General features: G+C 38.8%; 3 protein-coding genes across 11 annotated transcripts in view; 2 read left to right on the top strand and 1 right to left on the bottom strand.

Annotated features, from left to right (window-relative positions):
* Positions 1-11,651, top strand: part of LOC123765718 (transmembrane protein 169) — a 22,199-nt gene extending 10,548 nt beyond the window's left edge. For 2 of the 4 annotated variants that reach the window (XM_069337190.1, XM_069337191.1), the window contains exons 5-9: positions 1-27; positions 1,700-1,923; positions 4,073-4,266; positions 6,459-6,588; positions 8,692-9,804. The exon at positions 1-27 is cut by the window's left edge and continues 93 nt beyond it. In XM_069337190.1, the coding sequence (XP_069193291.1) occupies positions 1-27; positions 1,700-1,923; positions 4,073-4,266; positions 6,459-6,588; positions 8,692-8,856 (740 nt within the window). In that variant the 3' untranslated portion in view covers positions 8,857-9,804. Of the gene's footprint in view, positions 28-1,699; positions 1,924-4,072; positions 4,267-6,458; positions 6,589-8,691 lie in introns of all 4 variants that reach the window. The other 2 variants (XM_045754418.2, XM_045754419.2) reach the window with 2 other exon arrangements.
* Positions 11,652-25,098: 13,447 nt separating this feature from the next.
* Kap-alpha3 (karyopherin alpha3) lies at positions 25,099-55,638 on the bottom strand. Of its 5 annotated transcripts, XM_045754414.2 has the most exons (13): positions 55,423-55,637; positions 52,254-52,356; positions 47,311-47,355; positions 41,687-41,891; positions 40,146-40,324; positions 38,445-38,671; positions 37,375-37,500; positions 36,943-37,077; positions 35,152-35,328; positions 29,665-29,827; positions 29,462-29,553; positions 28,453-28,562; positions 26,044-26,181 (listed from the first exon to the last, which is right to left on the bottom strand). In XM_045754414.2, the coding sequence occupies exons 1-12, from the start codon at positions 55,492-55,494 to the stop codon at positions 28,470-28,472; spliced, it is 1,617 nt and encodes a 538-aa protein (XP_045610370.1). In that variant the 5' UTR covers positions 55,495-55,637; the 3' UTR covers positions 26,044-26,181; positions 28,453-28,469. The 5 variants fall into 5 exon arrangements, with proteins under 5 accessions (XP_045610371.1, XP_045610369.1, XP_045610373.1 ...); XM_045754415.2 differs by having other exon boundaries at positions 25,099-28,562; positions 40,146-40,306; positions 55,423-55,638; XM_045754413.2 differs by having other exon boundaries at positions 25,099-28,562.
* A 3,590-nt stretch (positions 55,639-59,228) lies between these two features.
* Positions 59,229-60,848, top strand: part of LOC123765716 (G kinase-anchoring protein 1) — an 11,417-nt gene continuing 9,797 nt past the window's right edge. Inside the window, exon 1 of one of the 2 annotated variants that reach the window (XM_045754412.2) lies at positions 59,229-59,331. Coding sequence is in view for 1 of the 2 variants with exons in the window: in XM_045754410.2 (XP_045610366.1) it covers positions 59,980-60,144 (165 nt within the window). In the remaining variant the exon portion in view is untranslated. Of the gene's footprint in view, positions 59,332-59,892; positions 60,145-60,848 lie in introns of those variants that run through there. The other variant, XM_045754410.2, reaches the window with a different exon arrangement.

The following is a 60,848-nucleotide window of genomic DNA, read 5'->3' as shown; positions in this document are numbered from 1 at the left end:
GTGACAAGATATCCATTCTTGGAGAAGGTATATTCTGTGTGTTTTTAGGCACCTTTCTGGGAGTGCCCCTTCAGTAGCTTCCTGATCTTTAACTCCTTTATAACCAAGCCTTTGGAAATCACACCCAGTTTCTGACACCCATCCTTACCTACCAGGAGCCAGGACCAGAACTGGGCCGTCTCTCTATAAGGTGAGGGGAGACCTGGATTATAAATCAACCCAAACTCTTTTCCCTCCCAGAAAGGTTAGATGCAACAAAACAAGTGACTATTTGAAGGATATTGTTGTGACCTAATTGTAGAATTTAATAAATTAGAAAGCCTCTCTCAGAGTACAGACAACGAAAGTATTTATGAGCGTGAATGAACATACATGGGTCTCTGTGTGGAAGCAAGCTGGACAAAGACACCTGGGATGCCAGATGTCAGAGGGATCCAAGGTGGTGTCAGTGTTGTGAGGTAGCCAGGTGGCACTGCAAAGGACTTCAGTAGTGGCTGCTGGATACTAAAGCAGTCTTGGGAAATGCAAAAGGGCCTGTTCTGTGGAGGGCCAGAGGCATGTGACCAGATGTAGATTTTCAGAGTTGAGATATTGGCTTAAACAAGGGAGGAGAGCAGTTCTCGTCTGCACGTCAAACTTGACAAAGATTTGGGAGCCATGGTTACCTCGGCAGAGTAGCCAAGAACATCAGTTGGTCCTAACCCTAAGGTAAAAAAGGCAAACTATCATTTCCCAACTGGCTTCACATCCCAGGCCCAGGCCACCTGGGAACCCCACCTTTAGTGTGGATGTGTGCATTTTCCTGGCTTAAGCCTCACACAGGGGAAGGCTTAGTTTCATTTGAATACCTGTTAGGCATCACTGAGATCTTTTCTTATAGTGCTGTGTTCATAGTACAGTACACTTAGCTAATTACACATTCACACACGTATATACACAGTGGATCATTCCTTTGGTTAGAGTGATTTTGAATCCACTGCCCCTTGTGCAGTGGATTCAAAATTAATGGATTGCAGTGGATTTCCTTTGTGAGGGAGCCAGGTTTTGACCTCTGATCTCAGATAGGCTATATTAAAAGTCACAAAGGCCTGCTGTGAATTGATTTGGGTGAAGTTATCTGGGATGTAGCAACAGAGAGTCACTGAAGGACCTATTAGAAAGAGGCATTTCATTATGTTGAATGCTGGTTTTATTGCAGCTCAGAATAAATGAATATACACACAGAAATCACAGTAACGTGATATATCACATGAACATATCCACAAAGGCCGTGATGAAAGTTTGAACCTACGCACAGGATGTTTCCAGATGCGCCTTATTCAACTGTACCATAACATTGTCAAAAGAATTGCAACCTGGAGTGCTACTGCCCCTCACTAGGATCCCGAACCTTCTCCGAAGCCCAATCGGGGTGTCTCGGCAGTAGCACTACAGGTTGCAATTCTTTTGACCATGTCGTGGTACAGTTGACTAAGGCGCATCTGGGAACATTCCATACATAGGTTCGAACCCTCATCACGGCCCTCGTGGATTTGTTCATTTAATAAATGAATATAATTGAGGATGTAATACTGTAATAGTATTACAGTATTCAGTTAACATACTTGTCAGTTACTTCCTTCTCAGGCATTTATTTTAGGCAATAAATTATTTACTTAAGCAGTGTTAATAATACTGTGGTATACATGTCTGGTTGCAGGAAGTATTAAGGTGGCCAGTGATGGTAATGAATCGGATGAACAGTGTGTCCTGAAACTTGTTGGGAATGAAGGTGTAGGGTGTGATGGTGGCAACAGCGATGAAGGTGGCAGTGGAGGACAGGTGGTTTTCAGCGAGGAACTACCAGATGGTCTGGAATCATATGTCACACTCACTGGCACCATCAAGCGGGGCAAGAAGAAAGGACATAGTATTGATGTCAAGGTGTGTTGTTTTCTAATTGATTACTTTTTGTTCCTAAATACTGTACTCAAAGTTAAGAACTATTTAACCTAACCTAACCCAAACCTCAAGCATGACAAGTAGTGAAACAAGGCATGTTTTAAGTGCAATCTAAAATTTCTTCATCTACAATCCATTATATAACTACCAGAATAATCTAACTACCTACTTGCCTGTTTACCTATTGTTGGTTCTGGGGATCAATGTCCCCAAAGCCTGGGCATTTTTCTGCTGCTCCACCTCTTCCAGCAAATCAGCCTGGTAGTGTACTTTGCTGGTTTGAACTTCTCCTCTGCTCTTCGGACTGAAGTTTCTGATGCATGTCTGTTGCCATTTGGCGAGCGGGTGGCTGATTTTTTGGTGTCCTGCCTGTATGTGTTTCCTCGTGGCAGCAATATGAGATTGCTTGGCACTCATTTTGCCACTCTTTTTTTTTTTTTCTCTTTGTCATCTTTCTTCAGTTTTGGTGAGGTCTATCCTCTCCTTTTTGTCTGGGTTGTTTTATTTATCAGCATCTCGTGCTTAATACTACTGTTATCTTTTATCACTTGATATTACCATATCTGCAGTTGCTTGCATTCAGTGTCAACACTTCCATGGCACTGATTTCCAAGTTGTCCTGTCCATTTTTTTTCATCTCCAGCCTGCACGTGCTCCTTCTGAACCGTTCTAGTCTCTTGACTGACTTTGTTTTCTCTCCTTGCCTCAGTTTACAGTTTCCCCATCAGCTCATGATATATTTCTTAAGGTTGTCTCTCTTGGTGGCTGTTGCCTCTGGCTGTATGATTGAGGAGCTTCAGACTCTTCTCTGGAGGTAGGGATTCTGTTTCTTTCACACTGGTGGGTAATTTGTCCATTGGCATTCTTCTCCTTCCTTTCTGGTGAATGAGTCAGAGGGCATCTGTAGGGGTCCTTTGGTGATTAATGCTTGGTTGGTTCAGCTGCGGGTACATTATTTGTAGTGTCTGTTGGTGACTTTTCACCGCTACCTGCAGGCTACCGGTACTGTCCCACTGGACACCTTGTTGGTTAACAAAAAGTTAACAACAGGGGATGCTGTTTCCTCTGTCCCCTGTTTCAAGGCTCGTATTTCTTAGGTTGTCGGCAGTGTCAAGAAGTCTGGTCAACCTGCGGTCTACTCTTAGACTCATGATATTAGCAGATGTGCTGCTTTGGCCAAGATCCTCTCCAACACGTCCTGGGCTGATGTTGAGGCTTGGAGGTTTTGCCATTCTAACATGGTTCTCATGGCCCGGTGTTTGTTCAGTGTTTCTTGTCCCAGTTGGTTGTGTGTTGCTTTGGGCCATGCCTCGCAGCCTGGTTTCTTTTTTTATGTCCTTGTGCCTCTTCTTCTGCCTAGTAAGTTAAGTTTTATTCTCTGCGGGTTAGTTACTTTCAGGGAGCCATTAGGGGGTGGGTTCCCATCAAAACCCAGCATTAAATGTAATGAAATTCCACTTTCTTTAGGAGCCCCAGTGGCTGCCTTATTTCTCCCCCCACGCCATTCAAGTTTGTTAGTTCATCGTTGGGCTTTTCATCCATTTCAGAACTGACTAGGGAAGCCTGCTGAGGGTTGGGGCTGAGCCACCTTGTGGTTATAATCAGTACTAATGAGTTTCGAGCTAGTTTGAGTGGTTTTGAGCTAGTTTTGAGTAGTCAACGCTGGCTTTATCACAGTCATCTTGGCAAGTTTGATTATAATCACTTTATCTGTTTGACATTCTCATGCATCACTCCATCAGTCTTCCTGCTAAACTCCCATACTTTTTCCCCTAAAACAATTATAATGGAAAATCAGCATGAAATATGGCAGTACTTGTTCACAATAGAAAAGAATAAAAAAAGGTCATGAACTCCCTGCTCTCAAGCATAGTTCATAGATGCTTTCAATATTTTAAATGGTTTTCATTTTCATTGAGATGTTGGAATTTTTATTAAATATCTTAGAATGCCAGATTCTCTAGGTTATTTTCTTTTGTGTATATTTGGTACTGTACTGTATGGTACTTGAATTAATGAAAAAAATTGTATGTATGTTGTCTCCATTAAAATAAGCTTGTACTGTATGTTTACACAAGAGTATATATGTTTTGGGGTGAATATTGACTTAATTCAATCCTCTTCTAAATAGGTAAACCTCTCCAGAGAAGAACTGGATGATCTGGAAGCATCAATCACACAGACATTGGGGCCTGATAAGCCTAAGCCCAGATGCTCGATGCGTTATGGACCACATATCACTTTATTCTCCCTCATCTGCTTCCCATTTGTCTTCCTGGTGTCTGGAGCGTATTCTTTCTACCTCGGCACCCTCACATGGTATAGGTATGGTATCCTTGCAATGTTTTGTTACATGCTATTTATGTTATGCCATGTATTTTTGGGCTGGCTTTTTAGTACATTACATTACAAGAGTTATTACATTCTTATACAACCACTAGCATGCATAGCGTTTTGGGCAACTCCTTAATCCTATCTAATATTCTCCGGAATACGACCCGCCAAATCGTTTAACAACCAGGTACCTATTTTACTGTTGAGTAAACAGAGCCTACAGTTAAGGAGTGATGCTCAGTAAATTCTCCCTAGCCAGGATATGAACCCAGGACAAAGTGCTCGTGAAACTCCAGGCGAGCATCTTGCCACTACGTCACAGGGACTGCGTGACTTTCTGGTGCATTAGGCTCTGGTTCCACAAAGACTCCTATAACATTACCAGGCCTACTGGTCACCAGGATCAGAATCTAGTGTTCTCATAGAAGTGAGGGGATGTATATGGGGATCAGAGATTAGTCCAAAACTGAGAAACCCCTCCTTTCTTTTCCTTGGATTGGTTTGGTTTTTGTGAAATGTTAAATTGCTTTTATGAAATTAAAAAAACCAAACCAATGGTTTTTGTGAAGTGAAAACCAAGATTCCAAGATTTGTTCCTGGCCCTCAGCTTTTTGTGAGGTACCACATTTGGCCTTTGCCCTACAGTGCTGGTATTTGGCTTCTGCAAATTTTGCTATATCTGTTCGCCTTGGTGTTTATAATCAAGGAGTTTTTTGGGCTGTGGGGATCTCGGAGGCTGTGGCACCCTTGTGCACATAGGCCTCACTTTTCCAGGTGTGGTTGTCCCGGCTGCCACGGGGGTCCTTGCTCTTATGTACTGTACTCTCTGGATTTCATTTTATTTTTTTTTTCAAATTCCGATTCCAAGCTTTTTTTTTGCTGCGTGGGGCCTTGGTTTATGTGTGTCTGCAGCAATCAGTCTGTTCTCTTCAGGGTTTTGATATCAGTCTCAGTGTTTTCCATTGTTCTAAAGGCCCTCCTGGGTTCCATATTGTTACTAGTTACATATTAGTGTTCCCTATTGATATTAGTCTTTTTGGGAGGGAGCTGGTGTCTATTGTGTTTGGTGCCCCATTTTCTTTTCCTTTGTTCTCTTGGTTTTGGTTCATGTAGTGGGATGAACACTTCTAACTCTCCCTTTCTTTTGGCAGGGATGGGTTTTTAGTCTTTTGAGGTAATGAGTTGGGAGACCCCTGAATTTGACCCATCGAATTTTGGCCTTGTTTTAGTTAAGCTTGAGAACTTATTATCCTGGGAGGCTAGTTTGTTCTTACCTCCCTGTCTATTTCTGAAACCTCCTGTGCCCCCCTACCCTTGGAAGTCATTTTGGGTCCTTGGAGTTTACAGGGGCCCTGAGGGTCTAGTGTTCACCTGTCTCTGGAGTTTCATTTTCCTTCCCATATTTTGTTCACAGGCTGCAGTCTCAGTTTCTGGTTTCTGTTGGGTTGTTATTTCTGCTGTGAAGTTTTGTTTTCAGTTTGGAGTTCATGCCTTTGCAGGCAGTTGGTCTCCAGAGTTTCCTGCGGTAACTGTAGATTTATGTAGATTGACAGGAGTTAATTTTGTGAGTGTGGGGGCGTGTGCGAAACATGATTTGCTGTATTTTTCTTTATCGCAAATGTTCGTGTAATTTCTTGACACCAAGAAATAGCTACACCTATTAGGACCATACTCCTGTAGTTCACGAGTTGAAAAATGATTCCCATAGACCAAGTCATGCTTTTTTATTACAGTTCAAAATTGCACTGAACAGGTTAACAATCCACAAACCCCCTGCACTGCACGCCTGTTTCATGTAATAATTTCATGGTGCAGTGGTTAAGGACTTATTAATATTAACTGAAAATTAAAAAAAAAAATGTCAAAATACTGTACTGCCAAACTCAACAATTTTCATTTAAAATAAAAAAGTTAAAAACATTAAAACATTAAAATACTAGTATTGCTAAATTCAAACATTTTTTACACCACCCATTGAGTGCCTTATGTTATAATACACACTGCAGTAGTCAATAGATTATGAGTAAACTACATTGAACTGCACTGTACAATTGAAATAGTTTGAATCTTTATTAAAACCTATGTACTTTACACATGACCTTGTTCATGTGTGAGGATCAAATTCAGTTTGTTATACTAATTACTGTTCCAAGATTTAAGTAAAATAGATATTTTTCTTCTAGCATGTTGACGAGGGTCACAGAAGCTCGTTGTCTCCCAAAGATAACACTACCACCGCTGCTCATTCTTCTCTACCCATTCCTCATTACTGTCTTCACATTTGGATTAGGAATATATGGGGCTCTCGTTCAGGTAAGTCCTGCTTTGTATGTCTTTATGTTCTACTTCTAGACATACAGGTTGATCATTAGATACAAAAGTTCAGTGTCTTGAATTATTTCCCATTTGCTTTAACTTATTGATATAATGTTCTTTTATCTTGTTAGAAATAACACACACGGTTCTAAAAACTAATAAAAAATAACACTACAATGCTTTTCTGGGCAGACCTTTTCCCTCAGTTGCTTCCCTCAGCTTATGGCACTGATACTGTAGGGCCAGATTCAATATATCAGGTTCCTGTGACTGTCTCTGCTGACCAGTGGCAGGCAACATTTCAAATCTGTCTTGCCACTTCTGTCTAGTCAAGTGCTTGTGTATGAGTCTCAAGTGGCAGACTTTGTCAAGTCTGGCACTTGACAAAGGAAAACAAAGGGTTATCTGCCAGCCAGGGATCTCTTAATGCAGCCACAGAGCAGAAGACAGCCCACACACGAAAAGATTTTGGGTCCATCTGAGAAGGATTTGATTCGTTGGTATTCAACCTGCATCTTTTGTCACGGTGACCGTATGAAGTGTCCTGGCACACTCTTTGTCTCTTTCTCACTCTTTATTATGTTTCTTCTTTGTTTCTTTGTTATGTTAACTATTCCTTAGTTTTCCTTTTTGTCCTGGTTGTTTGTGGAACAGCATCTCATGCCTAATACAGTCACTTCTTATTACTCTGCTTTGGTAGAGCAACTTTTATTGCCATTTGGCATTGATAGTTCCTCAGTGCCATCTCAAAAGTTGTCTTGAGCTTTCTTTTGCCTCTGATTGGCTCATGCCTTCCCAATTTCTTTGTTCCCCCTCGGTTCACAGTTGCCCCCTTTGGTCCGAGGTATATTTCTTAGAGTTGTTTTTGTTAGCTCTGGTCTCTGGTTGTTGGGTTGGGGAGCTTCATGCTGTTTTTTGGACACGTGGGTTCTGTTCTTTCAGCCATGATGTGTGGTTTCTTCATCTGCAGCCATCTCCTCCTTTAGTGGGAAAGAATGAGATGGTAGACCTCTGAAGGGGGGCATCTTGGTGATTGATGTTTAGTTTGTCCAGGGGTAATTATCTTAGTGTAATAGTAACAGGATGATAGCTACGCTCATGGTGTCCCATCCTCTCAGTACTCTTCTCTGGTTCTTATCCAGTTTGTCCCAGCCTGTTGGTTGGACAACAACATTTGCTGGCTGTGGGTGTGTCAGCCCTGTTTGTTGTGGCTTTTGCCTGTGTGGTGCTTCTTTATTTGCTCTCCCTCAGTCACTGCAGTGTTTTCTTCTGTTCTTCTCTTGGCTTTAGGTTCCTGGTTGTCAACAGGGGTGTTGGCTGTTTGTTTCCTATTGAGTTTCCTGCATTCTCTTTGTGCTTGTGGGGCTTTTGGACAGGATATCCACTGATGTTCCTTAAATTTTCCCAGGCCATAGTCTTCTGCTTTCTTCTTCCATGAATAATTTCTTTACCATTTTTGTCTGTTTTCATTATATTCAGTTCCTTTCAGCAAAGTATTTTTCCCTGTGGCACTGTTGTGTGTTAGCTCTGAGTAACTAGTAAGGAACCGGCACAGAAATAGAACATCGAGTGTAATGAAACAGCATTGTGTGTGTGTGTCCTCCCTCAGTAACTCCCTGTTCCTGTCCTGTTGCCCTTTCTTTCTCATTGGGTTTGGGGGATGATATTGATGGCTTACAAGTGAGGAGAGGGGTTCCCAGGACCTCGGATGACTTGGGTTGCCACATTGTGGTGGCCAGGGTAGTTAGGGCAAGCAAAGGTTGTTTACCCAGTGTTATGGTTTTCCTTGTTCTCTTAATTTTATTTCTTCATAGCAGTGGTTTATTTTGTTTTGCTTATACATTTCTGATTGGTTCTTCTCGGTTGTAGGTTTGATTGACTTGCAGTACATTCGCCTTTTTTTTTTTTTTGTTATCTCTCTCTCTGAAAGAAATAGATTTTGGTCCTAAGTTCCTGGTGTACTGCACGGTCTCAAGATCATGTCACGAATGGGAGGCCCTGTGATGCCAGTGCCATAAACTCCGGGAAGCTACTAAATGGCAGCACAGAAAGTAGTCTTTCATTACACTCAAAAATCCATTTTGTTTCTCATTTTTACAGATATCATTGTCTTATGATTCCTGGTGGGCAGAGGTGAGTGACCCTGAGAAAGGTTTCTATGGGTGGCTGTGTTCTTTGCTGCATGTCGAGGAATGTGCACCATATGAGACTGTTGTGTTAATGACTGAACCTCTTGGCACAAAAATGCAGGACTGCACTGTGTAAGTTGTGTGCAATTACCACATAAAAAGAAACATTGCAGACTACATTGGGAATATACATAGTGTTTATAAGACATCAAACAAATTACCTTCTATTGACACTTGTATTAGTATGTTTATCCATCATCGATATTCCGGAGAATGAGTTTTAAATACAAAAACTACCTGAATTTGAATCTCGCTTATTGACAGAAAATGCTAGAACCTGGGCAGCATTGTACTATTTTGCTTGCATACTTGCAAATATTTCTGTCATTTGAGATTACTGTTCTAGTACCGGTACTGCACACAGTATTTTGAATTAGACCAAAAAAATATTATCATTCAGTTACAGGCATCAGTTTTTTAATGTTCTTTTATGTCTATATAGTACATTGTGCCTGAGAGCTGTCCCAATTGCTCAATCGTTATATGTTACGTGTCGTATCTTTATGTTGTTCCAACTTGCATTCCTTTTTTTGTTGACAGTTTTTTGTTATTTGAACCAAATGTACAGCTCATAGAAGTATACTTTGTCATTCCAAGGTTATTGTGATATTTCCAGTGAGTGAAAATAATATCTATACTCTACTGGTATACAGGAAATATATTGTGTTTTAGTTTTTTAAGGCATTTTAATGTTATTTTATTGTTATATAATTTGTGATAGTTTTCAGTTCATCTTAATTATGTTTAACAAAATCACCTTGATGCTTGCACATTAAATTATATCGTAAATTTTCTACCGCATTATACTAAATGTGTTAACAGAGAATGGAAATTTATGAATATTGTGCAAGTGTTAACTAGTATATATGTGTACAGCAGTGTGTTAATACCATGCAAGCATTCAGTCTGTTCACCAGATTAATGTTTGTCCTTTTCGTATATGACGTGTGTTTACTTGCACTAAGAGTGTGATGGTCAGTGCTGTCACTTCACAACCACAAGGTCCCAGATTCGATTCCCACCCGAGACGGTGATGTTTGGACACGTTCTTTTCACTTGATTCCTGTGTTCACCTAGCAGTAAATAGGTACCCAGGAGTTAGTCAACTGTTATGGTGTTGCATCCCGGGAGAGTTCAGTCATTGGCTTAGGGATCTCGGTAAGCCTGGCAGGCATCCTGGCCCTGACAGTGGGAAAGTATATCTTAAGTTTACAAACTAAAGCAGGGTGCATTATGCATGCTGAACAAATCTGTTGATTTGTTTATCTATTTAATTATGTAATTTCTATATATAAAGACATTTAGATGGTATGGAAAGCATGAAATTACCTCAGTAGCCAATGACAGTTACAACATTTACAGAAAATAATATAATAGAAGAAAATCAGTACTGAATCTTTAAACATATTAAACACTAATACCAGCAAGAAGTTATATGTTTTGTATATGAGTACAATACAATTCATTGAAAAGAACATGCATCGAAGAGACGGGTATAATCATTGCTTCACTTGTATACTATCGTGGGAGAATGAGCTCGCCTAATGTATTGTGTTTAAATGTAATTTATCTGAAGAATATTGTATGAATAACATTCATATCAGATATTATTGAAATAGAAGTGGAGAAAAGTGAGTATTTAAACCAAGTTAATAAACAGTATTGTATATGAAGAAGGCTAAAGATTATTCCAAATTTGCTGGTATTTCAGCAAAGGGTTACAAGGTAATGATTGATCATGATATTTCATGTAATAACAAAATATGCATTTTTTTTTGTCTCGGAGCACAAATTATGTTGTCAAGGTCACACCAAATTGTGTCTTTAACTAATGAAGCAAGGTATTTAAGTTTCCATGCAACACGGAAATAATCTAAAGAATTTTGTATTTGTATAAGCATTAGAGAATAATACAAATTGTATTGTATTGTATGCGGACAATGAGTCACAATAATGTGGCTGAAGATATAATGACCAAAGCACACACTAGAATACGATGAGACGCCGACGTTTCGGTCCGTCCTGGACCATTATCAAGTCGATTTTGTATGTACAAACATACAATATGTTTATCTCAAATATATTGTATGTTTGAGACAATTTTAAGTTTGGAAGGCTGCCCAGCTTTGTGATGGTGATGCTTGGTGCAGGTATCAAGATGTACATGCAGGTATGTGTGTAATGTTTGAATAGTAACATGTAGAATGTTTGTTCTACCCCCCCCCCCTCTCCCCCCCTTTCCACACTCATTCCCTCTTTTTCTTCTATAACTTGTTTTGTACCAAAGATTGGAATATGTCTTGGTAATGTTAAGAATATGGATTTGCCTCTTCATTTATGCTATGTTGTAGTCAAATTATCATCATTTGATATGTGCCAATAGTATGTTATTGACCTTTAGTGTCACTCCATCATCCTTTGTTGAGGTTGAATACCTCCTGTTTCAGAGTCCGCCAAAGAATCTTTTTACAGTGCACGTAGCCAAATGCAAGTGCTTTGTGTGCAACTGTATATTTGGCAGCATTTTGCACATGGAGACCTTGAGTGGCAGTGTGACATATTGTTCATACAGGCAGCATGACCTATCCTAGCAACAATATAGATATTCTCATTATGAAAGGTTAATGTGAGATTTGTAATGGCCCTTTTGTTTGTATTAAAGATATCACAGCTTTGCTCTCTAAGAGAAAATGCCTTGAATGTTTTCTGTACATCCAAGCATTCATCTATTTATTTATCTATGTTACCTGAACCATCTTAAAAATATCTTAGTGATGTAATATGAAATAAAAGTTTGGTGTATATGCTCAGCATAAAATACTTTTAGCAAATTTTTATCTTTCATAAATAAAAATAAATAGTCACTTGTGAGACTTGTGTGACATTTCCTTGAAGAAAATGTAATTTCAATCTAGGAATATACAGGGTATGTTAATGAGCTATAGTTGCTACATAATTTACACATGCATGTAAATACTGTACCCATATATTCAAGGGGAAAGTGTGCACTTTAACCTCGCTGACATTGTTTCATTTCCAATTCAGTTGGCTGGAGTAGAGAGCAAAAACAAGAAAATTGTATCACCATCCAAATAATTATTGGCTGTACTGTATAAGGGTTGTCAGTGCCTGATTATTGATAATATACAGCCTGTTCACATGTGGGAATCATCCAGTAAATGTACTTTGACTGTACATTAGCACATGAACCTACACCAACCCATGTGACCTATTGAGGTCAGTGCCTGTTAGTTATGAAAGCATATAATTCTAATGTTTCTATTTCCAGAATATCACTTTCAATTTGCAAATATAGTTGACCTTGGTGTGAGAACAGGTTGAAATACTGGGAACAGGTTGAAATACTGGTTGGTTGTAGTGTTCTGAATATTTTTTGTGGGAGATTTATACTTGAGAAACGAAGGTGGAAATGTTAGTGTCCAGGTAGTAAAAATACTGAGGTACAGAGCCTGTTTAGTAAAGATGAGCTCATGGTACAGCGCTACATTCTGAGGCACTGTAGTTGGGTAGTGGATCATGTAGCCCATGAAGTAGATGCACGATCATCATGTTCACAAAATTAACAGCGGTGTATTGTTCTCAGAAATAAAGGTGTCATTGTCGACGGGCAACAGATAAGGCAAGTGTTTAGTTGTTTCTTAATGTATCATTGAGCATTTACAAATGTGTGTAAATGAGACATAATACAAAACTATTTTTATTTCACGAGTTATCTGTACCTCTTTCCTACGCAAAATGGGGGTTAATTAAGTCTTTGTAGTCCCTTTATCCTATTCCTATGCTCACATATCTCCACTGAAATGTATTGGATTTAAAAACAACAAAAAGTCTGATCATTGGAGCATTATACTATAGGCACACCTATACTTGTAACTGAGACCAAAGCCTTCATTTACTCGCCTATTTATTTCGGCAAAATAGTTCCACATAGTAAGGATGCTTTTCTTTATTGCACATTTAAGCTTACCTGAGGGTAGTAAAAACCTAGGTCCTGTATACATTTTACTGATACAGCAGAGGTAATGATGCATTATCTTGGTGTCATGTATAGTTGTGGGATGCAGAGTTGTGTTTTGCCAGTAATGGCTCTCGCAGTGTTGATAATGGTGCTACGTCTTCATTCTTGTAATAACTGCAATTGCTGGTCATATTCAGCATTATTTTCATTAAAAATGCTTGTGTTTTTAGATCTTTGTGTGCATGTGTGTGTGTGTGTGTTGATCTTTTTGTGTAAAAAAAATTAAACATAATCTGAAGATAATGTTTTAAACTTTGTAATTTTCTGATAAGAAAATGTGTGTTTCTTGTAACATTGTCACTGTGTGATGTAGGTGAAGTGTAACATACTTGGGTGCTTCCTGTGGCTTCCAGAACCACTCCTGCAGTGGCTACTCAGGGCTGCTTGGGCACGAGTTGTCTTAACCTGCACTATGGTAGCTGTGCTCCTATCTTCTGGCTGCCTTGGCCACGCAAGCTAGGTCATTTGGGGGAGATCATTTTAGTATTAAATTAGATTGTACTCGTCTCTGAATCTTTTGATACTATCCAGACTGCCACATTGTGTAGGAGCTTATATAGGTATGATAGTCACTCATAGCCTCGGATATTGTACATTTTATATGATCAAAATCTAGTTACGTGTTCTTCCTCGGTTTACTAAACTTTAGCTTTTGTATGGATACTCAAGTTGATCTGGAGGAGGGGCACCACCTCGTCCTTGTTGACCTGGAGGAGGGGCACCACCTTGTCCTTGTTGACCTGGAGGAGGGGCACCACCTCGTCCTTGTTGACCTGGAGGAGGGGCACCACCTTGTCCTTGTTGACCTGGAGGAGGGGCACCACCTTGTCCTTGTTGACCTGGAGGAGGGGCACCACCTCGTCCTTGTTGACCTGGAGGAGGGGCACCACCTTGTCCTTGTTGACCTGGAGGAGGGGCACCACCTTGTCCTTGTTGACCTGGAGGAGGGGCACCACCTCGTCCTTGTTGACCTGGAGGAGGGGCACCACCTTGTCCTTGTTGACCTGGAGGAGGGGCACCACCTTGTCCTTGTTGACCTGGAGGAGGGGCACCACCTCGTCCTTGTTGACCTGGAGGAGGGGCACCACCTTGTCCTTGTTGACCTGGAGGAGGGGCACCACCTTGTCCTTGTTGACCTGGAGGAGGGGCACCACCTCGTCCTTGTTGACCTGGAGGAGGGGCACCACCTCGTCCTTGTTGACCTGGAGGAGGGGCACCACCTCGTCCTTGTTGACCTGGAGGAGGGGCACCACCTCGTCCTTGTTGACCTGGAGGAGGGGCACCACCTTGTCCTTGTTGACCTGGAGGAGGGGCACCACCTTGTCCTTGTTGACCTGGAGGAGGGGCACCACCTTGTCCTTGTTGACCTGGAGGAGGGGCACCACCTCGTCCTTGTTGACCTGGAGGAGGGGCACCACCTTGTCCTTGTTGACCTGGAGGAGGGGCACCACCTTGTCCTATTGTTAGAATTTCTAGGCAGTTTTTAAGAGTTGGCTCAACTTTAACATTCATGCACTTAAATATGGCACTTGCAGTGAATATGGTTAAGATATAAAGTCTTTTAAGTTTGAGTGAGATTTGACAACACTTTACGGAAATATTTCTGAGAAACATTAATGCAAAATAAGACATTGTGGTGTTAGGCATTCATGTGGTATGTGACTTTCCAGTTATTTGGCCTTTGGTTTAACACTTACAATACCAAACCATTTTTATTAGTTTTTATTCCTTTTTACTCTAGTGTGCTTCAAAAATATATTTGTTATAGTGAACCTCTTAAATTTTGTATATATACATTGTATATGTTTTAATTATTTTATCTTGTAAATAAATCTTATGAAGCAAAGTGATGCTGAGACTATTGCTAGTGATCAACTGAAAAACCTTGATCCCTCAAAATGTATAGGTGTATGTATGGATGTGGGGATATGTGTGAATGTGGGGATATATATTGGCGAGTGTGTGTAAAATTACCGGTACCTTAGTGTAGTTACAGGATGAGAGCTACGCTCATGGTGTCAGTCTTCCTAGTACTGTACTGTTTGTCGTATACCGCTTTGAAACTACTGATGGTTTTGGCCTCCACCACCACCTCACTTGTTCCAACTGTCTTCCATTCTGTTTGCAAAAGAAAACTTCCTAATAATTGTTTGGCACCCTTGTTTCCTTAGCTTAAATCTGTGACCTCTTGTTCTTGAAGTTGCTGGTTTCAGGAATTCCTCTGTCAGTTTGGTTGATTCCTCATATTATTTTGTAAGTGATGAATATATCACCTCTTTTTTTTCTTCTTCTATCATCTAGCTTTGGCACATTTAATGCCTTTACACTCTCTTTGTAACTTTTTTTCAGTTCCAGAATACATTTTGTAGCATGCGTTTGCACCTTTTTCCAGTTTATTGATGCATATATAGATATGGGCACATATCTCAATGAGCACATAAAAAAATTGACCAGATACAGTACTTTGAAATCTCAAGGAATATTGAATGCCGCTAAGAATTGCACAATTTTTCTTTGCTGTAGCATTCCACAATGCAAATGTAGAGCAAGTTTTCTTTTTGCTGATGCAAAGTCAATGGACTAAGAAAAGGAACAAGCTGAGTGCAAGTCCAATAAGCATTACTGAAAAAATCAGATCTATAGAAAAATATGCATGGGAACTTCAAGTCATAGATAGAGTGGGAGAAGAAGATTGTAAATATAAGGAGTTCAAGATGATCAACCTTATGTAAAGGTAATTTTGTTTCCTATTTTCTTTCCTGTTTTGAAATAATTCTGTACTATGCTTCTTTTCCATTTTAATGGTAATTATATTAAAAAAAAGTAAAGCTTGTGGTACAGTGAAGCAATATACATATGTATAGTAAAGAAGGCAAAAGTGCCATAGTGTATGTTGGGTGGGGGCACGGAAGGTTGTGGTGACTGTTAGTGGAGGTGTTCGAGATTCTAAATGTGCACATATGGCAACCCTAACCAAGGGAACTCGCCAAAACAAAGCATTTTATTACATTCAATACTGGAATTTTTTTTTAATATAGATTTTGGACTGATATCTGATCCCCCTAGGTTCCGTGCCTCAGAGAGAGAGCCAGATTCTGGTCCTGGCTCCCAGTAAGCTTGCATGGGTCTCAGACCTGGTGCAGTTTTCTAGGGCTTTGATAGTCTCGGTTCTATACGTTCCATTCACCTGGGCTCTAGAAGACTCGAACTGTGGACACCTTGCATATGAAGCCGAAGCTCTATAGACCGAGCTATTGAGGAGCCTTAATAAGGAAAGTTCTATAACTTGGGGAGTTACTGAATGATGCACCAGAAAAGGGCATTTCATTAGCTGAATTCTTGATATTTTTTGTTCTGGTTTTTGCACAACTCTGAACTCTAGCTCATGTGTGAATGAATGTGTTTGAGAAACTACCTAAATAAAATAACAAAATTTATCAGTAATATACAAGCACAGCTCACTAAATGTAGATTTCTGTTACCAAATGATCTTCATACAATTGAATTAAATTTCCTTGACAGGTGTCAGAGATGTTTATGGATAAAACCATCATCATCATTATACAACAACCTAGTGAATATCTGTTGGTTTCTTCCTAGACACTGATGATGGAAACATTTACCGTAATGTGTTATTGTTTTGATGTTGGTCATTGTGTTATGCTGTTGTCACATCAAGCAAGTCACAATTCTGGAGTTGTTTGACTTAATTTGCTTTAAGACAATTTTTTCAGGGCAGTTGAAAGCACAAAGTCCAGGAATCCATGTCTTCAACACTACTGTATTGGGTAATTTGTCTTGTTCATTTTAATGGTCATATATGCAGTTTTACAAAAAAAAAAAAAATTATTTGCAGGTGCCATTTGCGAATTAAATGCTTATAATGTACATACCTCCTATTTCAAAATAATACGTAAATTATACATTGATGAAGATGGTAGTGTGTTTAACTTGATGAACATGTTAGTTCAAACTGTATAAAATTTTACCGTTATAAAATAACAATTTCAAGATTTTTGTTCTTTAAAGTATGTATAGAACAAATTTATATTTGAAGTTCACAAGTTTTGAAGTACGATAAGGCTTTAGGTCAGATTTTGACATGCGATTTCATTTGGTATGTTGGCGTCAGACTTCACCAGTTAAATGCATTTCAAGTGGCTAGAAATTCCATGTTTGTATTATCCGTAAGTCTTCAATACTATACACGTAATGATAGTATATACAGTAGATATTTGTTACTGTTCACCAACAAATGGGAGCAAAGTAGATCTTCCAGGAAAAAATATCAACTTCACATAAGCTAGTCAATTTAACTTAGAAGTTTTGTATAAAGTTTCCAAGAGCATTTTGCTTGAATACATAACTGATATATTCAGTGTATCCCAGTCACCTGATATTTTAAAATGGTAGATATCTTTGTGGCTAAATTCTATTTTTATCATGGTTGCATTTTTGCAACACAGTTTTTCACACAAAAAATTTCAGACTAAATAATGTATTAAGATTCATTATTTTAGAGAAAACTTAAAGCAAGTTTTCTCATGGCTGGTGCAATAGAATTAAAAGGAATATAAGCTATAACTATGTGAGAAAACCAATAAACGAGCTAAGCCTTGAAGTTTGGTATTTTGTGATGTCATTAATATGTGTTTAGATTGTGTTGATATGTACATTGTACAGTATATATGTATACATGCACCAGTTAAGCTTCATGTGTCACCATTCTGTAGGTACTGTATATACAAGTGCATCTTATTTATCCAAATTTAAATATTAATAACACATTTACAAGGGTGGGCTGTTCCTTGAAGAATCAACTGTCCTGGTTCCAATCCTTGCCTCAAAATGGGGTCAAAATTTGAGTAAATTCAAGTTAAATTCCAAATAATGCAAAATTTGTATAACAAGGAAAAAGTATAAGTTGAATGCTTCAGTTTCCCTTCAAGAAGACTAGCATTAAGAAATGGCTGTCATTGAGCCTTGATGTCTTCACCTTGAAGACATCTTTTCTCAAAGAGAAGAACCTTTCCATGGTGGCTCTGGAGATAGGTGTATTGAACATGAAGAAATCTTTCAGCATCGGTTTGGGGTACAAGTCCTTGTTGATAATGAAGGGTTCCCTTTTACAAGCCTCTCTGAGGAATACTTCCAACTTCAAAACAAAAGTACTGAGGATCGTCAGACTGTCTGGTTTGAAATCCGATCGTCTATGGATAACATTAAAAAATGTAAAAGAAATGGAAAAAGTATGTAAAAAATTCAAGTTTATAAAATTCTTGACAGACTTGAAATATTTTATCTCTGCTAGTTACATTCAATATAAGATTTGGTCTTCTAATATATGTAAAATGTTGTATGTCTAGTATCCGAGAATTTTGTTTTTATTACTGTATTTCTTTCCGTAAATTTGAAAATCTGAAACTTTAAATATTTGAAAATAAAAAGTTTAGCAAAGCCAGCTGTACTGTAGAGCTACATACATAAACCTTGGAATTTTCAGATGTAAAATCTTGCTTTTGAGTAAAATAAAATCAAAGAATCCACCATCAGTAGATAAGGTAGGTGTTGCTCGATTTCCTTCATACTATATATACAAGACTCTTGGTGGGGCTGCATCCTCGAATGTAGGGAAGCTTTCTGACAAATTACCTGTCAAATAGTGAAGAACAAAAGGAGAAAAAAAATACATTGCATTGTTGGTCTCTTTGTGGAGATTTTTTCTGAGAAGCTCCATTTGCGAGAGAGTGGTTATTTCTCGGTCAAATGTGCACACCCATAGTGGCAGAATGGCTGTGTACCAAGTACAATTATTGTTGTCCGAGTTTGAGTACTACCCGCCAAACACACTGAAACTGCGATGTTGGTACAACATTCGAACAAGTTTTAACACCTAACCAGTTATAACAACCAATATAGCAAGTTGTAACAACATTCTAATACGTCATAAACACTTTAAGCCAAGATGTAACAACTTTATTAAAAGTTGTAACAAGCGGAAAATAGAGACAGTTTCAGTTTGTGTTTCCAGGGTATCATGTTGAGTGTCCCTGAATAGACCATTGCATTTGCAGTGCAAATAAAGTAAGTAATAAATCATATGATGGGGAAGCTTTATTAATTTTATGTATAGCATTGGGTGATCGATGTCATTTTGGATGAGGTAACGTGGCACAGGTGACCAGGCAGGTCACTGACCTCACTTACCTGGGCAGTGATGTCACATAAACCTAGGGAAGGATCAATCAGATGATAGGCCAATGGAAGAAGTATATCTCAAAGTGAACAAGCGTGCTTGGGCCATGTGTTGGATAGCCAATTCATTCACTTTTCAGGTGTCTTTGTTAAACATGTGTGTCCTCACCAACCTAAGACTTGGTGGCAAGCAGTACTAAGTACATTGAGTTGGGGCAATAGCAAGGGTAGCTGTGGTATTGTTGATGCACATGTGAATGCCTTTTGCAGAGCTGAGAACATTCAAAGTTACATTAAATTTGTGGTAGTGGCAGCATTAACTTCTTCAGTAATTTTCCTGGTGCTGTGGTACCAAGAGTGCAAGCAATTGAGACTGAGATTATTGCAGTGTTGAAGCTATCTGCAGTCACAGCGATGAAGGGTATAATTGGGAGTGTGTGCGCGCGCACGTTGGTGTGAACATAAGAACGTACAATTTCATTGTGTAACATTTATCTCGCATTCATGGTGACCCATATGATGGCCCAGTTCAATACAATTGCAAGTACCTGCAATAAGTATGCAGTGTATCTGTAGAGACTGGAGGTTGCTCCGAATTCAAGGTTGATGAGCCCAGCTTGAGTGATGACCAGGATGCAACCATCTTAAATTGTGTGCTGAAACTATTTTCTTAGTTATGAGAAGATTGATTATTTTTACAATAAGACAATGTGATACAGTGTAGGGTGCCATGAAACAAAGCTCTGCCACTTATTAAAATCTTCATGCTTTCAAATGTAAGAGTAACAAAATTGTTTGTGATAACAGGTGAATGTTAATTAAGTCATGTTTCAGTCATAAAAAATACTGTATATAGACAAAAACAAAATCATGTATACATATACCACTTATAAAATACTGTATTGACATTTGATAGTGAAAAAGTATCGTCATTTTAGTGAGAAAATCCACTGAGGCTTTCTTATCGATGTATATCACATTAGTGTAATTTTCTGTGTATCATAATTTTAATAAAACAATACTCTTGCTTTATGAATATTGTATACAATAATGTTTTTTTATTTGTTGCCACTGTATTTTACTGACCATGCAGTATTATTTGGGAAATACAGTAATGTATGTATAAAGCTAATGAAGGCCAGTGAAGTGTAACAACAAACAACTTGGTCTTCACCAAATTGAATGAAATCATATTTGGTATTTTATTATTAAATGAAAATGGTCTGTGTACTATATGACTTATTCCTCCTTTATTGGAGTACTTGACATGTATGCATCTATTAACTATAAATTGATCATGAGACTCTCAAGGTAAGCTAACTTTAGCCAGATAGCTAGTGATAAGTTATGTATCCGGGTATTGTGCATGCATTGGCTGTTGAACATAGGAGAATACTGTAGTCTTAATTAAACAGGAACAGTAGGTGATATCTTTTGATACTAGTCATAGTGACCAGTCACACTATTGGCTCAACTCTTCAACTCTCGTGTAATTATTGAGGTACTAGACACTATAGTAAATACTGGTTTTAGAAATTACAAGTTCATTTTAATGTAAAAATTGGCAAAATATGGTGCACTTAAATGCATTATTTACACGGTGCTCTATCCTATTTTATAGCTGTATTTACTGTATAATATGTCGAGCCCAGACTTATCAGAGAGTCAAGCCATGTGTAACTGCATATATATTCATAATAATTAATTAATAATTACTATATACATAATGTGTTCCTCATTGTATGCTTGAACCACATTTGCTGATACACTGCAGGTAGACAACAAGAAACTTGCACTTTGAGTGTACAGGCGGCCACAGTTTGCACGGTATTGCATTATGACGATTTAGTTATGTGGGTAAGAAATTTTATGCAAAATTTTGATTAGTAAAGTTTACTTGATGGGTTTAGCAGGGTATTGGCATAGCTATAGCAGCTGCACTAACATGATGGGCAGAGTGCAATATGTGCCATGATTCTCTTTATGGCAGTGCACATGAGCTCTTCCAAATGTCATTTGAACCTTGTCACACCACATTTATTGTTTTATAGGCTTTCTGGCTTACATTCTTCCATCACAGTGCCTACCAAACATGTAGCAACTCTTGCAGCACTGGAATGTAAGGTAATGCTGATGCTGCAAAAGAAACTTGAAATATTGCACAGGTTGGAAAAATGGAGAATCTATTACATCCCTTGGCTACCATTGCAAGGTCAATGAGTCTAGCATTTGTACCATTAAGAAGAATGCATAACATCTGCCTGTTCAGGGCTTGGTTGAGCCAACAGATGAAGTAGGATAACAGCAACAAGATGATGATGCCTTTAGAAACCCAGGTCAAGACTGCATCACATTACTAAATTATTTTTTAGAAATGAAAAGTACAAATGATACTGTAACAAAAAATGTTCTCGAACTATCAGTGCAGTTTAAAAAATGGCAGGACTTTTGAGAATAATATCGCTTCTTAGTATGGAGAAGCAAATGTTAACAAGGTAAAACAACAACAGAATTATTCGAAGCCCTTCATATCACCTGTAGCTACATCACCACCTCAAATCATATCAACAGCAGTTGCCTCACCAACACCTGTGGTTGGCACATGAAGTTGATTAGAAAATCTTGCAAGCTTGATGTGAGTGAAACTCCCTTAGTAGGTGGCTGCATCGGATGACCCTCCCGATTATCTGTTGTTGATTTCGAGGATCAACGTCCCAGCAGCCCGGTCTCTGACCAGGTCTCCTGGCTGGTGGTCTAATCGACCAGGTTGTTTGATGCAACTGCTAGCCAGCCTGACAAATTCTCAGCAAGTAAGTTGGGTTCTGGCTAATCTTCATTCCCAATTTATTAACTTTTTCAGTTATATTTTATATCATTGCACATCCAAGCATACTGAACCCTATTATGTGCTGATATGACTGGAAAGTACAGGGAACATTAAATATTAATGTTAAAATTGGCATTTTGAAGGTTTGGCACCTAACCAAATTTTCCTCGTTCCGGTATACCTTTGTTTGATTTAAAAATAATTTGTAGGAGCATAACTGCCGTGCAGATGAAGGGCCGCCTGTACTTAAACCAGAGTTGTTGATACACTGCCGGTATACAGTACATCCAGCTGCCACTTTGTTGTACAGTACAGTATTTAACTTTATCATGTTCTCCTTAATAGCAACAAATACTTCATTATTTAATGCATTCTCTCATTTTTGTTTTGCCTGTCAAAAGCAGTTGTATAACCATGTCTTCTGGCTTGTAGAATATCTTTTATTGCAAAAGTATTTAGTATGTCAAGTTTTAAGATTTGTGTAATGATTAAGAATACATGTACTCTTTTTATATTCTGTCCTTTTGTACTACTTTTTATGATAAAGAAATTATAATTAAATGTTTGAACTTTTTTGTTTTACCATAAAATATTTAAATTACAGTACTGTATATACAAAACTTTATCCGTCAATGCTAACAAATTTCAAGTATTTCTCAAGAGGTGAAGTATTAATTGGCAAATTGTGAATCATGTTGTAACTTTTTAAAAGTACATAAGGTCTTAAATATGTACTAGAAATTCAAAACAAAACTGTCAGCATTAAAATCTATTCAAGTGACCCAGAGGTGCAGGTAAAGCAGCTTACAAAATGCTCCTGTTGTACTTTGTATGTGACTGTACAAAATACAGTTTAAGTAAATGTCCCAACCCACACACAGGAAGACAGATGAATGTAACAAGGTTTCATTCTATCCTGGACCCCTCATTAAAGCACAACTGACAATGGTTTTGAAGACTCCTGCTAGCAATCTCGTGTGGGGGATAATTGGCACATGAACAGACAAGCAGGTGTTAAGATTTAAGTCAAAATATAAATAAAAAACAGAGTTTCAGGTATGAACAGAAATGTACTAAATGGTACAAACTGAAAGAATAATTTATATAAAAACAAGAGTTCCCACCTCTAGTTGTCACTGGCATTGCCCACACCTTTTTTCCCCCACAAGAGTTTAGGGCTCACTCCTTGGGGTTTTCACTTTTCAAGGAGCCTCGCACCGAGTAGTGTATGGGGCTTCGGCTCCTCTATGGGGTCCAAAGTGGACCCCACAGAGGGTATTGCTTAGAGATAGCTTACACCTACCTTTGCTGCATTATCCAGGTTGGTGTAAGTTGGGTGGGGGGACACCTGTCGGTCTTCTCAGGCATCTGGTAGAGAACTTAGTTCTCTTACCAGGGGTCTTTGGTATAAGTTGGTGGGGCCTCGATGGTTGTGGGTGGGTCTGTGGATTCCCACAGACCCACATATAATATATAATGAGAATATATATTTCCATATAATAAGATGAGAAGCATGGACCCCGGGGCTTTTAGATACTGTACCACCTTACTAGGCAGCAAGTGGGGCTGAATTTGAGTTAACACAGAAAGACGTACCTTGCCCCAAGCAGTCCACCCATTTTTAACACTAGACTAACAGTTAACCCAAGTTGCAAAGATCCTCCCCACCAGACACCCAATCCATCCACACTAGAAAATCCTTCCAATGGATGTGCCAATGACCCAAATGGTTATATTAAAATTGTAGGCATGCTTGGAGAGATGCAGAAGTCACCCTCAATGGCCAGAAATTACCCCCTCGTCATGTAAAGATGGTATCTATGAGGAGGTCTATGATAATCCTTTCACCTGTATGACTATTCTACCTCTAATATACAAATACATGAGCATTCTAGTGCATTACAAAATCAATGTAATAACCTGCAGTGTAAAAGAAGAAAAACAAGAAAATGACAAACGGTTTTTAAATTGATCTCCTTCGTTTATTTGGGTGATAATTTTGCCATCGTCATATTCACATAATACATTCACCCTAAGGACAGAAGAGAGCAGATAATGACACTCTGCATTAGCAATCAAGCCCTCTGAGAGACTCCATGACAATACATTGCTTGCTTGCAATTCATTCTCAAAGAGCTCTGAGTAGAATCACAGGTAACATGTCGACAGAGAATCAGCTGATTTCCTTTGTATACCAAATAGCATTGCTTTTTAATAATTGAAAATTCACCTTTAACAAGAAGTTTGGGGATTAAAAAGAAAAGACATAAATCCCTCGCTTACTAAGAAATTAGTATACTGTGACCACAGTTTTTAGCATCTGACGATTTCTAAAAAAAAAAAATATATATATATATAAATTACATTACAATTGATTATTTAAAAAATGCTGTCAAGTATCAGTATTGAGGTAAACCTGATGGTCATCAACTGAATACACTAGCCATGTCTGACCTGATTCTAAGATACCATGACCCTGGTGGGGTCATATGTGGGGAGTCTTGAGGTTACATGGTCTCTCGCATCAACACAGGCGGGGAAATTTAAACTCGCATAGATGGTGAATCTACCCCAATATCTACATTAGAAAAACAAATAAAATAAAATAAAATTATTTGAAAATTCTTGATATAATGGACAGCAATATTACAATATGGCATAAGCTCTATATGTTTATGAAACTGATCTGCCCATTGTAGGGGGAGAGACCACATATTCAGTTAACATTACATACCCCAGGGTTGACTGTTTCCCAAGATATGATTCATCCCAGTCTACTCTTGGATGTGTAACACATTGGCCTACAAGAACACACATCTTTGCTATACATACTTCATTTGAGGCACATGAACAGGCTAAACAAGGCAAGTAAAGCTCATATATGCTTAAGTGAATCACAGTTTGAAGTTCAGTTATTATAGTCTTCGAGGTGACTATAATACTGTATATTGGATGGTGAATGAGGCCATTCCAAAAATGTCTTGGAATAACACCAAAATGTTTTGTTGTACTTCCTCAGTGAGGTTAAATACCAAGCTTAGCCTGAAATCCTGTAGCACCGAGAGAGAGAACAAAATTGGCAACTTGGCCCTTGGACATACAATTGGAAAATATTAAGGAATATGTTCTTGCAAAACCCATGGAAAGACATCCCCACTGTGTGTATATGTATATGTGTGTTTTTTTTAAGTGCTTGGGAAGATGAACAGTGGTTTTATGCAAATGCTCGCAATGTCAGGACTATTGAATCTTTGCCAAATTATTTTGAGTTTTAAATTTAAATTTTTTTTTAACAAAAGCATTGTTTAAAGTTACTGTGTAAAGAAATACATAAGACAGAAATGCTTTTGAGAGCTAAATGCAATAAGTTGTTCCACATATCATTAACCAGTAAAAATTATCAATAAGAACTGCTATACAAATATTGTTACCAAACATCTAAGTAATATTCAATGATTTAATATATCAAGTTTGGCAGCTGAACATGCTTAACTTTGTCACATGTAAACACACCCTAAGCTGTGTTAAGGGATCTGACACTCGAGCAATGCCTAGTCACTGAACGTAGCCAGCACGAAGGCTTTCCATATGTCCCATAATAATTCATATACAGCTAATCCTTGTTAAAGCTATGAAATCAGTTCCCAAATATTCCATTATATAGATATCTGAATGAAACCAATCTTTACCAGAGACAGCCAGCATGGCAAATCTTTGTAAGGTCAACTGAGCTTCCCCAAAAGTCCCAACAGTGACTAGGGTATTTAAGCAGTTTCACTAATCTTGAATAAGGTCCACATAACAAATGTTTGACCGATGTTGAGAATCACTGAAACTAATGAATTACCCTACTACTTAGTATTTGATGAGCTTGTGACATGAAGCCTTTCACAAATTAATCCAGGACATATGGTATAAGAGGTACTGCCATTGACAGACAATGTACCACTGGAATACTGAGCTGTCACTCATCACCAGCATTTCTTTTGTGGTCTTTGGAATTGTGAAATTATACAAAAATTACCCTAAATTTAGTAATCTGGTAATACCTCTTTTTTTCTGGTAAAAAATACTTCTGATACAAAGAAAAGGTTGAGACGCTGGAAAGCCCTGCAAAAAACTTTAGCAATACCATTACAACCTAACGTAGGGTAATAAGTTTTCATTATCTATGACATTTTCAGCAATACAAGCTTTATATATATAAATGTAAGACACAGCCATGGGGGTGCAATATGAGCATTTCAAACCTTTTCTTGTCTCAAGGCAGGAGAGGAGGGGAAAGTGGCTCCTGGCACACACTAGGGCACTTTTACCATCATCCGCACTTCATTGCTTTCCTGTGAAATATAATTTTATGACGAATGAAATTTCACACAATTATTGTGATATTCCAACAATTCAGTCTTAATTCACTGCATATATTCTCATCTAAAAATAACAATAAAAAAAAATAGTCACCCAAATAGATATGGTTATGTAATGTAGCTTCATATTTGGAAAAATACTTGATACATGTGAAGTTTCTTACTGTTGCAAGTGCCTAGTGTTGCCAGGGAACATTTATGACAACAAGAGTTATGTTGCAAGTGAGAGAAGACACATTAGCTAGTGCTCTTGTATCACTCTTACACATTTATTGCATTACAAACTTTTATTTTAAAATCAAGTTATGGCAGCAATTTTCTACTTCTGTACTTTGTGTTTCTATTTCAGATTTGAATAATCATGAATTATTTTTTTTTTGAGTAAAAACTTCTCTTATTTGCAACACAGAAACAACTGTAACAAGACAGTTCAAGACAAGGGGAGACCATGTCTCAAATAAAGGCAAAGTGATAACCTTCAGTCTGCAGGTAATTCCCTTTCTCAGCCATGTCTTTGGACGACACTAAAGGTATGCTGCAGTGGACACAAAGCTGCTTTACAACAAATCCCAACTTCTACATAAGCTGCTAGTCTCTCACTTGATCTGTATTTGGTGTCCTGCCACTTCATCTAAATTGTAATTACAATTCAGAGTGTGGAATCAACAAACCCTCTCTTGCCGACATACTTTACAGACAAGTAGAAGTTAGACACCGTGTCATAAAAAATGCAGACGAACTTGTGCCACTTGCACAAATTTCAACTTATAGACATGAAGTTTCCTTTAATTGATAGAAAATGCACTATTAATCTGTCAAGTAATACATAAATCATGCTAAGGAATGAGATATAGAAATAATAACAGAGTCAACAAGTTAAAGAGCTGGGATTCCTAACCAGTATAGGTATTAGGAAAGGACTGGTGTAACTATCAGACTTATGGTATTGGCCATGCAATTATGACATTTGATAAATTATCATGACTCGCCAACCACTTTGCATTAAAAAATGGCATGTAAAAGGGCCTGGAAAACAGGTAATAACCATTATATCAAATTATTACAATTAGAACCAATGTACACAGACAGAACTCAAGAACAAAGAATAAAAAATAAAGGGGGAGGAGGGGTTGTAAATCACTGTGTATAACACACACACGTGCTCAGTCTAACTTCCATTACAATGTTCCTAGGTTAAGGAAAACTTAAATGTATGAGGGGTAAACTGTCCACTGGCATTTTAATAACTATTTTTTGTCTTCAAATTTCCCAATTATGGATTAAAAATGGTTATTATATGATTGTGTGTATTACACACAAGATGAAATTCTTATCATGACTGAAGATATCCTGAATGTGTCAAACATGATGAAAAAGTTGTCCAATCACCATATCATCCAGTTTTTATTTTCACACTAGCTGACACAGTCTTGAAGGCAACTTGCAATGGGCCTATTTATTGAGCCTACTCAACTTATGCTTCGAATACTGGTACCATCACCTTTATCACCAACACCAATATATATAAATTTTATTTAGTACAGAGCATCAAAGTGTCGTTGGTGATCTTTTATTGTCTGTTAAATGGTTAAAAGTATACCCCGATTCCATTTTTTCTTCACATTGTGGAAAATTTACATTACATATCACAACAACAGTGTGCTCCTCGAATCATCCAACCCGTAGTTCACACTCAGTCTATTTCTTTTGGTCTTGAGGAACAGTTATGTTTCTCTGAAGATATAAAGTTCACTTCTCAGATCTTGTGTTCAGCATCCTCTAATTATTCCTGACAGGTTCCTAAGGACATCCTCTTCATTTTTCTTTTGTAGTACAGTAAGTTGTTTTCTTAAAATTGTCTTATTAGAATTTCCACTATATGTATTTAATTTTTCAATTCACACGAGTGCATGATGAATTTAAAAGATTGTAAAGTTTTTGTAACGCTCAATATTTTGAGGTTCAGTTCCACAAGAGTCTTATACATAAGTAATATATTACTGAAAAATTATTCTGGTTTAAAATTCAGCTTATCGGAAATCTGGATCTGTATGTAAATATTAACAGCGAAGATTCGTAAGTTTTAATTATGATGTGTAAATTTGCCATTATGAGATGTAGGTGTTAATGCAATATAATGTACCATATTTTCCTATTACCAATATGAAAAAATACAACTATATTTAGGCATTACCTACTACTCATAATTACTAAATTCACTGAAATTTTTGAAATTAGATATACCTAGTTGCCAACAGTCACTAAAAGCGAAAGCCTCCCTCACTAGTACTGTTATTGTCAAATGCATATTCTGTCTCGGTTGATTCCGGTACTAAATTTTGGTCCTCGGCATCCTGCAAGTAAAAAAAAGTGTTACTGCATATTGTAAATAATAACATGATCACATAAAACCAGAAACTTCAAGCTAACAAAGACAATACAATTTTATACAATATTCTAGATACTGTAGTGATTATATGCACTAAGGTTATTTAGAGAGGCATCTCTATTCAACTTCCTACCACATTACCCTGTGGTACTCAAACATACACATGAGGACATATGTTTGACCCTCACCCCCTACACACACGCACACACATAGACATGGAGACTTCTAACATGGATGAAATGTATGACTGGAGAAATGTTACTAGTGGAGTACCACAGGGATCAGTTCTAGCACCAGTAATGTTCATTGTTTATATAATTATATAAACGATCTACCAGAAGGAATACAGAATTATATGAACATGTTTGCTGCTGATGCCAAGCTACTAGAAAAGATAAGAAACTTAGACAATTGTCATGTCCATCAAGATATCCTGGATAAAATGGTTTGCCTTGGCTGAGAGTTGATCTTTGATCTCCACACATTCCTCTCGCCTCTCTGAAGCAGCCAGAGTCTGGTCGTAAATTGTGGTAGGCCCAGAATGAGTCAGGAGCATGACAATTGTGGCCAGCCTTGTTGTAAACTCTGGGGAGCTACTGAGGAGGCCACCACAGAAAAAACAAATGAGAGAGAGAGAGAGGGGGAGAATGAGAGAATGAATGACAAACCAGTGACATGCAGGATACAAATTACATGACAACTTAAACTTGAAAAATGAGACTAGATGAATAATGAATTAAATTCAATATAAGGGTGAATTCAACATAGAGAGAGGAGAAAAAATGACAAAACTTTGTAATATTAGATTAATGCATAACAAGGGAGCTGCAAAGTAAATGATTTTCAGAATCTTTTAATACTCACTTCTTCCGAGAAATATCTTTCAATAATACTATATGCCAACTTGTATATCTCTACATTTTCATGGTTCTGGAGGAACTCAATCTTGTCTAGACCTGCAACAGATATGAACTATCATTACTATGAACTAAGAATATTTTTCACAGTATTACAATAATTTCATGAAAAGATAACCGAGATCATCTCCCCAGCACGAGAAAGCTTACCACCACACTCTTCTATCATATTGGCCACCATTTCCACATCTTCACCTGCTCGACTTAGAATGTTGGAGATACCATCAAGTACCACCTGAATGACCTGAGTATCCTTACAAGTCAACAAGTTGCAGAAGGGCGGAATCACGCCTTCACTCACGAGATAGGCCACCTGAAATTATAAAGCAGGTTATACTTGTATATACAGCACTTGTTGTGATGGTAGGCATTCTTTGTAAGTACAGTAACCATTAAGCATATTTTGTTCATGAATAGCTTCAGTATCTTCATCCATCAAAAATATAACAACAGTTTGGTTATTAAAGAAACTAGTGAAAATGTCAATGAGGGTAGATTTTCTAGCTCTTGTGCTAAGTAATTGTTGAATTCTCAAAAATCAATGATAAACAAACAATCATTCCATGAATAGTAAAAATAATTATATAAACAAGCCTGTAAACAGCTAATCAACTTATTTGTTGTGAATCTCATTATCTGGATCTTCATTTTTTCTGCATTCTCAGACTTTCCACATAGAGAACCAGCTAGTTAACTCTCCCCCATCAACTTGGAAGTTTTCATGCAGCCACCAAGTGTAACACTGTAAAAGTGTTTGGTTTAGTTTAATACATACATAGAGTACATGAGTCACAGACAGGGATTAGAGAAGGCGCCAGTTTGTCCACCGGAAAGTCACACCTCAAAGCGTTAATGACCTCAAGTGACCTGAGGTCAGATCATGAGAATTTCACCTTGCTTCCGCTAATCGTATAATTGTAGCCTGTTAGCCTTCAAACAGGCCGACGTTTAAGGAGTGGCTTGGTAGAAAGCCGGAGGCTATCTACTTGTGGGCGGAGTTAGCTACTAGGTTCCCCAATAAATACTCGGAGAGCATTTGAGCATTAAGCAACAGGAGACCAGCCAGCAGAGCAGAGCAGACGGCCCTAGCAGGGAGGCTGTCGGCCGGCAGGGCGGGAGTCTCCGTCAACTACAGACCCCCCCCCCTCTCTATCCAGCTATAGGCAGAGACACTTGGTGAGTTGAGCAGTAAGGTGACTTGGTCGTGTTTACATATGTTGTGTGATGATCAGGGGCAGTCAAGTTGTAGGGTTCTCGAATTCTTGGATGATGACTCACTTTGCATATTAAACTGGAACATTTTAATTGAATTGCTAAATTATGATACTTCATGTGAATTATAATTATGAATTTATTATTTAAATTGTGTTTAACTTTGTTCCCTAGAGCTTTGAGTTGAGGTGAGAAAGCCTCTGTGGTTACTGGTTTCATGATATTAATGAGTACATGTTTGGAGTTGATACATGGTAATAACATCTTTTGAGAATATTGTGATACAGACAAGTTCCATTCCTTGTCTTGTATGTGATGATCTAGAATGGATGGTGGCAGCATTTCGTCTTCTACTATCTACTCTTCTACTTCTATCTACTCTTCTACTTCTACCTAGCTATTCCTCTCCCTCCACCCCTCTCTAAACTCTCACTTTCAACTAATGACCCTCCTCGCCCCTCCCACCTCTCTACCCCTCACCCCAAACCCTCACTAATTACTTCACTATTCATTTCTTTCCTTTCGTTTTCTCTTATACGTTTGTGGTAAAGATTCTGTATTCTAGAGTTCTCTCTGGAGTTTCGGGTAACTGACCAAGTTACGACGCCTTGTAGTCTTAGCACCGAGGTAGTCAAATACCTAGGTTACAAGGTGTTGAACGAGAGAGGTTGCCTTAGGAACTCTGGGAGTGCTCTAGAATAGTTAGCTAACTGGGGACGGGATAACATACAGAAGAGAGAGCTGTTTCCCCCGGTCCTCGTTAGTTAACTGGGGGGTGGAATAATGGACAAGATAGAGCTATTTCCCCCACCCCCCGTTACACAAGAAGTAACAAAAACAAGTGTTGAACGGTGGGCCTCTCAGTAGCTTTCCATGCTATAGTACTGGGGCTCCCAAGCCATAGAGCAGAGCACCAAGCCTCTGGCACCCACCATAAAAAGCAAAGAGCCCACGAGAAGATTATGGCTCTTCACGGGGGTGAGGGAGACTTGGTGATACAAGATAATCAAGGAAAACAAATACCTGAAGTATGAGCACTTCAAAACAACTGTATGCAATGAAATTAATAACTCTTGAGCGGTACAAGGCTAGCAATCATTGACGCAGGGTAAACACCAAACGACTGGTTGCCATTAGATGACATCCCAGTTATGTTATTCACAAGTCATCCGAACTAAAACAACCACTGCCCCACCCCCTACCCCCCACCCCACAATTCCCGAGGGAAAGAAAGGAACGAGGCTAGTGTGAGAGGTACATTACTGAGTGGTCCACCAAATAACAGTACTGTATTTCATTGCACTCAACCCTTGATATCTTGGAGGGCCCCCTCAGCAGCTCCCCAAGATAACTCACAACAGTGCTTCTGTAGAGGAGGATAGCTTTTAGGAGGATACTCGTTAGTACAGTACCGAACACTGTGACCAGGTGGCCCAAAGCTTAGTCCTCCATCAGCTCACAACTCAGTTCTGGAGTAGATAAAACACCCCTAACAATCTGACAAACTTGGAAGGGAAGAAGACAGGGAGTCACTGAGGCTCTACCAGAAAGAGCCATTTCATTACATTCAACACTGGGTTTCTGGGGAAAGCCCCATGATGGCTCCTTGTAGCTAAATAACCACAGAAAAACTGAAGGATTTACCTAAGAGGTGGAGAGGCCGCAGGGACTAACTTGAAGTAGAAACGAACAGCAGCAAAACATGACCCAGAGGCAACACACGATCAATGAAGACCAGGGACATTGACTAAATACCTGGCTGTCATGACCCCTGATAGACCAAACACCCCCCCCCCCTTTCCCCTGAGCCTGAATCTGCCCAATGCATACATCTTAGTAAACACTGCCATAAGTGCAATGTACGTGCAATTGTGGCCCCGGGGAAGACCACAGGCTGGCTACACTTAACAACACTGCGAACAACCTGAGAAATACAAGCCTTCCCACAGAGAAACAAGCATCCACTGAAGCTGAGCCAGTGGCATGCAGGTAAAGATAAACCGTCGTCACCAGACAACAAATGATGCACCCCGCCCAAGTCGATCAAGCATCAATAACCAAAGGGCCCCTCTGGAAGCCTGTCGACTAGTTCTTTGCCAGAAAAGGAGACAGTTGTAGGTGAAAAAAATGCTACTGTTTTCTTTCAAACAGCAGGGAGGACAAACTGTTTATAAGGCATTGATCATGATCACCAACCCCAACAGTACAGTAATGGCTGTTCACTACATGCCGAGCAGCATTACACAACTACAATACAGTATTTTCACTAGTGTCTGTATCCCTTCATTTCATGTTTAAATGAACATATTCCATAAAATAAGCTAAGGATTTAAATGTAAGGTGCTGTGTATTTCTAAACTATGGTGTACTGTACATAGTACTCTATAACCAAATAAATGGCAGCTTATTAACTAAAGATACAGTACAATAGCTGGTGTCTACTGCATGTACATCACCTTATTGTTAAACAGTTAAAGTAATATCTAACATTTGGTGTAACTTGGAGATCAGAAGGCAAAAGGTTGAGCATCAAGGGTTCGAAACACAACCCGAGCATCAAACCACACCTTGGCAGCCTCCTCGGGATTCTTAGTTATTGACTTGCACCTAATACTACGACACTTAAAATACCTTGAACCTATTAACATAAAACTAGGAAAAAAAAAACACTTAGAATAGTAGATGAATTCAAGCTACTGCAAAACTAACACTCATCCATTCATGCAGGGTCATAACTTTGTAATCATCGGTTGTTGTCAAGGCACTAGACCAGCCAGCACACAACCTCAACTGCACTCCATTATCAGTCACAGATCCAGTGAAGTCAGTGACCCTCTCTTACCACTCACTCTCACTTTCATTCATTACATATAGCTGAGGTATATCAAACAGCAGAGTAAATAATCAGAATCCCTTAGAGTTTTGTGCCAGTTCATCATATCTCCAACTATATTATTGTCATTGAAAAGCTTTATTATTATTTTTTGCAATCGCAATTCTCATCATACTCGGATGCTCTTTTTAATCATCCAAGGAGTATGAGGCTCCTCTCTTTACATCATGTGGTGCAATTATGTATAATGCAGGTAGGCACACATATGCATGTGTTCTCATGTACACACTTGTATCATCACATTAACCTCTAGTTAACAAAGTGTCAATTAGGCAACAACTAGATATAAACTATAATTTTATTACATGATATCTCGCTTTAAACACTGTGGTCCTGGAATATGTACAGCACATCTATATCATTTTAGGGAAGAAAAGCCATGAAAGGTGTTGTGCATTTCTTCAATGTGAGGGGTAAGAGGGGAATTTTGAAAGTGAAATGGACTAGTTTGAGGAAGTGGTGAATACAAACCTCCCATCACACATTCAAATACAATGATATAGAAAGGCCCAAGTGATCAGGAATGCATCACACAATATGATTAATAACATGAAGTAATCACATTAACGTGATGTACAGCGTGATGTACAGCATGATGTACATACAGCATGGAACAGCTCATGTGTTGTTCCCTCTATGGGGTGGGAACATTGTTTTAATGGGTACATCATGGGGTCTTTCTTTCAACTTCAGTTCTGCTTCTGTAAATACCATTTTCTAAGGAGGGGGAGGGTTTTTCTTTAAAGTATCTTTACTTTTCTTCATCATACCCTAATGATTTCCTGTTTTCTATATTTTTATGGCTGGATGATTCACTTTTCCCACTACTTTTCTTCATGACATACTATATGTCAATATGCTGTGCAGTCTTAGACCCTACCCTTGCTGCTTTATACTCATCGTTTGGTTCTTGAGATGGTCATTTGGCCTGCTCTCCTTGAGGCATGCACAGTGGCCACATGCTTGCTTTCTTTTCTCAGAGTGGTGCTCATTGCTAGGTGTGCCCTTTGTGTAGCATAATTAATGTACACAAGTCACACCTTTTACTTCTCAAGTTGGTTCCTTATTTGAGGTGCCATGAGATGGAAGTTCTGTGGAGCAACTATGAGGACCCTCCAGAAATTGTGCTAAATACATATATTGAAACGTCCCTTTCCAGAGGGACGTTCTCAAATTCTCTCCTTTCCTACCCCTTTCTTCCCACTGTTAGTCAGGGGAAGACACATGCACCTGGATGTCAAAAAATATTAAGTCACAAATATTTTCCTAAATGTTCATTTATGAGAATCTACTATATAGTATTTACATATGCTATTGGAGGAAATATGCAAAATGCTATGGTGATTTTCTGGTGTCCTTTTACTGAAGATGCAGGAAATGAAAATTTATTTAAACCCCTAATATCCAACAATAACTGACCACCTGGAGATCGGCACCCTTACCCTAATATGAGTAACTAGAGTATTATCAAACTTCCTGTATGCAGATGGTACAATTCTTTTAGAAGAGTGAAATTTTGTTGATGTGCTTACCTGCTGTTTACTGCCTGAAATAGTGAGGTTACTGATGGCCCACGCCGCCTCCTTTTGAGTTTGAAACTCTCCTTTCGTTAGCTGCGTTATTATCATTGGTATGAGACCTGCATCAATGACTGCCTGTACTTGTTGTTTGTTACCTGCTGTGATATTACTCAGGAACCAAACTGCTTCCTGAATATAAATAGACAAAATATGAAGTTAGTTTAAATTCAAAATAACAGAAGAATATTAAAAATTTACAATTACCATGTACTAATGTAACATGGAAATTTTCTGTGCATTGTGGAACTTAGTTAAAAATGACACAATTGTCACCATTCCACTTTCTGACCATATCTGAACCCAAAAAAATGATTTGTTAAGATTATTGCATGTACCCTTCTGCTCCCAACAAAATATTAATTTCTTGTCCAAAAAATAAATCACAATACATGTTCACTAATACCAAAAATTATTAAAGACATCACAATATTGTACAGGTACACATTGCACAAAATAATATTAAAACTGCACATGTACTCATGAAGAGGTCAGGTGATCCTCCATATATGCCCTTAGAAAGATTTGGAGGCAAGTACAGTGGTGTACCTTGAGGGAGGAAGGAAAAGTTGAAGCTGAGGTGCTATAGGATTACATGGAGAAGGAGCACTACCATCTTATATTCGAGCTCTCCTGGCAGCCCTCTTAAAAGTATCAAGAAATATTGTTTAAAAAAATAGCATTAGGTGTAATGAAATGCCTCTTTCTGGTAGGTCCTTGGTGGATCCTTGGTGCTTGCTACATGGCAAGCACCACCCAATTCAATCAATGCCAGGACCATGCAAGCCATAAAAAGTCTTCCTGGGACTAAAGGCCAAAATCTAGCCCCCTCTCAAGAGGAGCAAGCAGCAGGGTCTCCTAGATCACCCTAACCAAAAATACAAACTGCAAGATAAACAAAGCCTAGAAAATGAGTCGGCAAAGCACCGAGATGAGAGAATCACCTGGTCAAGAAGCCGTTCTCTCTCTAGGTCCACTTGTGAACCACCAGGAGAATGCACGCCTTCCTCCTCAATCCCCTATCCTTGAACCTGTCATTTAGCCAGGAAGATGAAAAAACCAAACCCCCTAAATGGGGAAGAGAGGATCCGAAAGAGACACCAGAAAGAGGCATTTAATTATATTCAACACCGGATTTACGAGAGGGCACTTAAGGTGGCTGTTTTGGTACCATATCACCACAGAAAAACCCGGCGTTCAATGTAATGAAACGTTTCTTTTTCTGGTAGAGATGTGGCTAAGAAGGAAGGCCCAGGAAGAAAGGAAGAGCCAGCATGAAGGGAAGGTCCGATAGTGAAGGAAAGCCTGGCACGATTGACATTTTACTGAATAAAAAGGCTATAGAGTATTTCAAAAGAGAGGAAAGTGAAACTTTTTGTTTTTTGTGTAAAAAACAGAAATTATTGTACAAGTACTTTTTTATTTATAACACTATTGTTTTATTACATACAGTGCAGTAAGTTAAATCATTTTCTTAAATGGGAATATATACTTTAGGTGCCCAAAAATTGGCCCTAATATTACCAACATTTAACAATGCTGTACAGTGCTTGCATTTAGTGATAAACCGTATGTAGTGAGTAGGGTATGGACCAAAATAGTTTGTTAAAGCTAGACTGAGAAAGAAAAATACTTGGTGGAAAGAGAAGGCGAAATTTATGTTTTAAGATTGATTAGGAAATAAATCTAAACAAAATATTTTTCTAAGCATGTGAGCAGTTTACTCTTTGAGAATTAATCACTAACCTTGTTGATTTTTTCCTTTTGATGTGTGAGGAGAGTAGGGAAGTGAAATAATGCGCCACAGTTGAGGACTACTTGCGTCTGATCATCTGTACCAGTTACAATATTACCCACAGCTCTTAACGCTGCTGTTTGCACCTGTAAAGTTAAAACACTCAATGTCTTACATTCATTATACTCATTTTGACAATATCATCCACCTACCTAGAGCATAAGTTCAAATCCTCATAGCTTCTACTGATTTGCTCATCGATACATTAATACTTAATGTGATTTCTTTATGCAATATCATCAATTAACTATCGGGTTTTAAAAATTTGTAAAATGTAGTTTTTTTTTCATGAGTCAAGACTATGTTGTAATATAAATTATGCATCTAATATGTACCATACAGTTTGTCATTATATTTGTAGAGATTAAAAATAACAAACTTACTTTAACTTCCTTATGAGAAAGAAGTGGTATAAGCTTGGGTACTACACCACTGTCTATAACCAATTGAATATTTACATTACCACCATCAGTCAGGTAGCTGAGTGCCCAAACTGTGTCCACCAGAATCTGATGAAGTAGGTAGTAATTAATGTTCAGTATACATAGTAAATAGCTTTCCAAAACCAATTACAAATAAACAAAACAAAACAAAACAATTCACACATCTACTGGAGAAGCCTGTAGACATGTTAATTGATGCACCACACTGTAAACTGAGCACTAACAAATTGGAACACCACCTGTGCTACGACAACATTCCCAAGGTTTTGGGTCGACAATACAACTAAAAGTGAAGTTAACCGGCTTCTCATACCCAATAGTTGTGAGGGCGGTATTACATAGAGGTAAAAAGTACAGTCTTTGATCTATTTTATACTAAAGTGTGCTAGTGCTCTCAGTGGTGACTCAGACTCCCCACTCTCTCTCTCTCACCCAGATATGTGATGGGACCACAAGACTACATCATGCTTGCCCCCCAACATATATAAAAGTAATGAGAGCCTGGAGGGCACTACAAGTCCTGAGTAGATCATATATGACCTGATTATTGGAGCATCTGATGACCCTCAACTCAATGTATTGAAGATCTAGCATTAATATGAAGTAACAAGTCAGAAGGAGAAGTGTTGGGTTAAGCAGAAAGTGTACAATTAAGTAGCTGGTGTCTGCTGTCCCCAGTGCATGTGTCTAAGAGCATTATAAATAACGAATAACTCTGCTTGACTTAAATAGAACAATTGATAATCTTTATTGAATGTAATGATATAATTTCCTGAGAGTTCTTCATTTTAATATTTACCAAAGTTGCAAAAGAATACAATTCATTGTAATTCAGATTTGACACTACTGTACATTTAAAATTAAAACAAAAATTATGGTTTCAAGGAAATGTCAAGCAATGAATATTTAGATAATCCAATACAGCAATCTGGCATTTTGGAACTGCTTTGCAATTAATTATTACTTCACAAAAATTTAATTACTGCATTAAAAACTATTCTCAGACTCACTGAGGTGTCTTGGTGGTGTATCAATATATTAAGAGCTGGTAGTATCTCCTTTATAGTCTGCTGAGGTGGAGGCGGTTCTTTGTTACGGCATAGATTAACAACAACCCACGTCACATTCCGCAAAAATCCAATGGGTATCTCTGGGTTAATGAAGCTAAGCAGCGGCTGAACGACACCCAAGGAGATGACATAATCCCTCAGCTGTGGCCCATCACCAATAATATTACCTGGGGAAGTATATTAAATATTGCATTACTGTATGATTAAATCAAATATCTGGTGAGGGAAGGGTGATTGTAAGAGATGATAATGATGATGATGGTAATCATCATCATAAAAGAAAGGTGGTAGTGAGAGGTTAGTGTATGAATGCCAATAGCCATTACATGTGTGTGTGTGTACTAGGAGCGCAGATAAAGTATAACTATAATACCCTCCTGGCCAAATGTATTAACACTTTCACTGTCCAGTCATGATGCCAGCCAGAAAATCCTAAAAAATAACACTTTTTTTGGCACAAAATACTGTATATAAAATTTTTTCGTCGGCCCTAAAGACGAGAGGGTTCAAGACTATCTGACCTTTAATGGTATTTAATAAATGATAATTCTCCTCTTGCATTGATTCAGAGGCATAACTTAAACAGGGGCATGCATCATATCAGTGGAATTAGAGATGAAAATGTAAAAAAAAAACAATGAATGAAAAGCATGCACCAATGACTAGATATTTTTTTTATTAATATATATCATATTAGTGTGATTTCTTTGTGTGTCTGAAGCTGGAGCATATGGTTGATTAGCTACTTTACTTACACCAGAGTGCATGGGGGGGGGGGGGGGAGTTATATGTAAAACTTGAAGGGGCTTCAGTAGAAGCCTCCAGACTTCCTGTGGATTCAGTGAACTCCCAGGTTGTGTAACTTATACTATGTCATGGTGCAGGGGGTAAGATGAGTGGCTGGGATCAGCTGAGATCAGCTGAAAAACCAGCTGATCTCTGGTTGGAGTCACCTCACCTCAGTGCTCCAATTGATTTTCTCACTGATGTATATCATGTTAGTGATATATATCACTGAGAACAATTTTCTCAATGCATTTCTACAAAGAAATATATATTGAGAAGTACACAAAGAAAATATATTGCTTTGTGTATCCTCAAAGAATGTCTTGAAATTTATACAAATGCTTGGAAACTTTAGCTTGTAATCTCCTGCAAGTTAACATGTTTATATAATGCCAGATACTGTATACTGTACCTCCAAAGGTATGCAGACAAATCGACTATTAAAGAGAGGAAGAGAAAAATATTAATATTTCATTTAGAAAACTGTATTTTAATACTTGGTTATGAAAGCCCTTGCCATCTTAGAATTTCCTCAAAGCACTGTAGTTTACATGAGGCCAATTACAATAGCACAAACATTATTGCCAGTAAAGTAATAATGAAAGATATACTGTATCAGTAAAATATATAAATATTTCAGTAAAGAACCAAGTCATCTTCCTAAAATTCCAAGAATAATAGGCATAAATTTGCATTCCTTGTGCTCACATGGGAACTTGAAAAGCAAATAACGATGGCATAATAATTTACTGACAAAACATTACCGGTGCTATTACCAGTACTTACATTGCTCTTACCATGAAGAAGTAGAAGTGATCCTACAAGTCATTACTATACTGTACATCAAATGCTTACCTAATGCCCAGACGGCTTGTTCACACACATTTTGACTTGACGAGTGTAGAAGTTTCAGGAAGAGAGGAACAGCACCGGCTTGGACCACTGCCTGAGTTTGCCTGGATGTACCAGAGGCAATGTTGGTCAGGGCCCAAGCCGCTTCAAACTGCAGCGACGGGCTGTCCGGGGAAGACATACTATTCAAATTATACATCTGCTTCATAATTAAGGGGAAAATAATACAATCAAAAAACATTAATTTAATTATGTAAAAATGAATGATTTGCCCAGAATTTACATAAAATGCAATCAAGTACATTCATATAAGATATATCAAATAAATTTGGAACAAAAATAAAAAATAAAAAATAAAAACATTTTAGCAAAACATGGACCCACAATATAATATAAAAATGCACTGAATATCAAGTCACACTGATAAAAAAAAAAAAAGCATTCAAATTAATGAAATGCCTCTTTCCGGAGGGCCCTCGTGGCTCCCCATTACAACCCACCTAATTAGCTCCTCACCGGCCCTTGCGAGTCATTAAAAGCCCCCCACCTCCCCCCTTTATACTGGTGCAGGGAGCAAAGGATGCTATAGATTACTCTGGCCAAGAAAAGCCGCCAGAAAGATAGAGCAAAACAAAGCTGACCACAGTGACAACAAGACAAATCTCAGCAACTCTGAGAGCGCTCCACCCAGTATTTAGGTTAGTAGCAGCTGGTAATTTCTCAGGAAAGGCTAGTCTATGTCCCCATGTTAAGTATGTCTCTTATAAGTTTCACTGGGTTTTCTCCCCACATCAGTCTGTCATGGTAACAAGTAACAAATTCATTACATTCCATTACAGTATTGAGTTTATAGTGTGACAATAATTCTGCATAACTTCAGTTAATTTTTTTTTTTTTACAAATCATGCACATCCCACATTCTGTCATGTATCTTGGTTCTTCCTGTTTTTTTCTAGTTCATCCTGGGTAGGTACCCCCTAGTACCTATTCATTTAGGTAGGCATTCATTTGGGTAGGTACCCCCAGGCTAGTGCCCTACACCAGTACACTATGACACGGTCAAAGGTAATGCAACCTGGAATTCAGCTGAAGCCACTAGGAGTCCTGAGGGCTTCCAACCAGAGCCCAAAACAGCTGAATCCCAGGTTGCATGGTTTTTGACCGTGTCATGGTGTAGTGATCTAGGGTTTAGGAGTAATACTTGGGAGTAATAATAAAGAAATACTTGGCTTGGGAGTACCAAGTGAGCCGGTTCGAATCCTCCTCAAGGCTACGACTAATTTTCTTGTTGATACATCATGTTAATGTAATTTCATTGTGCAATAATAATAATAAAAATTATGATGATGATGATCCAAAATGAACAGGAGGAAGAGCAAAAATGTTTTTCTCTACTGTGAACTGGGAAAAAAATAATACATATAATACATCATATCGCCTGCCAGACATTACCGTATTAATATTGGAAGTTATTCGTTAAACCGTTTTAAAGACTCTTAACATCACATCTGTTACTTGCTCAAAACAAACCTCCTTCTACTTACTGGTCTGTGCCTTCTAGACATTTAACAAGTATAGGAAGAATGCCAGACTGGATCAGATCATCTATGGGTGGGTTTCTATCAGATGACAAGAGTTTACGGGCTGCCTGGACTGCTGCAAGTTGAACTGCCTGGTCCTCACTTGCTGCATTAGCAACAATTAATGCCAAATTATCTGCTGTAAGTTGCTTGTCAACATCTTCATCATCTGAAAGAAAGAAATACTGAAAATACTTCTGTCCCGTTGAGAAATATTACATGAAATAAAACCAGATATACAGTGTGTATATTATTTAACACTGTATGGCCAATCTCTCTCTCTCTTTTTTTACATCAACAGCTTATTTCTTATAGCCTCATTTTTCTCAGGCTGATGACAGGGTCATCAATTGGTTATACTCACTCTCTCACTCTCTCTCAATCTCTCTCACTCTCACTCACAATCACTCACTCTCACTCAATCTCTCTCACTCTCAAACACACACATACACAAAGGTATGCTACTAGACTAGTCCCAGAACTAAGAGGCATGAGTTATGAGGAAAGGCTGCGGGAAATGCATCTTACGACACTGGAAGACAGAAGAGTAAGGGGGGACATGATCACAACCTACAAAATCCTCAGGGGAATCGACCGGGTAAACAAGGATGAACTATTCAACACTGGTGGGACGCGAACAAGGGGACACAGGTGGAAGCTGAGTACCCAAATGAGCCACAGAGACGTTAGAAAGAACTTTTTCAGTGTCAGAGTAGTTAGTAAATGGAATGCATTAGGAAGTGATGTGGTGGAGGCTGACTCCATACACAGTTTCAAATGTAGATATGATAGAGCCCAGTAGGCTCAAGAATCTGTACACCAGTTGATTGACAGTTGAGAGGCGGGACCAAAGAGCCAGAGCTCAACCCCCGCAAGCACAATTAGGTGAGTACAATTAGGTGAGTACACACACACACACACACACACACACACACACACACACACACGTCGCATTAACAGAGACGTTAAGTTATTGTCACTTTAACAGACTAAACTTTAATAAATTATTTTAAATGAGGTTGTATTCCCAAGAGGCTACTCAGTTTGGAGACGTGACAGGAAAACTAGGAAGGTAGGAGGAGTGGCTGTGCTGGTGAAAGAACACCTGAAAGTAGGAGAGTTAATAATTGAAAACCCTCGAGATATTGACATAATAGCATTGCAGGTCTGGAATCAAGGTTATAAGCTGATACCTTTAAATGCCTACAGACCACCAGCAAGAAACACATGGGACAAAGGAAGAACTGGATGACAAACGAGAGGGCCTCATAATGGTCATGAGAGATTATGGTAAGAGCTGACAAAGATAAATCCCGATTGTTGGTACTGGGGACTTCAACTTTAAGACAATTGACTGGAAGGCCTACGAGGCAAGAACAGAGGACATTTGGACAGGCAGATTTGTAAACCTCATCTTGGAGACATTCATGTATCAACATGTCAAGCAGGCCACAAGAATGAGGGAAGGGGATGTTCCGTCAGTACTGGATCAAGTATTCACCAGGAAAAAAAAAAGGGGTATTTGATATCCAGTACCTTCCTCCCTTGGGAAAGAGTGATAATGTCCTCTTGGACATTAAATATACTATGCAATATAATCTAGTAGAGAATGGAGACACTGAAACAGTTGTTAAACTCAATTTCAAGAGAGGACGCTATGAGGAACTTACAAATTTTTTTCATGGGTATAATTGGACAGACTTGTTGCTAGGCAAGAAAGTAAATGAGACGTATGCCAAATCTTGCGAAATATACGATGAAGACACACAAGCATTCATACCAAAACAGAGATGCAGACCTAGAAAACAGGGTTGGTTCAACAGAAATTGCGAGAGGGCCAGAGATCAAAAGACACAAGCATGGAATCATTATAGGAAGAGGCCAAACCCCCAAACACACAAGCATGGAATCATTATAGGAAGAGGCCAAACCCCTAAACACACCAGCAATACAAAGATGCAAGAAACAACTACACGTCAGCAAGGAGAGAGGCAGAGAGGAACTTTGAGAATGGTATAGCAGACAAATGTAAATTAGATCCAGGCCTATTCTATAAATTCATTAAAAGCAAGCTGCAGGTAAAGGATAATGTTCAATTAGAAAATGGAGAACAGATACATGGAAAATGAAAAGGAAATATGTGAAACATTAAACAAAAAGTTCCAAAGTGTGTTTGTACAAAATGAGATCCTCAGAGAACCAGACACAATAAGAATTCCAGAGAACAGCATAGAGCACATAGAGGTATCTAGAGACAAAGTGAAACAAATGCTCTTGGAGCCTAGTAAGAAAAAAGCAGTTAGCCTAGATGGAGTTTCACCATGGGTTCTGATAGAATGTGCACCTGAGCTCAGCATTCCACTTCAGCTGATTTTTCAGACATCCTTGTGTACAGGAGTCATAGCAGATGTGTGGAAAAAGGCTAACATAGTTCCAATCTACAAAAATGGCAGCAGGTAAGACCCCCTCAATTATCGACCTGTATAACTGACAAGTGTAATAGTCAAAATATTGGAAAAAATAATAAGAACTAAATGGGTAGAACACCTGCAGAGAAATTATATAATATCAGACAGACAGTATGGTTTTCGATCTAGAAGATCCTGCGTATCGAATTTACTCAGTTTCAATGATCGAGCCACAGAGATTTTACAGGAAAGAGATGGTTGGGTTGACTGCATCTATCCGGACCTAAAAAAGGCTTTCAACAGAGTGCCACATAAGAGGTTGTTCTGGAAACTGGAAAATATTGGAGGGGTAAGGTAAGGAAGGGGTAAGCTTCTAACCTGGATGAAAATTTTTTTGATTGATAGAAAAATGAGAGCAGTAATCAGAGGCAATGTATCGGACTGGAGAAATGTCACAAGTGAAGTACCACAGGGTTCAGTTCTTGCACTGGTGATGTTCATTGTCTACATAAATGATCTACCAGATGGAATACAGAATTATAAGAACATATTTGCTGATGATACTAATATAATAGGAAGGATAAGAAACTTATATGATTGTCAGGCCCTTCAAGAAGACCTGGACAAAAGTGTATGAGCACTACTTGGCAAATGGAATATAATGTGAATAAATGTCATGTTATGGAATATGAAATAAGAGAACATAGACCTCACACAACCTATAAATTATGTGAGAAACCTTTAAAGAATTCTGATAGAGAGAGAGAGATCTAGGGGTGGTTCTAGATAGAAAACTAGAACCTGAGGACCACATAAAGAACGTTGTGCGAGGAGCCTATGCTACGCTTTCTAACTTCAGAATTGCTTTTAAATACATGGATGGCAAAATACTAAAGAAATTGTTCACAACTTTTGTTAGGCCAAAGCTAGAATATGCAGCAGTTGTGTAGTGCCCATATCTCAAGAAGCACATCAACAAACTGGAAAAGGTGTAAAGACATGCTACTAAGTGGCTCCCAGAACTGAAGGGCAAGAGCTACGAGGAGAGGTTAGAGGCATTAAATATGCCAAAACTAGACGACAGAAGAAAAAGAGACGATATGATCACTACGTACAAAATAGTAACAGGAATTGATGAAATTGATAGGGAAGATTTTCCGGGACCTGGAATTTCAAGAACAAGAGGTCATAGATTTAAACTAACTAAACAAAGATGCCGAAGAAATATAAGAAAATTCACTTTCGCAAATAGAGTGGTAGCCAGTTGGAACAAGTTAGGCGAGAAGGTGGTGGAGGCCAAAACCGTCAGTAGTTTCAAAACGTTATATGACAAAGAATGCTGGGTAGACGGGACACCACGAGCGTAGCTCTCATACTGTAACTACACTTAGGTAATTACATACACACACACACACACACGTATGTTTAACCCATGCGTAAACAATCTAGTGATCACACATTTACTGTGTTACCCCATACTCTCTCCCATAAATCATATGGTGTTTTTTTTCCAAAATTCTAAACCTCTCCAATTTACATGTGTTGCTTTGAGTTCTATTGTGTGCTGATATATATATTTACATATATATAGTGTTGAATGTAACGAAAAGCCTGTCTGGTGGGTCCTTTTGGTGGGTCCCGCATGCTAGCTGGCTGGTCAACTCAAAGTCTGACGTACACACCCCAACACAATGCATCCTCTCGAATAGTATATTGCATTTTTATTTATAAATCCCAAAAGGCCAAAAACTAATGTACACAAAATCATAACATAGCTAAGTCAGTAATTTGTGTTCTTATTACAATAAGATTAACAAGATTAATTCAAATAAACCAATTTGAAAAGAAATATATTGTATTTGAAAATAACACAAATCACTGCCTGTTAGGCAAGTCAGACCTTACATACTAGGCCAAGTAGTATATTCTGGCTATTAGGTATGACATACATATATGTATACATATATATACATACCATACATATATACATACAATACACACACGCATGCAGTATTATAACTGATGATCTTTGACCAGCAGCAGCTAGGACTCAAAGCTCTCTTGCTAAAGCTAAAGCTTTAGCAAGAGAGCAAACCAGAAATGTAGGTAAGAGAATACAGTATGCTGTTTAATACTCCCCTTATGATTAAAAAAATGTTCACCACCATTGTTGACAAAGCACCCACCCCTATGGGTATGGAGAGAACCATTGACTACAAGCCTGCACCAACAGCCTCCTACACAATAACCAACCAATTTCACACACCAGCCATGGAACAAGGTCACCCGGAGTGGCGTGAAACTAGGTGAAGTGTGTATTGTCAATATTGCAATAGATATAACACCGTCTGTGTTTCAAATTCTAATCACTCAATCTTAACTAGATTTAACTTTGCATGAGTGTGGCCCCAAGAACATCAAATTGAGCAGACAATCAGAAATACCTTTACCATGCATAAATAAGATATACACAGTATATTCGTGCACTCCTAAATACAAACCTAATCTATATCCTATTATATGCCTGTAACATTAGTTCAAATATGTGAACTTCATAAAATTTGTTGAAGTAATACTGTATGATCAGGACCATTAACATAAGCTGTGCAAAATTTGATTAACAAAAGATATTTAAAATCTGTACAGCACTCGATTAATTCTTACACAGTGTGTATTAATCACTACAGTAGCATGAAGAATGGATTCTGCATGTATGTGAGAAATGCCTTTAACACAATACAGTATTCAGGAATAATTTCCAGTATGTCAGTGTACTCATATTGAATGCTTGTTCTTAAGAAATATAATTAGACAACATTAAAATATCAATTAGTATCATGATGTACAGAAGGCCCAGTACAGATCAACTCTGCTCAAACAGATCAATTCACACTATACCCATCTGCTGTAGTGGAAAATCCATTGCAGTGCAAGATCAGCAATACTGTACTGAAATTATGTTTTTCGCTACTTTTTCATTATGTTTGGGGCTCGGCTGGAAATTTGGAGTTTTCTGCTGTTGAGTTGACATTCCTGACCTAGTCAATTTATATCCTGTCCACCCATTGATCTGAAACAGCAGTCCACTCGAACAGAGTGTTGGACTTGTTACATCATAATAATATTACACACGACCAACTGGTCTAAATTACTTTTTTTATTAAATCATTCAATACTTACATTCTGTATTCTTATTCATCGCTGGATCTGAGCTGCCACCTGTATCTGGTATGGACAAACGTATGGTGTTGCATAAGTGAGTCACTCATATTCTAGTACAGTACATGGAATAATGAGACAATACAAGTGTTTCTTCATTTTTATTCTACCAGACGTATACTGTACTTTATACAAGTGTTGTCAATAAACTTTTAATGCCACAATTTATTTTGCTGATGCCTTCTGCATCAGCAAATTTGTGTGTAATTAGGAAATTAAACACAAAAACAAACCAAAAACATTAGAGGAAGAGGGGAGGTAAACAACAAAAGGAGAGAGAACATGTTCCTAAAAATGTTATATAACATAGATGGAGCGAGATAAAAAAAATTCTGGCACTGATACGATATGATTAATCTTAAGGTGTCAAATATGGTTGCACTAACAGAGATGAAACTTGAAAATATTTTAAATGAGGTCACATTCAGGAGGGCCTACCCAATTTGGAGGCATGCCAGAAAAATTAGGAAAGGTGGAGGTGGTGTTGTGCTGGTGAAAGAACACTTGAAAGGTAAGTGGGTTAATAATTGACAACTCATGAGAAGTTAACAAAATGGCACTGCAGGTTTGGAATCAGGATAAGCTGATAATCACAAATGCCTACAGTCCACCAGCAAGCAACATACGGACAAGGGAGGACTTGGATGACAAACTAGACAGCTTTAAAATGATCATTAGAGAGATTACAGTAAGAGCAGATAAGGATAAATCATGATTATTAGTACTTAGTGACTTCAACTTGGAAATAGACTGGGAGGCTTATGAAGCAAAAACTGAGGACATTTGGACAGGCAGACACTCATGTATCAACACTTTAAGCATGGCATGAGAATAAGGGAAGGGGGGATGTTCTATCAATGTGGGATTTAATATTCATCAGGAAAGAGATGGAGGTATTTGACATTTAGTACCTTCTTCCCATGGGAAAGAGTGATCACATCCTCTTGAAAATAAAACATTCAATGCTTTATAATCAAGAAGAGAATGGGGAAATTGAAACAGTTGATAAATTTGGTTTCAGGAAAGGACACTATGGGATCTTAGCAAATTCTTTAATGAATTTGATTGGAAAGACTTGTTGCTAGGTAAAGAAGTAAACCAGATGTATGCCAAATTCTGTGAAATATACGATGAAGGCATAATAAAACAAAAATTATACCATAACACAGATGCACAACCAGAAAACAAGACTGGTTGAACAGAAATTGTGAGAGGGCCAGACAGAAAAAGACAAGACAATGGGTACAATATAAGAAAATGCCAAACCCTTAAATATATTACTACAAACAAAATACAAACAAATACACAGCAGTGAAGAGTGAAGCAGAAAGAAACTTTGAGAAAGTTAGATTACATAATAATTTACACTTGGAAAATATTAGAAGGACTGGTTCCAAATGTGCACACCACATGAGAAAGCATGGCAGGATGTTCAAAATTGCCCCATGTAAAAGCAGAGGTGCAATAGACGCACCGAGAGAACTCGATCGACATCAAAGGCAGAAGACTTTTCAATACTTTCTCTACATATTCGGGGCACAACTGACCAATCTTTTACAGTGTTCAAAAGAGAAATAGACAAGCACCTTCAAAGGATACCTGATCAACCAGGCTGTAACTTGTATGTCAGACTGTGAGCAGCCAGATCTAACAGCCTGGTTGATCAAACCAGCAACCAGGAGGCCTGGTTAGAGACCGAGTCATTGGGACACTGATCCCCAAAATCTTTACCAGGAAGAACAACATGAAAGGAGTACAGTAGTGGACAAATGTAAAACAGATCCAGGCTTTTTTCTATAAATTCATTAAAAGCAAGCTGCATGTAAAACATAAAATCCGAAGATGGAGAATGGAGAACAGATTCACCGAGAATGAAAAAGAAATGTGCAAAACGATAAATAAACAATTCCAAAGTGTGTTTGTGCAAAATGAGGTTTTCAGAGAACCAGACACAATGTCAATTCCAGAGAACGCCACAGAGTATCTACTCAATTTAAGGACCTTTGATTTACTGTTCCACCGAGTGGAGGTGGTGGGGCAAATGAGCTCGCACTCATTCCAAGAGAATTTGATAATTTGTTTACAAAATTGGTGAATTTTTTTCAGCAGGTTTTAAGGCTTCAGTCTGTACTGAAGGTAACAGTGGTTTGTTTTGACTCGCAGACTTTCTGGTTACTATCCCATAGTTTGACAAAAATAAATGTCACTGCTTCCTGCGCCTCTATGAGAGGGCCAGGTTCTGCCATTGGTCCCCATTAGGCCTAAATAATGCCATAGCTGATGTAACTTAGTAGATGGTACTATACCAGTATATACTGAACTAGCTTCTGGGAGCCACATGGGAACTCCCCTTCTAGAAATTCAGCATTGAATGCAATAAAATGCCCCTCTCTGGTGGATTCTTAGTGGCTCCTTGGTGATTGCTACCTGGCAAGTTAAACCCAGTTCAATCCACACCAGGCCCTTGTGAGTCATATAAGCCTACCGGAGATTAAAAACCAAAATCTGGCCCCCCCCCCCCTCTAAACATTCACAGTAAGTAGATCATGTATCATCCTAACCAAGAATAGGCTACAAGAAAGGTGGACAAACCAAAAATGCAAACAACAAGGTAAATAAAGCATAAAAGCAGGACAGCGAGGGCCCAAGATTCACGAATCACTTGCTGGTGAAGCAATTCTCTCATTAGTTCCACCTAATGAGAGAATAATGAGGTGACTGCAAACCACCAGGGGACTGAGCAATCCTCCTCGATTCCATCAACCTTGACACATCAGTTATATACCCAGGAAAATGGAAAACCAAAGCCTCTGAATGGAGTAAAGAAGGTCCCATACAGCCACAAAAAAAAAAAAAAAAAAACTGAAATTAGCATTACATTACATTCAATGCTGACTTTCATGTGAGGACTCCTATTCATGGCTTCTTGGTGCTATTTCACCATAGGGAAAATACAAAATGGGTACTCACCAGGGGCAGAGGAGAGACATGGAAAGTAATACATAGGAAAGGGCGGAGTTATACCCAGGAAAGGGCTAAGTTAACAACAACTTAACCACCCCAAAGCCTCACATTGCCCAGCACAGACCTAGAATGTTCATCAAGTAATAGCTATTAGCGCTGTTGGATCATCAAAACCCCCTAAGCCCAAAAACTGGATAACACCACAAATTAATGAACATCATGGGTCCAATGGTAGACCAGAGAATGGCTAAACTTAATGATTGCAGACAACCCGAGACAAATGGGTCCCTGGAACAAGGACACACACACAGACGATACCTCCATGCACCACTGGTATCATGGAGGTAATGAAAAACAGCCACATCCAGACATAGTAAATGATGCACCCACAAAGGATCCCTTCAGTAACCAGCTGACTTATTCTTAGTCAGAAAGAAAGAAGAGGGCTCTAAGCAAAGAAAACAACCCCAGGATATTAACAGCAAAACACCCACTTCTAGAGGAGAGCATGAAGCTCTCCAACCCAACTGGAAGAGAGAGGTCAACAAAAACAAAGCTTTGAAGAAGGCAGCAGATCCTCGGTGGAGAGCACCAGTTCATCTACCTCCACTGTCGAAGTGGAATGGCAATCCCCAGAAGACCCAAGTACATCTAAAGTATTATCACGTCCAGCTGCCAAAACCCTTAGACATTTCTGAACTGGGAGCAAATGGAGAGGCCCCTGGGCCCACCAAACAATACCAGACGAACCTGGGGAAGGAGATCGAGGAGCAAACCTGAAACAAGAAAGTAGGGGGACCCAAAATATTTAGGTTAATAGCTCATTAAACATTACATTTACATAATGTACACGATTAAGGTATCAAAGATAAACTTCACCACTTGCTCTAAATATCATAGTTTCCATAAATGCATTAACATGCAGTACAGTATTTTGTAAACCAGATTTGAACACCAATAATTTTTTTTGGTAGCCAAGTATTAGTGTCTTTCCCGTACTTGGCCAAACACCGACACAAGATGTCCAAACACTAAGTGTCTTAACGGCATATAAAAAAATAAAAATTCCAAAGTAATTAACTGCATTTATACAGTATATCCAATTTAAATACAATTAAGTTTCTCAGGTGGCCAAAGGCTGATCATTTTTACCCCTAACAGGTTCAATTCAGCAGGTCAACCACGAATCAACAGTGATTATAACATTCGTGCTAAAGTTTTTGGCAACACTAATACAGTATTTCCATGTCTTTTGGTCCCATAGTCAAATATATTTTTCTTTAAAACATTTTGCAGTCGTCTGGACAATACAAAATGTAATCACTGGAATTTAATTTTACTTTAAATAAGATTATAATTTGTTACAGTTATTTGTACCTTCAGCCCAAATTATGATGAAAACTTGAGAAATTATGACAAAGGCTCATCTACCACTGTGTGGGGTAAATTAAAAACTTCAAACAATAAAAATACATGAACAAATCCACAAGGGCCGTGACGAGGGTTCGAACCTATGACCGAGAGGATCCCAGACGCTGCCTTAATCGACTGAGCTACGACATGATTAAAAGAATTGCAACCGGGAAATCATCCTGATTTACCGACGGCTCCTGCAGTCTCTCCGAGACACAAACCAGGGTTTTATGCAATTCCCCCATGCACTCGAGCTACGTCAATAAACTGTTCTACCTCTTCGCCCTTACTTCATTACACACAGAAATCACAATAGCGTGATGCATTTGATGCATTCCCCAAACCACATCCACAAATCCTTGTGGATTTGTTTATTTGATACATCACACTATTGTGATTTCTGTGTGTAACAAAAATACAGTCTTGCCCTGCTCATGCATATTGCAAATGGATCAGAAAATAAAGAACAATAACAGTACCTTAACTTTATGTATTCAAAAAACAGTACTGTATATATAGTATCTTACCTGTAGAATCAACTGTAGGTACATTACGTCGTTTCAAAAATGTTTCTTCTCTCTTGTTCTTTCTTAATTCAACCGTAACTTCAGTCCTTCGTCTTCTCATCTCCTATAATATAAAAATTCACGTATTGAACATAAATAAATGGTATAAAGAACTTTTACAGGATAGTACATTAAACAATATATTTTATCTGCTCACATTCCTTGGTTTCCTCTCTTACTCACAAATTCACTCATAAACCCTTTTTTTAAATTCACCATGTGTCACCAATAACCATACCACTGTAACACTCTCCTGAAATGGTAAAAGCATTTGCACTCCACATCTTCCTATAACAGTACCAACCTCCTAATTCTTCTATTGTCCTAACACCACAAATTTAAAAGTTATATTGCTCAAAACAAATCGATAATTTAATTCATTGTTGGGGAACAGGCAGCCAATTTATAGGTACAGTATATATGTGTTGTTGACCAGACCACACACTAGAAATTGAAGGGACGATGACGTTTCGGTCCGTCCTGGACCATTCTCAAGTCGATTGTGATGAGGAGGTAGGGGCAGGCAATAAATAGGCAAGGGAGAGCTGAGGAGGAAAGTCAGGTGTAGGGGATAGTAGTAATGAGAACTGCAGCAGGCCTATTGGCCCATACGAGGCAGCTCCTATTATAACCACCGAAGGAGATAGTAATAGGAATAAGAAGAGGATAGCAAGGGAGCGTAGGAGAAGACAATGAACAGAAAAAGGGAGAAGAGAGAAAGAAAAGGAAAGAGAAAGAAAGAAATGGAAGGGGGAAAGCTTATGTTAAGTCACGTTTGTTAGAAAGATTAGAGCATTTGAGTATATACTGTGAAAGGGAAGAGTCCACAGCAACAAAGCCAGGACTCAAGTTCATGTTGGGTACATTGTTTATAAGAGCCGATTCAACAAGACGGCGTCTGTGTAGAGTAGAGGCAGGAAAGATTATTTTGGAGGAAGACCAATCAATGGGATGATTAGAATTCCTCACATGGCAGAAGAGAGCATTGTTAGTGTCTGCAGACTTAACACTTCTCTTGTGTTCTTTAAGTCTGTCATTCAGTGTACGGCCAGTTTCGCCAAAGTATTGGAGAGGACAAGATGAACAGGAAATAGAGTAGACACCAGCAGCATTCGGTCCAGGACGGACCGAAACGTCGTCGTCCCTTCAATTTCTAGTGTGTGGTCTGGTCAACATACTTTAGCCACGTTATTGTGACTCATCGCCTGCATACAGTATATATGTGTTAGGCTTATATCGAGGCCCACCCCCCCCACCCAGGGTCGAACTACTGACCCCGCCCAGGATGCAACTCTACAACACGCTATCTGCTGGATGCTAGAGGGACAGGGGTATTAGGTAATAGGAAATGCACTAAAACATTTCTGTCCCACCCAGGATCAAAGCTTAGGACAAGCTTTTGTGAAATCGGTGTACATTATATCATCAATTTGCTTGCCTTTCATGGCAACCAAGGTCATATTATAATGATCTAACAATTGCAAGGCAGAAGCAACCTGCACTAAAGCTATGTTGGCCAGGGTTATGTGGACAGAGTGACTGTGTGTTCTGTGAGGGCTTTTCTTCATAGCACTCTTTCACATTTTTTTATGAAATATGATGTTAGTCTATTGGTCTATAAACATTTGCTTCTGTTCTACTTCCACTTTTGTGGAGCGGAGTGATCTTTAAGTGTTAATATGATTACACTTGCAAAATTCTCTTACAAATTAGTTATACTGTACATCTCACAATCTGAAAAATCTGCATAGTGCTTTATTTTACCAACATATTTAAATCAATATCTAAAGTTTAATATCTACAGACATGACTGGTAATCACTTTATGGATATAAACATTTTCTTTTGCAATGCAGTCCACCGATGATTACATGATAGTATTATTTACATCTCTAAATCTGATTTGAATACCAATAATTTACATTAAGTATTCAGTAACTGCCGATATTACCTTATCCACATTACTAATATAACTTCATTGTACGTATACACCAAAATTGTTACAGAAAACTTATGCATGTTCTTCATAAATCAAAAACATTAATATCAACAATTTGGCTACAGTATTAATAAAAACAACTCTTCTGATCCACCACACATTTTCACAGTTGCACTATTAGGAGTCCCAACTACTGTATACAAATTATAGCCATCCTGACACATTTAGGTCAGGGGTAGCAATGAAAAAGCAAATAAAACGAGGCAGAGCAGCATTAGGCCAGATTAGGCCAGAGGCCAGATGCTTCTCATGTTAATCAAGGAATGCCTAGCCACTTGAACTCATCACTACCGTGGAGGTCTGCCATTTTTGGAGGCTGGCGTCCAATCACTGATGGTCGCAGTAGTTGTGCACTGTTCCTTCCCCCCCCCTGTTCTATCCCAGCGCCTTGTCCCTGTATCCCTTCCAAGTACAAGTCATACTAGCTTTGGCCATTCACTTCATATTTACCTCACCCTCCTCGTCAATAGCAAGTAAATTAACCTATTCGCCCACTCTGTAACTGGACAGACCCATCAATACTTAATCCGACTGACGAAGTTATCTTTAACACCATACAATGCTTCAGAACACTGATTAATTATATAACTTTTTAAACACGTCATTAAAATAAACACAAGTTTTTGACATTTCCACTGACATTCAAACAAAAAGCTTATCAGTGTCAATATATGCATGGGACATGGGGAGAGCTTTACCCTTCCTGACCTCCCCCCCCCCCTCCCCCACAAATGGGATACCATACCCCACCCTTAACGACCCTGTACCCAACACTTTACCTGAAACTGCGTCATATGTTTGTTAAGGCACAACACTGTTGCAGGCCAAACCACCCTTGACAACGTCCACAAGGCCAAGATGACCGAGTCTTGAACATATTAACTCAAAAATTCCTCGTCACCCATTTTTCCCCCAGACTTGGTGAGCATGGCGAGGTGGTCCACGCTCACCTGGCATCCTCTCTCCACCCAAGGCAATACTGAGCCCGCCAAAACATTTATGCATTCTAACATAACCCTTAGAACTACTTTACAGCCAGAAGAATTAGATTTTAAAAGTAAAACTCATTAGAGAGGTCATGCCATCGTGCTGAAACTTTCTTGCTGCAGGTGTTGGCAACTGTCTAACTTACGTCTTGGTCCTTTCCTTTGTTCTTGAATACGCCCATTCTGTTCTTGAACTGGTCATTTTGTTGCTTATCCATCTTAAGGTAGTCTCAAATATTATTTGTGTATGAAAACACGTCCGGTGTCCTGGAAGACAGACACCGCGTGACGTCACAGCTCCGGACTACACCACCGTTCTAAGCCACCAGCTGATTGGTCACTCCTCCCCAACCTCCACCCTCATCCTCGCCGCACAATCTTCCTTATAACCTATTTATGAGTTTTCTATCGTCCTAAATAATAAAGCTGTAATTGTTTAAAGTCGTCAACGGATTTAATGAATTCCATACGAGGTATTTAATCGATATCGTAAAGAAACTCACACCTCGGCAGATTTGTTTACAAACTGAATAGCCAATCATAGCTAACTTCTCAAACGGTTTTGGTCTCAGTGTAGGTACAATACCTTTCATTTTGACATTTTGCATATGCATATTCACTTTTGATATCTTTATGTATATATGTATTTTAATTTATAAATATAATATAATATAATATAATATAATATAATATAATATAATATAATATAATATAATATAATATAATATAATATAATATAATATAATATAATATAATATAATATAATATAATATAATATAATACAATAAATATATACTATGTATATATACAGGGAACTTTATTCTATACGATGATATGATTACAAAATGTGTCTTTAACACATACACAACACAACCATTACAAATAAAAAGAAACCACACCAACGGAATACATAGTTTAGGTTAGGTTAAGATAATTTAGGTTAAGTTAGGTAAGTTTAGTTAGGTTTGGTCGTATTGCTATGTTAGTTTTGACTCAAAATAAACAAAAATCATTTATCAGTCCATATATATCTATCCATCCATCTATCTTTCTATCCATCACTCTATACATCCATCTTTCCATCTATCTATCCAGCCATGTATCCATTCATCATCAAGCTATCCATCTTCTCATCTATCTGTCCATCTGCCATCCATCTATATACTCATCTATCTGTCCATCTGCCATCCATCTACTCACCTATCTATCTATCCACCTAAACATCTATCTATCTATATCCATCCATCTACTCGAATATCTATATCTCTATCCATCCATCTACTCATATATCTATCCATCCATCTTTCCATTTATCTATAACCATCTATCTATCCATCCTTTTATCAATCCACATATTCATCTATATATTTATCCATCCGTCTATATACTGTCTCTCTGTCCCAATCTATCTCTTCCTGTGTGTCTATCTGTCTGTCTCCGCCTGTGTGTTTCTGTCTCTGGCTCGGTCTCTCTCTCTCTCTCTCTCTCTCTCTCTCTCTCTCTCTCTCTCTCTCTCTCTCTCTCTCTCTCTCTCTCTCTCTCTCTCTCTCTCTTATAAAAAATACAATTGTCTAATAGGTGAAGGATCGCGGGTGAAGAGCTGAAAGTGTGAAATAGAATTGTTACTCCTTTACTCTGAGAAAGGGGCGTGGTGGTTTGTGAAACCTCTGAAGCTTTGGTAGCACTGTCTGTTGTATGCGAATACAGTATGAGCAAATTTATATATAATTTGGCTGTGTAGCCGGCAACACAAAAATCGTCGTGGGGGTCTCAATATGACCCTGGCACGCTATTCCCTTGTGAATTCTGGTGACCCGGTCGGCCGAGCGGACAGCACGCGAGACTTGTGATCCTGTGGTCCTGGGTTCGATCCCAGGCGCCGGCGAGAAACAATGGGCAGAGTTTCTTTCACCCTATGCCCCTGTTACCTAGCAGTAAAATAGGTACCTGGATGTTAGTCAGTTGTCACGGGCTGCTTCCTGGGGGTGGAGGCCTGGTCGAGGACCGGGCCGCGGGGACACTAAAAAAACCGAAATCATCTCAAGATAACCTTAAGATAACCCCCCGACCAGCCTATGCTCATCCCGTACCCCAGACCATTATTCTCTCTGCTAATTTGGGTGAGGCTAATCCCCAAGCGTCTTGCTTTCAACTTTGGACAGAGAAACAGACAGACATTTTTTCAAATAGTACATGGACACACACACAGACACACACTTGTATCCCTAACTTGTATACCATGTAAGGTGATGGAGAAGATCGTGAGGAAAAGGCTCATAGAGCATCTGGAGAGAAATAGTTTTTGTGACACACCACCAACATGGGTTCAAAGATGGTAAATCGTGCCTCACAGATTTAATAGAATTCTATGACCAAGCAACAAAAATTAGGCAAGAAAGAGAAGGGTGGACAGACTGCATATTCTTGGATTGTCAGAAAGCCTTTGACGCAGTACCCCCATAAAAGGCTGTTACAAAAGTTGGAGCAACAGGCAGGAGTAAAAGGTAAGGTGCTCCAGTGGATAAGGGAGTGTCTAAGCAACAAGAAACAGTGAGTAATTGTGAGGGGAGAGACATCAGAGTGGCGAGATGTCACCAGCGGAGTCCCACAGGGCTCTGTACTTGGACCCATTCTGTTTCTAATATATGTAAATGATCTTCCAGAGGGTATAGGCTTATTCCTCTCAATGGTTGCTGATGATGCAAAAAGTATGAGAAGAATCAAAACGGATGAAGATAGACAGAGACTACAGGATGACCTGGACAAACTGGAGGAATGGTCTAGAAAATGGCTACTAAAGTTCAACTCAGGAAAGGGTAAAGTAATGAAATTAGGCGAAGGGAGCAATAGGCTGAACACAAGGTACCATCTGGGAGGTGAAATCCTGCAAGAGTCAGAGAAAAAGATCTGGGGGTTGTTATCACACCGAACCTGTCCCCAGAGAATCACATCAAAAGGATATCATCAGCGGTATATGCTAGGTTGGCCAACATAAGAACTGCCTTTAGAAACTTGTGTAAGGAATCGTTCAGGACCCTATATACCACCTATGTCAGACCAATCCTGGAATATGCAGCTCCTTCCTGGAGTCCATATCTAGTTAAACACAAGACAAAGTTAGAGAAGATTCAGCGGTATGCCACAAGACTTGTCCTGGAACTGAGAGGTATGAGCTACGAGGAAAGGCTGAAGGAGCTGAACCTCACTTCCTTGGAAACAGAAAAGAAAGGGGGAGACATGATAACCACCTACAAAATTCTCAGGGGAATTGACAGGGTGGACAAAGACAAACTCTTCAGCACGGGTGGGACACGAACAAGGGGACACAGGAGGAAACTGTGTACCCAAATGAGCCACAGAAACATTAGAAAGAATTGTTTTAGTGTCAGAGTAGTTAGTAAATGGAATGCACTGAATGAATGAATGAAGTGATGTGGTGGAGGCTGATTCCATACACAGTTTCAAATGTAGATATGATAGAGCTCAGTAGGCTCAGGAATCTGTACACCAGTTGATTGACAGTTGAGAGGCGGGACCAAAGAGACAAAGCTCAACCCCCGCAAGCACAAATAGGTGAGTACACACACATACACAGTTAGTAGTAGTTAGTAATTTTTAGTTGTAGTTAGTAACAATTGATTGATTGACAGTTGAGAGGCGGGCCGAAAGAACATATCACAACCCCCGCAAGCACAACAAGGTGAATACAACTAGGTGAATACACACACACACACGTATATATCTATCCATCTAATCAAACTAGGAATAATAAAGCCAACTTTTAACTTTAAGGTAAAGAATGTAGTCATTCAACTTTATAAATCTCCAGTGAGTCCCCTACTAGATTATTGCATCCAAGCATGTAGACCCCTTATCTTCAGGAAGACTTACATCAGATTTGGGAAAAGTTCAACACAGGGTAACAAGAATCATTCTAGAAGCAAGTCGACTCTCACATCAGGAACAGTTGAGGGCCACAGGGTTAACTACACACCAAATCAAACATAACAGGGCTGATTTCATCGAAACTTTTAAAAATATTTAACAATTTACAGGTTGGTGATCCAGACAACTTCTTCAAAAGGTCAGATTTCCCCTGAGACAGGAAGAAGACAGGAAGTCGGCGGCTTGTCGAACGTCCCCCCATTTGCCTTGATGATCTTTTCCAGTTGTACTTTAAAAGTTACCAGAGTTTTGGCATTTACTACTTTGGCGGGTAGGTGGTTCCACGGGTTAATACCCAGTGGGTAAAAAAGCATCTGTTCTCAGTCCTATACTGATGTAACACAAACAAGGAGCAACGGGCTGCCTGTCCCTGACAAAACAAAACGACTGACTTGTTGCACCATACAAATTCTAAAACATCCTATAAGCTGTTTTAATTCCTCACTGTTAGTTTATATAGCGTTCTGAGGCACTTAGAAAGTGGCACAGTCTTACGGAAAATAAATTTGTAGGAGGTTTAGGAAATTATATGGGCTTATTTGAGAATATAGGGCGAGAGTTGTAGATGGTATGGAGGGTCGTGCGGAGGGAAAAAGGCCAAAGAATGATGTGTATGGAAGGGAAACTAGAGTTTTGGGGAGGGAGTGGAGGGTGATGATGTTGGAGGAGGGTCAGAGGGAGTGTTTACGGAGGCGGCAGTGGCTAGTACTCCCTTCTGCCGTCCGCTGCTCCTATACCTCGCTGCCTCTCGTGTCGCCATGGCCTCGCGTTTCGCCATTTTGGACATTGATGTCGACCTCGATCAACGAGCGGGGAAGAAGAAGCAGGAGAAGACCAAACTGAAGAGCGAGGAGACCGCCAAGAAGACGGTGAACAAATGTGTCAGCAAGAAGAAGAAGCCTGGGGCGGCCGACGGCCTCAGTGTGAGTTGATCACCTCACCACCACCATACTTTATCTTGCCTCTCTCCCGCTCTACCTCTCTTCTTTAAACACCCACTAGTGCACGCTGCAACGCTAGTCTGCCTCTAAATGGTCTGGCTTGCTGCAACAAGGAATTCTGATGAAATAGTTATATCTCCCTAGTACCGGTACTGTACATGGCATGCCATTGATAGTCTGGACAAGTCGCTCCACTCTTATGCTCTTGGGGTGGATGCTCTATAACTATTATAATAACAGTATTAAGTTAAGGATGGTTTGAAGAAAGTTTGTGTAGAGACAAGTGAGTCGTGCAAGATGTTAAGCAAGAGCAGCAGCTGTTTTAGTAATATATGTCGAGCATTAGTCATGATCCCATGATTTCTTGGTGGCTTGGGCAGGCCAAAGGTGCTCTGCTTATCTCTACACCAGTGGTTCCTACATTTTTAAAATTTGCTTGATATATATTCATTGAGAGAATACTTTTTTTTTAGATGTATAACTATACAGCAATTTGCTTACATATTTACAATGCCCCATTTGGGCATTGATATTTGGGATACATAATATATAATGTTCAAAAGATGACCCGAATCCAGTGGTGGATGTTGTGACAATGGATTGTGATGGATTCTAATTATATATAATTTAAAAAACAATTATAATAAGGTCAGGAAAGTAGAATACTGTACCAAATAAATGTATTC

This window comes from Procambarus clarkii, chromosome 37, assembly GCF_040958095.1.
Source record: "Procambarus clarkii isolate CNS0578487 chromosome 37, FALCON_Pclarkii_2.0, whole genome shotgun sequence".
In the NCBI taxonomy this organism is placed as follows: Eukaryota; Metazoa; Arthropoda; class Malacostraca; order Decapoda; family Cambaridae; genus Procambarus; species Procambarus clarkii.
The sequence above is the reverse complement of the archived record's forward strand: the minus strand, read 5'-3'. Positions and strand labels throughout refer to the sequence as shown.

What these genes read in the sequence shown, in the direction of transcription:
- Kap-alpha3 (XM_045754413.2), bottom strand. Translation starts at nt 55,494, where the DNA reads ATGGATAAGCAACAAAATGACCAGTTCAAGAACAGAATGGGCGTATTC. An exon ending in ACCTACAGTTGATTCTACAG is followed by an intron (nt 47,356 to 52,253) that starts GTAAGATACTAT and finishes TGTCCATACCAG; the next exon opens with ATACAGGTGGCAGCTCAGAT. An exon ending in TTTCTCATAAGGAAGTTAAA is followed by an intron (nt 37,078 to 37,374) that starts GTAAGTTTGTTA and finishes TTAACTTTACAG; the next exon opens with GTGCAAACAGCAGCGTTAAG.